Source organism: Chenopodium album, chromosome 18 (assembly GCF_948465745.1).
Source record: "Chenopodium album chromosome 18, dcCheAlbu1.1, whole genome shotgun sequence".
In the NCBI taxonomy this organism is placed as follows: Eukaryota; Viridiplantae; Streptophyta; class Magnoliopsida; order Caryophyllales; family Amaranthaceae; genus Chenopodium; species Chenopodium album.
The window spans coordinates 36619995-36692083 of NC_137851.1; the positions used below are offsets into that span (position 1 = coordinate 36619995).

A 72089-nucleotide genomic window follows, 5' to 3' on the forward strand; every position below is an offset into this window, starting at 1 on the left:
ATATATATATATATATATATATATATATATATATATATATATATATATATATATATATATGATTTTCTCTAAAAGTTGCATTCGTTTGTGGTTGGGTTACATTAGATCATACACACCGAATGTAAATAATAACAATTGTCCAATCAGGCCATTAGCCCACAAGGGTAAATCTTATCCCTATTAACGATTAGGCAATCTAAAATTAAGGGGGAAAAGTAAGGAATTCTCACCCCGTTAAAAAGTTTTTAGTGGGAATTGAACTCAACATGAAGGTTAAAAGGTAGGGCCTATTCTCTTCAGCTTAAGTTCAGTTCAGTGCAGCTCTAATCAGTTCATTTCAATTCAATTTAGCTTTATATCTAATGATATTACTAATGATAATTAAAGTCAAATTTCATACTTTTTAGCATATATTACAACAACGATAATAATAATAATAATAATAATAATAATAATAATAATAACGACAATAAATAATAATAATAATAATAATAACGACAATAAATAATAATAATAATAATATTAGTAATAGTAGTAGTAGTAATAATAATAATAATAATAATAATAATAATAATAATAATAATAATAATAATAATAATAATAATAATAATAATAATAATAATAGTTCAATTCAACTCTAATAAGTTCAGTTCAGTTTAGCTCAGTTTAATAAATCAGAATAGGCCCGTACAATCCTTATATACTAGGTCATCCAACCTTACCTTGCTTTCATGAAAAAAAAAAAAAAAAGTTTTGGTGCATTGTTCATTAAATGAGTTTGATTATATTTTGAATTATCATGTTGTTGGATAAGTTACAAACTTATAATGTATGTATTCATAATATATATCAATTTATACTAATGAAAAATTAAGCAAGATATGATCAAAGTTATGTATTGATAGATATGTCGAACAACAATAAAATAACGCAAGTAAGATAAGTTAATGTTCTGTATATCTCGCACAAGGTATTCACTTATTTCATCAAAATAAAATAAAATAAAATAAAATTAATTGATATGAACTTACTTTGTATTTCCTTTAAGTCAAGTTATGACAAGTTTAGATAATTCAAATAAATAAGACAAATGAGTTAACTGTTCATCTCTATATGAACAAGTTAGGTTTAGGATGATCAAGTATGACATATATGTTAGTTTTGAGTTTCTCCTAACTCTCCAACCCTTTCCAATTAAGGAATCTTCAATTACACCTACAAATAGTTCTGTTTTTCGAAAAGTTTTCTTCACCAAAAAATATTAAATACCCATGTGACCCCAAGTTTTCTTCACCAACAAATATTAAAAGTCAAAACTCACTCTGTTGGCCTGAGTTTTTAAGCCAAACTCCTTACAAATAGTTCTGTTTTTCGAAAATACTCCAACAAATACAAATTAAGCACCCAATTACAAATTTTGAACAAAACCGTCTTACCACCATGGACCACCTTGTAGGTGGGTAGAGTTAAGACCATCTCCATTGATGGGACACAACTTTGAGTATTGAAATACAAAATGAGTTGTTTTTAACCTCCAATGGTGATACCCAAACCACTTCTTAATTTAACAACTCATGAGAAGTCTAATTTCTCAATGGTAAGACTATCTAAAATTTACTAATGTCACTTTCAACGTATGGCTCACCAAATCCATATTGTAAGGTTTTTTTAAAAAAAAAAAACAAATAAAACTTAAATAAATTACAAAATATATTATAATATTGATAAAGGGCCCACACTTTTTGTCAAATGAGACTCAAAATTGAGTATCTAAATTTAGCAACTTTCTTTTAGAGTTGCTAAGTTTAGATACCAACTTATTGGTATCCTTTGCAAAAAATATTCTCTCTCTCCTAAAAAAAACTCCCCCAAGTCTCACCATTGGAGATGATCTAAGGGAAGAGGGAAAGTAGAATAGGGGTCAAAACTCCTTACAAATAGTCTTATGAGGGTAAGAAATTGCTTTCCATACTCATATACCTCTTGATTATATTGGTCCACCTATTAAATTAAAATAATATATTGTTTTTTTAATTTATCAAGAGCATAAATAATATTGCTTTTACTTTTAATTTTTATCCCTCCACAATCATCAATTCCTCCAATCAACCCTGTCCTATATTGTACTCAATATTATTTTCCTTCTTTGTTCCTCCTATTAATTACATGTTTCCTTCTTCTCTATAAAACACCTCCTTTTTCCTTTAATGTATTTGAAAGTTCAAACCAATAATAAAGATTTATATGCAATACTACTAAATTGAATTACATTTGGAATTTTATTTCTTGGAATTTGATGGCTCATACATTAATCTTCTCCCGTGCAATGTGAATTCTTAGTAAGACATGAGTCAATAATAATGAAAATAATGATATTTATTGAGTTTTTATTATTATATGCGAGGAGTTGAATTGATTTACCTAGATTGTTTTGTTCATAAGATGTTAATTGATAAAAAAATCTTTTTTCTATAAAATTTCTTAACCTACTGTCTAGATGGAAATAAATAATTTATTATTGAAAAAGATAAATTTTATTGTTGAAATCAACTTGGGGGATTGTTCCCAAAAATATTAAAGAACCTAAATTAATTCAACAATCGGATTTATGTTAGAAATTAGGTTAGGAATTATTTCCTCCTCTTTTCTCTCTCTAGAAACCTCTCTCTCCCTCTCCCAAAAACCGCCGCCCCCCCTCTTTTTTCTCCGGCTATGAGGCTCGCCGGCGGGCGTGTGGCTCACCGCCCATGCCACAGCGTCGGCGAGCCTCCGATCTACCCCTTTAGTTTGTTTCTTTCCTTTTCCGTTATGGTTTTTCGTTTTTTCAGCCTTTCGTCTTGCGCCGCGCCGCTTCTTCGTCCGCCGCCGCTGTTCTTCTTCGACCGTGCGGCCGGCCAGCCGTCGTTTCTTTGTACCGCCTCCCCGCCGCGCCTACGCCCCACCCCCTTGTCCGTTGCCGCGACGTTGAGTACGAGAACGGGGAGGGGGAGTTTTCTCCCTCTGTGTCCCTCGTGTAGGGCCGTTCTAAGTCCCTCGTGTAGGGTTGTCGTTGCCGCGGCTCAGGGGCGTGTGGGGTTCGGGCTTCTCAGGCGGGCCTCGGCGGTCCGTGCGTTTCTTTCCGGCGGTTCGTGGGCTGGGTCGGTGAATCCCGGAGCGTTGGTGGTGGGGCTCGGTTTGGCGGCGGGGTGGGATGTTAGCGTTTCGTTTTTTGTTTTAGGTTTTAGTTTTCTTTCTGTTTTTCCTTTTAGAAGTCGTTGTGTGCTATTTAGTTTTATTATTTTTTCTGTTTGTGTGGTGTGTTGGGGTGATATGGGGCTTGCAGATCGGTGTACCGATCTTCTGGTGCAGGATTTAAGCCGGGTTTTTTGGCTATGGGGCTTCGGTTTGATCTTCTGTTGGTTTGGGCTAAAGGGTTTTGCTTCCATGCCGATATCCGTGTTTGAATCGGAGTTTGCCTTGTCTATGGTGAAGTGTACGACACCAATTTTGATTTCAGGTCGAGGAGTACGGGATTCTGAGCCAATGAAGGTTCTCGTCAGAAATTACATCATATTGCCAGACCCCCTTGCAAGAGGCTGCATAGGACAGCGTTATATGAGCCAAGGGTACTTAAGAAAGTCATTTTGCCCGAGCAATTGTAGTTTCTTTTATTTCGAACTTGTAATTGGTTCGGTTGTCTTTGTATTGTTCGATTACGATCTCTTATGTAAGTGCCGTATGGCTTTTTATTAATGAATTTAATCTCCCCCCTTCAAAAAAAATTAATTCAACAAGGTGGACCAATGAGATTGTTTTTTTTTATATATATATAAATTTAATTATGTGGGGGACTGTTGGGAAAAAAAAAATTATTTTCTTCTTACAATGATAATTTTAGATAAAAAAATTTGTTTTGGAACACTTGATTAGCTCCTAAACTTGAGGATTTTTTTTGTAGCTATCGATTCCATAAAGAAAAAGAATGTTTCCAAGTTGTTAAAAAAAATGTTAGCGTGAAATTGTGGAGGATTTTAAGGAGCAAAATTTCCAATATTTAGCAACCGATTTGCTTGCAAAGGACTTGTTTTAATAGATACAACTCTTTTTGCTTAGCGGTTGTTAAACCAAAATAAAAGGGACCTTGAAAAAAAGAGAAATTCTACATGAATGCCTTCAAGAATCAGAAATTCTATTTAGATGATCAACTTTTTTGGCATTCTATGTAGTGTCATTAGGGAATCACAAAATTAATTAAAATGATCTACTTTCAATAAATTGACTAACCTAAGCTTATACTGGCTAAAACCTTTAGGTAAATTTAATAATTTACTAAATTACCCTCCTAGTTAAACTAACCCTCCCCATTTCTTCATCCTACTAAACACCGTCCATCCACCTGTCTTCAGGCCACCATCACCACGCCCACACCCATCAAGCCCACCATGCTGCCTTCTTAAACACATGCCCAGTAGCCCCCTAAACCCCACTGTCAACCACCAAATCAGCCCACAACCCTCAACCCTCATCGAAATCTATATCTCCTGAATTCGCTTTAAATCTAGTCAGACATGAACCGAAACAATCGTTGGTCTACTCAAAACCACCCCCACTTAAAAATCGGCCAGCCACCCTTGGTCTATGTGCTTGTTTGGTTTTGGGTAAGGGTTTGGTTTCGGGTACGAGTTTGGTTTTGAGTGGAGGTGGTTTTCGAGTATAGTTGGTTTTGAGTGGGGGGGGGGGTCTAGGGTCTTGGTGGTTAGGTTTAGTAAGTGGTGGTGGCTTGATGGTTGTGACGGTGGTGAGGGTTTAGACTTTGGGTGGTTCCTTAGTTAGCTTCAAGCCTTCTAGTAGGTGGTGGTGGCCTTGGTGGCTTTGGCGGTGGGGTGGGGGTTTTAAGGTTTGGATGGTTAGTTTTAGATAGGTGTGGTGGTGGGCCTTGTGGTGGTGATGGTGGCTTGATTATGATGGGAGGGATAATTAAAAAGGGTAGGTTAGTCTTTTTATTAAACTAGGTTAGCTTATTAACCATTTTACCTATGGTTAGCCGATTTAATGACAATGAGGCCACTTCAATTTAGACATTCCCTCATGCCACCACATAGAATGTCAAAAAAGTTGGTCTTCCAAATATAATTTTTAAATTGTGCTTATTCATTTTGCTGTATGATTTCAACATACACTCTCATTAACCACACATTACAATCTCAATCGACACATTGAGAAGGCAATGAAGGAACTAGACACTTATAGAGTTACACCAAGGGCTCACAATGAAGACTTAATTAGTGGAACCAGATGTCCAAGCTTTGATTGTGCTTCTTTAGGACGGGATGAATACCAACTTCAGCAGAGCCCAGTGAGTCACCAAGGGGTTACAATTGTGATTGATGGTTCATGGCAGAAGCAGACAGGTAATGCAGGGCTTGGGTGGATACTCATAAAGGAGGAGGATAAGGCAGAGGAAAGGGGAGGACATTACTGTAGGGCTGTCTCGAGTCTTCATGCGGAAGCATTGGCTTGTTTGATGGCTACAAAGTGGGCTTAGGACAAGGGCTTCATCAAGATTTTCCTCCTTACGGACTGTGTTAATATGGTTAGCATTTTGAAAAGGCGACAAGAACCAGATATGGGGATTCTTTGGACGATTAAGGATATCTGGAGGCACGCAAACATATTTCAGACTTGTGTAGTTTGGAAGGTTAGTAGGAACCAAGTTCAGAAGGCACACCTACGAGCAAATGAGTGCAGAAACAATTTTACGAGCTTTGTTACTTAATTTTTCTTGCATTTGATGTTGTCAAATAAAATAAATAAATTAATTAAAAAAAAAAACGACACATTACAAGCCAAGGGAGAGTAATATTATCACTCAATTTTTCATTAATTACTATTGGATTAGGGCATTTTGAATTATTAATCCAATAATTCATTGTTTTAAAATTTTTTTAAAAGTCATTAAATTTCAATCAATTATAATTTGAAATTTTGAATACTTTACTATTAAATGACTTTAGTTGATAATTATCATTTAGAGTTTAATACTCACTATAAATTATTGACATTAAATTGATGATAATATAGTTTGATGTTATATTCTACCATTAATTGTCAATTTATGAGAATCATTGACATTAATTTACCAAAAATAAATAGTTCCAAATATCAATGTTAATAAACTTAAAAGTTTTATAAATGATGCAAAATTAAAAGTGATAAATACTTCTTCAAAAGAAAAAAGTAATAAAATTACGAAGTAGTATCTAACACTCAAATAATGGATTATTAATAATAGGGATCACACTATTTCCAATATTTTTATCGAAGTTGATAATCTAATAGTAATCAATAGGGTCATTTTTAAGTGTCAATGGAAGCTGTATCTACTTACAGATGATATCAAGCCGCAGATTATGTTGCTTCTCTCAGTTATTTAACCCCCCGATACACCAAGATATTGACCCCTTTATAGATAGCAAATTTTCGTACTTTTTAATTCTAGATACATTAGGTTTTGGTCTTGGGAGAAGAGGAACCTAAGTACCTAACCCCCCATTGTATCTTAGCATTATTATTAAAAAAAAAAAAAAAAAAAAAAAAAAAAAAAAAAAAAAAAAAAAAAAAAAACGGTGATGGTTATATTACCTTTCAAATAAAAATAATAATTGAACAATTGTTGAATACATACTTTAATACTGTTTAGCAGTAACTTTAGCCTTTTCATCAGTGACAAATCGGACAATTATACTCCCAACTAGTTTACAAAATTGTGGGTGTTGCCAAAAGGTAATAGGCAGAGAATGAAAATTTCATGAAGAAAAGAGCAATTCTGCAAAAAGAGGAAAGGAAGACAAGACAACTTTACAATTTCTTCCAAACATAAACTGAATAATGGAAGCAAGCAATGAATAAGCTTACAGAGCTTCACAGCTTCAATTGAGACGTAATAATGTACATATTGCAACTGATAAATTCTTCCATCAATCTTGTACAAAAAAAAAATATACAGATATGCACACTCAAGAGCACCAGGGCCAGAACTGCCTGTTTGGTCAAGCTGGCACACTGGTATTGTAATGGTTACATACAAACAGAACTTCACCAATAGATCATTTGGCGATTATCAAGCAAGGGAAGGTCAAGAACACCATATACTTCAACCTCGGCCATGGAATCACAAGTATTGGAATTTCCAGCAATCAAGGGAATCTACAGCCAGTGTGACGATAAATTCCATATTAATACTCTGTAATTCTGTATGTAATCCTCTTTCAAATAACCAAAAAATCACACCTTATACTAAGGTTTTGACACAACAGGTATACAACAATCATCATCCTCAAGATCGCTAAAAGAAACCTCATCTGCAATTCCAACATGTATGAGGCTTCCACTTTGTCCTAAGCAATCATCTTCAGGCCACTCATCACTATCATCATCATCATCATCATCATCATCAATAAAACTTAAAACAGGTCTCTTGGACATTTGGCCAGCAAGTATGTTCTTATCATCTGTATCTGTCAATTGTTTCTCATCAATAATTGACTTATCAATAAATTGCAGCTCGTTACTTATGTGTTTTTCCACATCTGAATCAACTGTGGAAGAAGTGGCAGGCTCAGAAGCAAACGTCCAGGAAGAAAAGGTCTCTGAATGCTCATTCTGCGTGGATCTTGGAGTACTATTATCATCAAAGTCAGCACTTAATCTAGAATAGAGGCCAGCATGGTTCCATTCTGAATCTTTCTTGGTTCGGCTTTGTTGCTCTTGCATCCACTTTGCTCTGGCTTCTACGACCTGAGCAGCAAAAGTATTATTCATTCAATAAAATAATAATTAAAAAAGAAGTTGTTTAATTAAAATTCTGTAAGACCAAAGTAAAACTTAACAGCAGAAACATCTTCTCACTTTCAGCAACAAGAGCTGAGCAATTTATGTACAATGCTCAATAATGTACAAGAAAGTCAGAAACAATTGAGCTAAGACACAATTAATATGTTAAATATCAAAAAAGAACAAAGAATCTGATGTAACATTTCTAAATTAGTTGTTAGTTCACTACCAATAAAAATATGACAAAAGCCATAAATCACATATCAACTCAAATTTTGAGTACATTATGAATGGTTTTCAGTACCTTCAAGCTTTCCACTATGATGTAGTGGGTATGTTTGTTTACCATACTGGGAATGCATAATTGCTTGTTGATGGCTAGTAAAAATCACTTAGGCAAGAAGTTGAGAAAATCTCAACCAAAAGTGAATAACTAGACATTATCACTGCAACTAAATTAGTATCACACAAAACCATAGCAGGTAGGGATGATCAAAGCAACCTTTTCAAAATTCAGAGATTCAGAACCTGTTGCAACTGATTCTTCAAAATCCAAACTGAAACCACTGGGTACCAATATCTTTTGCGGGTCTCAGTCATTTAAAAGATTTGAATAACTTGGCTGTCAACTCATTAAACACAATAAAAATCTACTACATGATTTGGGGTTAGATTGTTTTGTGATTTGGGATTCATTTGCTATGCAATATTTTGTTCTTCCCAAATTGGGATTGGATTTAGGTTTAAAGAACATATTATTAAATTCTAGTTTGGTATTGAAACCGTTGTTAACCAGTTGCCTGGGTTCCAATTTTTGATACCCAAAAATAGAGCTGGTAGATCAAGTTCCAAAACACCGGAGTGTAGCAGAACCCTTTTTTTTTTTTTTATCATCCCTAATGGTAGACATGCAGCACTGCAGCATACATGAAAATGGTAAATCCCAAAAACTGGATACCTAACAAAAATAGGTTATTGACAAGGACTACTAAAAATGCTGGGAAAATCTCAAGCAACCACAACACTGTATAAGATATGATGGTCACTGAAAAGTGAAAACCATGTAACCTTGTCTAACATAGACAAAGTTCTTCAAAAATTTCACATCAGCGGAATATTAAGATGTATGCATCAAATGCCTTAAACAAGATGGAAAGTTACAAGTCATTCCTTGAAAAGGGCAAATACAAGTGCTAAACAACTGGTCAATCTTACAAAATTCATGAATGTGAGGACCAGTCATGTGCTAAACAATAGCATTGTAAACCTAGGCCAACATATTTGGCAGTCACTATGCAAGTGATGTTCATTTGATGGATGGATAGTGAAAATTCTCATGATGCTCCTTTCTTCACAATGTCACAGCTAGAAAGAATGATGATCACAACAAGGTATTCGTCACTTAAAGTGCATATTTTAGGGTCAATCTTTGAAAGGGAACTGGGGACAAAGACGAGCTTATTATTAAAAGCCATTGTTTTAAAGACAGTATAAAGATAGGTTAAAATGGCATCATTCAAACAAGAACAAATACTCCGCTAAAACAACAATCATTTCATCATGTGATTTAATAGGTTTCAATCCAAAATATTCTAATAAACTCTAAGCTGTTTAGATTATAACGGAATAGTTTGGAAGCTAGAATAGGTGCTCTCTTGTAGTGCTGACTAAGATTTTTTGCTGGTCAGTTAGCGTTATATTATTCTGAACTTATTAAATGACTTTCCAGTGAAATTACTTGTAAGCAGGGAAGACACGGTGCTGGAACTCACCTCCAGGATTGCATTTCATCTCATACAAGAGCTTAAAGAGATATTTTTCCACAAGGCCTACAATGCCGGAATATTTACAGATGGACACTAAACCCAGATTTTACATTATCCGAAGCTAAAAGATAAGTAGAGGCAATATTTCACAAGTAATTAGAAGCTCTGCATGTCTGAAAAATAGGGTCATATTCAGTGGCAGATCTGGGGCCAAAAGTTTGGGGGGGGGGGGGGTGGCAATGTTTGATCCTTCAACCTTTCGCTTAAAAATACTCCGTAACACTACTTAATTAGTATGCCACAACTTTTTATATATGCAATTATTAGACATCATATTACTTACAGTAAACAACTCAGAAAATACCTAGGGGGGTTGGGCCATTACCCGTCCTAACAAAGATCCACCCCTAGTCATATTCTGACTACAACTAAAATATGATGAGATATTTGTCTTACTGATATCTAATGAATTTATGGTAATACTATTGTTTTGGGTAAAAATACCTTTGCTGCGAGGCCCAATCAGAGAGGGACATGTGTCATCCCAGACATGGACCACTCACCAGTTGACACGTGGCATCCCCAGTCAGCAAAGGAAATGACGGCCTTCAGGGCCCAATTCCCGAGAAAGCCATAAAATGGCGCAACCCACCAAATCCAGGTCAGAGTGACCTAAGAGAGGGCACCATTTCCAACGACCCTATAAATAGGGAAATTTCTCCCATTTCTGGGACACGTTCATTTATTACAACACCTGAATTCTCTTATATCAGAGAAAACACCTGATCTCGGAATCCGAGAACATCTCACTTTTACTTTTTCCGCACCTTTTTACATTCTTCGAACCTGTTCTAACTTGATCGTCGGAGGCGGAACTCCAACCACCTGAAATCTCCGTTGTTTTGCAGGTACAGACAGCAGGAATCTAGACTTAGTGACGTAACTCTCCCGAGAGGCCAGAAAAACTCCAAAACAACTATTATCATGGATGGAGTAGAGCACAAGTGAAATAGTCAGGAATATAAAAACAATAAGGGCCTTGAATAAGATGAGCTAAGCATAGCCTATATCCAAATATTGATGGCATTCAATCTTCAACAAATAGATTTCAACCCCAAACTGATGCTAAACTGCTACTCCATTCATATTTGTTCTTCCTCCTTAAAATATTTTTGTCTCACAAAAAGATTCCGGATAGGAATAACAAATAGAGACAGAGGGAGTAATTTTGAGGTGACACTACAAGGTAAATGGGAAATTTGGGGCGGACTGGTAAGTTCATCTGTACAGACAGAAGTTTTGGGTGCTAAGAAATTCAAAAGTCTCTCTGAAGAATGAGCGTGTTCTTGGGGTCCACGACGGAACGAAGAACTCACCCCTAGATACAGCTTTTTCGTACACGTTCACTTGCATCACATAAACAACTAACACAAGTGCTCTCTGAATTGTGCAACAAGGTCACCCATAACACGAATCTCCTACTTGAGTTAATTTAGCACCAGGCCATGCTATTCAACAATATAGTAAGAATGACACCATAACCTAACAACTAGCATTGAAAACGGGTCTCCCTTTGATTTAGGGAGGTTGACGTCTAGTTAATAGGGCCCCCACTTTCCAATCACTAAGACAAAAAAAAAAAAAAAAAAAAAAAAAAAAAAAAAAACTATTTAAGTAAAGCTTGTTTGTTATTTTTTCTGGCCCCAAGGGAGTTTACTCAACCCATTTCCCCGTCTCTCACATTGCTCAAGGAAGTGTGTGACTCCATATGAGGACCTCCTTCCCTTCTTCCCACTCTCCGTTCACATGGTTCTCAAAGTGGAGGAGGTACGGTGAGCAGGAGGATCAATGTTACATGGTAAGCAGTACAATACAATTTGTTGTACGATGATGCAGAACACTACTCATAGCAAATCGTGTATGCCCAAGAATGTAATGAATGGAAATGATAAGCAAAAAATACTTCGATGATGATCAAGTCATTTGAGATGGCAAACTAAGCACCAAAACATTAAGATAGGCAAACTCATACCACATAGCACTTGTCAATTTTCATCGTACATGACTAGTTGACCGTCTATTCATGGAATAAGCTTTAGCATCAATTTTACTTAACACCCAGTCTAGCAACAGCTCCAAGTATACATCAGCATTTTAAATAATTCAAAACTCTAATATAGGTCATAAATAAATAAATAATAGGTTTAGTACAGTGATGTTTCAAGATAGTTTTAATTTATATCAGTAGAATTTAGAAAACAAAGTTTGGAGGTAAATAAACCTTTGAGAAGCAAAAATAATTGTAAGGTATGTCCGTATGTGTATTAATCCAACAATTTAGTTTTTCCAAATGCTAATTTTATAAAAACAATTTTTGGTCGGTGACTTCTAATTGTCAATAAAAAGTATATCAGCTACTTTTATTTACAACCCATAGTTTAGACCCATTGAAGCACATAATAGAGTGGTTATTGAACTGAACAAAAGACGACTATATTAATGAAATAATTCCACAATGGAGCAATCCCTTTTTGTGTTTTTGGTATTGCTTTTCATTTAATATCTAGTTCTTACAATACTTCAAATTCATCCATAATTGCACCTCCCTAATCTCATGGGCATTGTACGATGAAACATTATAATTTGTACCTGCTTTGTTCCCTCTTACAAGTCAAATGGCACTCAGTTAACATATGACAATATACTCTTAGACAAGAATTTGTTTTCCAATCTTTAGATCAAAGAAAAAGGCTGCACAAAGAGCTACTTTGAAACTCTCAACCACGATAATGTTCAAAATAAACCTTTTTTTTAATATTGATATTCGGTAGCTCACCCTCGTGGGAAGCATGAAATTTAGAAAATTCATAATGACCTTGCACAACAAAAAGAATGCTAAAGAGACTCACCTCAAGTGTAGACAGCAGATCAGCATCCTGTTTATTAAGCCTCGAATGCAAAAGAACAAAATAGACTTTCCAGAAAAACCCCACGCTCATATGAGCCGGACAAAGTTCAATTCTGAGTGCTGCTAGCCTTGGTGAGAGGTGTTCAACAGCTTGAGCATGCCTCTTCTGAGACTCTGACATGGGAAAATCTACAAAACATATCAGCAGCACAAGTTAGTAAGCTATAAAATAAGAAGTGAGCTTCCTCAAACTTTCTGTGCTAATTACTGATAAAATAACCGAATTATCAACCATTTGAGTATAAGCCCACAGACAAGGCACTGAAAATTATATATCTCTGATAAACTTATCTTCCAATAATAAGCAAAGGTGATTGAAGTCACTGTTAATCGACTCAAATCCTTCCTACAGATTCTCAAAGAGAAAATTGGCTCAAGCAATAAACCCGCCAAAAGTCACAAACAACAAACCTCCACTAAGTGAACAGCGAACAGAAAAATAAAAGAAATAGTGCAATGGATACAAGTTCATTTCACCTTTATCAGGAATAATTTGCACCCATAAACCTTGGCTAGTACATGATACAAAAGGTTGTTAACTTGTTATATACACTCATATGCACGGTGCACCCAAGGTATTTTTTTGCTTATTTTGATGATTAAAAGATGGTTATTGCTCATTTAATCATCAAATGAACAAAAATAACCAATATATAAAAAATTTCAAACTTGGAACGTAATTCTTTACAAAAAAATTAAAAGTGGCAGATAGGAAGCAATTGCATTCAATTCAAAAAAAAAAAAAAAAAAAAAAAAACAAAAAATCCACTCCGTCTGAATATTTGGCAATTCTACCATTAAAGCTTCAATTGTTCACTCCGTCAAATTCATGATCTAAGATAGTTCTGCCAATACTCAGCTTCGATATATGTATTCTTAATCCAATGACAATGAAGCCAATTTCACAATAAATCAAACTATATAAGTCCAGTAGAAGATTTCCACCTTCAAATAAATGCAAGCATAAAGATTGCATATTCATATAGACATATTGACCAAATTTCATTTAAACAAATGTACAGAAACAAGCTTAAATCAGAATATCATTCAGAACATCTCAAATAAAATTCAAAAAAGGCAAAGTTAATAAATATACCTTCAAAATCTTCATCATCTTCAACAGGAAAATCCAACCAAGTCTCAGGATGATGCGCAATATTCCCAGCAAATGTCAAAACCTCATCAGTTAATCCCACAGCTTCGTTACCCCAATCATCATCTTCCTCCTCAACTTTCTGCAATCCCAATCGATGCAAACTCGAACTCGATTCACAATTCCCTAAATTCCTATCCCCAATTTCTGAATAATTTCCATCTTCCGTTGAATTTAAACCATACACCAACGATTCATCATCATCATCTTCATCGCCCGAAATCGATTCCGAACGATCCAACTCAGGAACAACACGATGATCATGCGAAGACGAAGAACAAGCTGTAGAAGGAGGAGGAGCGAGAAAATTAGCGACGCCCCAAAGTTGACGAGTTAGGGTTTCTTTGATTTCGCTGAGATCATCTTTGACACCACGCAGATCTCCATCAAATTCTACATTTTCTCTCTCCTCGACGGAGATTACCGACGCCGGCGGTTTTTCGCGACGGCTGTGCGGTGGAGATGGTGGCGGAAGAGTGGTGTCGTCATCATCGTCGATGCGGAGGGAATTGGCGATGGAGCGAGCTAGCCATGACATGGGGAAAATTTTGAATTCGAAAATGAAGGAATCAGAAAGTTTGATTCCTTTATTTTTTGCCTTAATTTCTCAAGTATTTTTCCTGAGATAGTGTTGGTTGGATTATGCCTGGAAAATATTTTTCAAATTTTATAATTAGGGACATAATTATGATTGTGTGGTTTAATTTGTGGGCTTTGTGGGTAGTTCAACATTATGAGAGAATTTGTTTTTTGGGAGGATTAGCATGGAAAGGGACCCACATAATGATGATTGTGAATTGTGACACATTTGATGATAGATATATATCACATACTCTTTTATGTTTATACTTCCTCCGTTTTAAATACTTGCTCCATTTCTATATGCGCGGAGTTTTAGCAAAAATTAATAAAATATAGAGGTAGTGGGGGTAGGTGGAAGAATAAAAAATTGTAAGAATCAAATGTAGTTGAGAGTAGGGGTGTACAAAAAGTACTCGAATCAATTTAGACTTGACCCAGACCGTAAAATTCAAGTCCATTTCCGGTCTGTGCAAACCTGTCCAATCCGGTCTCTATCTAACCCGGTTCAGGTCCGATTCGGGTCTGAACCGATTCACCCCTAGCTAAGCCCCCTAGGGATGTACATAAATACCTGGAGTGGCAGATTCAAGTCCACTGCCGGTAACCGGTCCAATCTGGCTTCAGTCCAACCTGGTTCAGGTCTGGCCCGGTCCAGATCTGGACTGGTGTACATCCCTAGTTGAGAGAATTAGTGGAGAAAGAATATGAAATTAATAAAATATTATTTATGTTGGGTCCACTAATTGAGAGAAAATAATTAAATATTGTAAAAGTTTTTCAGATAAGGAAATGAAGCAAATATTTATAAACGGTCGCAAATGGAAAGTGGAGCAAGTATTTTAAAAAGGAGGGAGTATTAAAGATGGTTATGAGCCGTGTTGGGCCGTGCCTCGTGTCGGGCCCACGTGCTTTAGGGTTAGTTTGGCCCAACCTATGAGTTTTGTGTTGTGTCGTGTCCGGCCAAATTTTTCAAAAGGTTGGCTCGTGCACGGCCCAGCCACATGTGTCATTGTGCCAGCCTTGCGTTCCTAAGTAAAATTTCACTAATTTTAGCATGTTTTGTCATGCCAGTGCTAAGCCCAGCTGATTCGTGTCTTATCGTGCTTCTCCCATATAAATGGTCCTAGGCCCGACCCAAGGCCCACACGCATAGTAACGTGTCGTGCTGGGCTTACATCATGCCTGTGTCGTGCTTTTTTCATGTTGGGTCTTGCTAGGCCTTAGGCCGGCCCGACTAGTGCCATCTTTAGTTTAAAGTGTCATAATTTGCTAGAGCCCATATGTTAACTAGAATTAATAAAAGATGACTCAATGTGAGGGTGCAATGTAATCGATGGGTTTATGCCCTGCTTTTCAAGCGAAGTTAGCATCTCCTTACTTTATTAAATTTGGTTGCAAATCATATGCTTCAACTGCTTTGAAAGAGCCATCATCTTAATTATAATGAGGATTATGGGGACCTCAATATTGACTCTATTTGAATAAAAGCTCGTGTAGTCTTTGAAACCCCTTGAGATTGGAATATGGAACAGTTGGCTTGTTTTGGAACGAGTTTAGTGTATAATTGCAAGATACAACTTTGAAAGTGCATCCTTTCGATTAAACATGCTTTGGTAAGTCGGTTTAATTTTCGCAGGCTTAGCAAAAGGGGGTTGTAAAATGGCTACTACTTCAGGGTTAGTCTAACATGCATTGGTCGAGGCTTAGCAAGTAGAGATTGTACATATAGAGACAGATTGAGATGTCTAATTACTTTTACATCATTTATTTAAATGAATTACATAGCAATAGTAATGGAAATAAGAATGTGGTAATATCAACTATTAATATTAAAGCAATAATAAACCAATAAAGGCATAATAATGTAAGGTACTGAAATGGAGTGTTGGTGCTCATTTAGACAGGGCATTCAAGTGCGATGTCTATTCAAAGATTTCTCCATGGAATGTCATAGCTTTGAGGGAAAAGGGGTATAATCCCTAAGCATCCTTGGACAAATTTTGCAAAACTTAGATAGTGGGAGCTTTACATTAATTCATGCACATGTTCAAGAGTGACATATACTGATATACTCCCTTCGTTACATATTACTCGCAGCAATTACTAAAAAATGGTCGTTAATATTACTCGCAACAAACTTTTTTTTCCTTTTATAGTAAGTTTTTTTTTGTGTGATTTTACAAAATTACCCTTACTTTTTTTAACACCCTAATTAAACTACTGATTTTATCTTATTAACTTAAACCCTACATTGATTAACTTAACCATTTCCACCAAAATCATTCCCCTCCCAATTAAATTCATCACCTTCAATTGCCAACCACCACCACTACCATCACCACCACTGCCACCACTACCGACCGATCTCCACTCTATCTTCATCTACCCAGAATTTCTCTCTTTTTTTTCACCGATCTCCCCTCAATTCGACCGCAACACCTCGCCGGAAGTCATGTTGTTGTCCCCTTGCTTGTCTCCAGCTCCATTTTCTCTTCTTTCTTTTCTTTCTTGTCGCCACATTCTTTTTCCCTCTTTTCCTTTTGTTGTTGTTTCGTCATTGTTGCTAAAGCTCAAATTTAAAGGTTTTGTGGACAAATTTAAACCATCAAAACTCTAGATCTAGAGTATGATGGTATAATTTGACCATAAAACCTTTATTTTCCACATCTGTCTTTTTTCTGGGTTTGTTGGTGGTTCGACTTTGGTGGTTGGTGGTTCGACTTTGGTGCCGGGTTTGACTTTTCTGGGTTCGTTGGTTGGTTGGTGGGTGGTTCGAATTTTTGGGTTCTTCGAATTTGGTTGGGTGGTTCGAATTTGTAGTGGGTGTTTTGAATTTATGGGTTCTTCGAATTTGGTGTGCGATTCGAATTTGGTTGGTTGGTTGGTTGGTGTGTGGGTGGGTAGTTCGAATTTCTGGTGGGTAGTTCGAATTTGGTGGTGGTTCGAATTTGGTTGGTGGGTGGTTCGAATTTCTAGTGGGTGGTTCGAATTTGGTGGTGGTGGTGCTGCTAGGTGGTGTTGGTTTTATGGTGCTAGGTGGTTGTGTTTTATTTTGTTTTTATTTTATCTTTGGTTGGATTAATACTAAACACATGCCCTTATTTTCATTAATTACACTTACAATCTTTTGCCTAGGAGTCCGCAATCCTCCTCTTTGTTGCGAGTAATTCATAACGGAGAGAGTATATGAAATTACTTCGTTAAATAAGGGTCCTCACCCTTTCAAAGGCTGCCTTTGATGAGGGTTTTCCTTGGACAAAAAGAAGAAAGCTTTGAAAGTTCATTTAAAAACATATATATTTGTAACTTTAAATGTCATATGACCTCAGCTCAACCAAGATGAGAGCTTTTTAAATGCTCAAAGATTAGGTTAGATTGACAAGAGATTAAGATTTTTTTTTTTGACAAAATCTTAAACAAGAAACTAAAGGACAAAGTTAAAAAAAGGATAAACTAGAGTTTGCAGTCGTAGCCAGAATGTGAGCCCTGTCCACTACAACCCGATCAACCTTGAGAATGGCACACCACTCAAAACTGCTACTTAATTGGCGAATACGAGCAATAGTCCAACGGATAGAAATATCCGAGTCTTGATCACCCCGGAGGCAATGAACAACTGTAGTAGAGTATGTATAAATTGTAACCGCACGAAGCGACCTTGTGACTGCCTATTGTAGCCCTTTCAAACAGGCATTCAACTCCGCATGCAGAGCAGACTGAGCTAGCCTAGAAGAAGCCCCTCCTAGCCAGCCCTGCTCCCCAAACTCCCCAACCTCTGGACACCAACCCATCCCAGATCTGTGAGTATGTTTATTCCACGAGCCATCCACCAAGATTACCGTCTGACGCAGCAACAATCTAGAATCTTAGTCATGCAAAACAGCACGTAAAAACCCCGGAGGGTACTCACTTACCAATTTAGGAGGGTGTAAAGCGCGAAGACCCCCTAACTTCTTAGTAGCAAAAATATCCTGTTGGCGAAGACCTTCTGATATAATCGCCGGAGTCGACAAAGGATCAGCTCTCGCTGTGTTGAAAACCCTTTGATTACGCGAAATCCCCAACCCCCAAAGAGTTGCGATGAAAAAGGTCGTTCTGTGACCATCAAACCCATCCTGGCTTAGAAACAGCCGGATATAGTACATAATCCAATCATTGAAGGATTGGCCTACATTAGCTTCTGAGTGGATACGTAAAATCCCACCCCTCCATGCATCTCGTGCAAAACTGCAAAACCTAAACAAGTGCTGTAAGTCTTCCACCTGAGTCCCACAGAGATCACAGTGTATACTTATAGCCAGTCCACGTCTTCCCATATTGGTCTTTGTAGCGATTCCATTCCGAAGTAGCTTCCACATAAACAGTTTCCACTTGGGCATTACATTGAGGGCCCAGAAAATCTTGTACAAACCTGAAATGTCTTATGAGGAATCTGAGAGACTAGTTAGTTTGAGGAAAGCGTACCCTATCTTAACGGTAAAACGACCCGACTTACGGTAACGCCAATACAAATAATCTTCCGAATCGCCATCAGGTAACTCCATACTTGCAATGATTGAAGCATCAGAGTGAACAAAAGCTGAGTTAAGTCGACCAAGGTTCCACTCAGACCTAGAAGGGCAAATGAAGTGACTTGCCTTCCAGTCCTTAGCTTGGCGCAAAGTAATCGTAGAATTATATTCTGGCACTCTGCCAACCATCCATCTATTCTTCCCTGCTACTATAGACTTTCCATTCCCCACCTTCCACCCACAACCTTTGGTGAGAGTATTCCTCGCCCTTATTAGGCCTCTCAAGCCCCAAGAGAAATTCTTAATCATGAACCATTTACAAAATACTTTAAATATAAAATGCACAACTTTTAAAAAAAAAAATTAAAACAAATAGGTGGGCTAGAATCCTGATAAGTGGTTTATTTGTCCACTTAGATTATTGTGATGATTTTTAACCGATTTTGTAGTCATATCCCCTATTTTAACCCCTTTTCACTAACTCCGTTTGTTTATAATTGTTGTTTTTGGTATTTTCGTCCCTCTTTGTGTGTTTGCTCATGTTTGTAGGTGCAAAGACCAATTGAAGATTTAGCCAAGGCATTGAAAAGCTCTAGTAAAAGCAAAAAGAAAGAGGAGGGGGCATATGCAACCTTCAAGGAGCAGGTGCTCTCCCATATCTTGCAGACTTCCTACCATCCGAGGAATTCAAGGAGGAGCGGGCGCGCTCCTCCCCTGTCTCCCGCACTTTGCCCAGGCTACTACACTAGGAGCGGGCACGCGAGAGAGCTAGGAGTAGGTGAGTGAGAGAGCCAAGAGCGAGTAATCTTGCCAGTTATCCTGATTTTCTTGACGGATTTTCCTATATACATGTCAAGGGTATAAATACCACCCTTCGCTTCATTTGTATGGATCTTCTTTCCCCTTAAGTTTTCTTAGGCCCTTGCCTCTTAGTTAGTGCTTCAAACTCACATTAATTAGCTTAGTTTCTCTCAACTTAATCATTGTAGTAGACTAATTTAAGTTTGTGGTCTTACTTTTAGCAGTTCCTCTCAACTTTGAAGCTTCATTTACTAATCTCTATATCTCTTTATTTTCTAATTTTATTTATTTAATTGTTAATTTCTCTTTTTAATCTTGTTTAATAATTATTGCATGTTCAATCTATTTTCATCTTATCACTTCTCTCAACTTGTTAGATTAATGCTAGATTTAAAACTTGTAGCTATGTAGTTCTTCACTATGATGTGTGAGTAGTCTCTTAGTTAGGGGTCGGATGAGGATAAAACTAAGTCATGGGTTGACTAATTGTATGTGCTTGCATGTTCACCTTAGGTTGATGATTGATTGTTAAAGAATTGGGTTACAACATGTGTGATTAGAAGGCCACTTCTTGCTCATGTATTCACTACTATGCATGTTTGCATTGAAAGATGAGGTAGTCTTAGTTGCAATAATTAGGTGAGAAATCTCAATTACTTGTGTCGCATTGCTTTCTTGAACCGATTAAATGACAAATACGAGCTGAGTTAGCTTAGTATTGAGACTTGGTTGGCATATCTTATTAGTTGAGATTTGTTTAATTTAGGAATGCTTAGTGTTGTGACTTAGAAAGAAGGCAATGTTGAGTTCCCATTTCATCACCAAAGTTTGATTCATGTTTGCCTATTGTATTGATCTATCGGTTTGGTTTGTGTCGAATCCCATTTCCCCTACTGCTTATCTCCATAGTAGTGAATTAATCAAAATCCCAATCTTGAAACGGAACTAGCTTACAAGAATTTCATATTCTTGGTGCCCATTCCTTGTGGATAGCGATCCTTTACTTACCCTAGCCTTGTCTTAGGTTGGTTTAGGTAGAAATATTGTATGGCTTTAGGGTATTTGTCCAACGACTGAATTTTTCCTTCGTTAAATCCCATATATGATTGTGGGATTTAAGAATGAAACCCCATGAACCCTAGTACATGGTACAAGTATTTGCATTTGTATGAACTTCATGGAGTAAATTGGTTATTAGTAAAACATGCTTTGAAAACTTTGCAAATTAGCTTGAAAGAGTATAAGATGGTAGATTTGGAGGCCCTCGGAAATTATCGGCTTTTGTTTTAGCTAAGAGGAACTCTTAAATTGAGCTCCAATAGAGTCAAAAGCTTTGTATTTACTAAGGAAGATGATTAGTAGTGTTTATGAAATGCAAAATAATTCAAGTATGTGTATGGATAGCAATTATGACTGTCTCATAAAATGTGGTGTCTCCTTTTGTCCCCCCCGTAAAATGGGGAAATGGAGGTTTTTATAGGGATTTTACCATAGAGGCAACCCCAGGCATGGTATGCCTACACTTGGTAGCCAGGGGTAGCTTATGGGATGCTTGAGGACGATGGAAAGGAAGCTTCCGCATGTTTTTCGATAGGTGATGTAGTACCCTTATTTTTTATGTAGACCCTAACCAAGTTCAACTAGAACAAACTAAAGTGAGCTCCCCTCCGGCCAAGACTAGTCGATGCCCCCGCCTCATCAGACCCAGCAAGATTAATTTTCTCTTTTAGCCATAAGCCGTCTGTATTTCCGGCCTGTGTACCGAGTATTTTGATGTACCTTCAACAATATTTTATTTCCCAAACGTAGATCCAGTATAACAATTACTCTCCCGGCCTTTGGGTCGGGTTTTATCTATGAATTTGCCAACTGAGTCGGTTTTGAATTTTTTCATTCTTGCAATTTTTCATTTGCTATGAGATATGTCCATTTTATATAATATTTTACCCCCGTCCCTTGGTCATAATTGGTAGTGTTTTTGGCTCTTCAGAGCCACTTTTATTACTAATATGTGTTTTCTAGTGTTTTCGTAGTTTTGGTTGAGTTTTATAGGGAATTGCACTCTTGGAGCATTTTCCCGGGATTTTATGAAGCGACTACGAGCATTGGAGGAGCACGACCATCTTTCGTAGCCCAAGATCGGTTAGAGTCATCGAACCGGTGATTAAAGGCTCGACTTATGAGAAGATGAGGCATTGGACCGAATGATTAAAGCCCCAAGGAGGATATTTGGTTTAGGCCGAGTTACAAACCTAAACAAGGAGTCCAAGTAGCCCGAAGCGTCACCGCCCGGTGCAAGGGTCTTCGCCTGAAGGCGCGCCCGATCGGGCGGTGCCGCGCCCGATCGGGCGCGAGAAGAGAAGCTCACGAAGAAAAATAGGCGGGCCCGATCGGGCGGTGCCTCGCCCGATCAGGCTCGTGTTTCTGAGGAGAAGTTTAAGTGTCGTTTAAGTTGTTTTAACTTGGATTTTCGAGCTCAGTTTATATACGCTTTTGTTAAGCGAGTTTAGTATTCTTTTCTCCCTTCCCTTATACTCTCTCTTTCTCTCTCTAACTTTTCTCTCTCTCTCTCCTCTTAAACTCTAGTATTATTTTCTCTCTCTACAACTCTTTGTTTAATTCCATCTTTTGTTTCCTTCAACTTTGGTAATGATTTCTTCTCCTTTAATCTTAGTTATTTATTCTCTCTCTTTTATCATGACTTGTTTAATTGCTTTGTTTAGTTTATATTTAATTATGCGTGAGTAGTTTTCTTTCTAGGGTTGTGGGGATCCATAAATAATATGAAGGGGTAATTTATTATTGTTAATTGTCAATACTTGATTAATTTCCTATTGATTGATTTAATGCTATGAAGTTAGATTTGGCCAAATTTAATTCGTATGAGTTTAGCAATATTGATTCGAGATTCGAGAGATGAGAATTGATGTTTAGGCTTAGTTTCAATAGGCAGACTAATTTATAAATGGTTAGGTCGAGATTCGAGAGATGAGATTTAATACCGATAAATTAACTCTGTGATTGTAATACGTAGTGAAAGCCCTTTATGATCTGATTAATTGATGCATTGATGATTGATTGTTATGTTTTACCCTGAAATATTATTTATTGGTGAACCTATGCTCTAGGTCTTTTATTATTTGATTTCTCTGTATTTTTATTTCTCCCTACTCATATTCTTCGTAGTATAGTTCCTTTAAATAACAACTTTTGGTTACTTAATAATTTAGATTATAATAATTAATTAGGAAGAGAAAGACTCGTTTCCCTGTGGTTCGACCCTTCTTCCCTATCTGCATAGTTAGTGGATTTAGGTATTTTTTTTGATTGGGTGACTACGACTTTAGCCTGTCACTATGTATATGCTTAAATTTTGCCTAACTTATTAATTACATGCGGCAACTAACAAACCGCCTAACCTTTTGCCCCTGGGCGGCTGTGTGGCTGGTTTCAAACAACGATTGATGACTTAGGAACTTTTGATACTTTAAGGAGTATGACATGTTCCTCAGTTAACCAATCACAGTAGTGATTGCCCCAAACCAAGTACACAGCCGTCCAAGATTCAGGTAGTTAAGAGACTAGCACCCAAGCTGTTTTAGATATTACTCAGTCTACGGGACTAAGAAAATTCGTCTTCAACCATCTGGGGTATTTATAATCCATTAATATACTTCAAGCGTCCTTTTTGCCCCATTAAGAGGATTTTATGAAGTATACAACTCTTATTATAATCTAAGCTGGAGTAGTGGTAGGTTACCGGCCGTGTCTACAGACGCACTGTTTTATTGCACCATCTAGGTTCCTTTTAGATTACTTGGGTAAAACGGCTATGAGTACGCCTCATTGGGCTGATCGGTCTTTGCCGTTTGTAAGAAGTTTATTAAACAATGTACTACCCGGATGGGAGATGCTCTCTGCGACGAATTCACCCGGATTGGCGTCGCCGGATGTCGTACTCATGTTGGAGGAGACAATTAATTTGAATTCGGCCGTTCGCACATTTCACAGACGGTGCTCCCATTAGGAGATGTATTAAAGCAATAAATAAATAACATTGAAAACAAAAAGCAATTTCTTTCATTGTTAGGCTTTTTATTAACAAAAAACACAAATCTTAGAAGTAATACTTCTTTAAGTTATCTACATTCCAAGTTTCAGCTGGCCGCCTACCATATGAAGTTCCAGGTGGTAGGTGATGCCTCTCACTTCTTCATAGATCCGGTAGAAACCTTCCTAGTTAGGCGTCAGCTTGCCTTGCTCATTGGTCCTACCGGTTGCCTCCATTTTTTGTAACACGAAGTCCCCCACTTTCAAGGGTCATTTGTATACTCTTTTGTTATAGGCTCTTGTCATTATCAAACGGTAAATCTCATGACGCAAGGTGGCATTGCCCCTGGGTTCTGGGAGTGAGTCCAATGCTAGCCGCATGGCTTCCCAATTTGCCTCTTCATCATATAGCATGACTCGAAGAGTCGGCTCATAGTGTTCGATGGGCAAGACGGCCTCAACACCGTACAACATGAGGAATGGGGTGTCGCCGGGTGCCCCTTTTTCTGTTGTTCAGATGGCCCATAAGACATGAGTTAGTTCTTCAGCCCATAGACCTCCAGCTGTTTCTATTTTCTTCTTTATGTCATCTGAGATTAGTTTGTTAAAAGCTTCAACTTAGCCGTTTGCTTGAGGTCGGCCAACTAATGCAAAACAATGTGAAATCCCTTGATCACCCAACCAATTCTTGAGGGTAGGCGTCTAAAACTGAGGGCCATTATCAAAGACGATAGACATAGGTACCCCAAACCGGGTAATGATGTTATTCCAGATGAAAGAGATGACATCCTTTGTGTTAATGTTCTTGACCACCTCTGCTTCTACCCACTTGGTGAAGTAGTCAACAAAACCTATAATGTACCGCCGTTCGCATGGCATAGGAGTGTACAGACCTAGGATATCCATGCCCTACTCGGCGAATAGAACCGGGCTATTAACTCCTCTCCTCAGCGTGATTTCTTTTATTTTGCCTAACAAGCATCCTTTTTGGATCCACGGCGGCCGCCTGACTCCTCTCCTCGTGCACGGTTTTATTGCACCGTCTAGGTTCCTTTTAGATTACTTGGTTGATCAAAACGGCTATGAGTACGCCTCATTTGGTTGATCAGTCTTTGCCGTTTGTAATAAGTTTATTAAGCAATGTACCACCCGGATGGGAGATGCTCTCTGCAACGAATTCACCCAGATTGGCGTCATCGGATGCTGTACTCATGTTGGAGGAGACGCTTAATTTGAATTTGGCCGTCTACACATTGCACAGACGATGCTCCTATTAGGAAATGTATTAAAGCAATAAATAAATAACATTGAAAACAAAAAGCAATTTCTTTCATTAATAGGCTTTTTATTTACAAAAAAATCACAATTCTTAGAAGTAATTTTTCTTTAAGTTATCTACATTCCAAGTTCCGGCTAGTCGCCTACCATCTGGAGTTTCTAGGTGGTAGGTGCTGCCTCTCACTTCTTCATGGATCCGGTAGGAACCTTCCCAGTTAGGCGTCACCTTGCCTTGCTCATTGTTCCTACCGGTTGCCTCCATTTTTCGTAACACAGTCCCCCACTTTCAAGGGCCGTTTGTGTACTCTTTTGTTATAGGCTATTGTCATTCTCATACGGTAAATCTCATGACGCAAGGTGGCATTGCCCCTGCGTTCCAGGAGTGAGTCCAATGCTAGTCGCATGCTTCCCACTTTGCCTCTTCATCATATAGCATGACTCGAAGAGTCGGCTCATAGTGTTCGATGGGCAAGACACCCTCAACACCATACACCATGAGAAATGGGGTGTCGTCGATTGCCCCTTTTTCTGTTGTTTAGATGGCCCATAAGACATGAGTTAGCTCTTCAACCTATAGACCGCTAGCTCTTTCTATTTTCTTCTTTATGTCGTCTGAGATTAGTTTGTTAAAAGATTTAACTTAGCCGTTTACTTGGGGTCGGCCAACTGATGCAAAACAATGTGAAGTCCCTTGATCACACAACCAATTCTTGAGGGTAGGCGTCTAAAACTTAGGGCCATTGTCAAAGTCCATAGACATAGGTACCCAACACCGGGTGATGATGTTTTTCCAGATGAAAGAGATGACATCCTTTGTCTTAATGTTCTTGACCGCCTCTGCCTCTACCCACTTGGTGAAGTAGTCAACAAAACCTGAAATGTACCGCCGTCCGCCTGGTGCAGGAGTGTACAGGCCTAGGATATCCATGCCCTACTCGGCGAATAGAACCGGGCTATTAACGACCGTCAGATTAGTGGCTGGACGGTGGATTAACTTGCCAATTATTTGATACTTGTCACATTTTTTCACCATTTCCATGGAGTCTGCCTCAAGCGTGGGCTAACAGTATCCCTGCCGTCTGGCCCTAACTATTAGCGACTTGTCGCTTATAAGAGAAGCGCAATAGCCTGCATGCAATTCTTCTAGAATTTCCTGCCTTTTCTTTGGGGTAATACACCTCAATAAAGGGTTCAGGAAACCCGTCTTGAAGTGTTCTCCATTTCGGATCTCAAAGTTTGCCGCACGCTTTTTCAGTATGACTGCTTCTAGAGCTAAATCCGGTAGAGTGTCGTCTAGCAAATACGCCTGGATGATATCCATCTAGGTTGAGCTTCAATCTAGTACTCGAACGGGATCTTTCTCAGGACTTCGTTTTTCCATTACTTCTTAAAAAGATTGACCGAGGCATATCATAGGAGGCGAATGATGCTAGTTTTGATAATGCGTCCGCCTGATTGTTCTCGGATCTGGACACTTAACTTAAGTGGAATTCATCAAGTGTCCCAGCTTCAGCTTTAACCGCCTACAGGTATTTGATCGTAGCCGGGTGGGTGGCCTCATAATCACCATGGTATTGGCTAACGACTAGTTGAGAATCAGAGCAGGCGTTTATCTTTCTCGCCCCTTTCACCTTGCACATGCGGATGTCGGCTATTAGGGCCTCGTACTCTGCTTTATCATTTGAGCCTTGAAATTTGAACCTTAGTGCATATTCATACTTGTCCCCCTCAGGAGATTGATATATAATCCCTACACCATAGCCGTTCATAGTAGAGCTCCCGTCTACATACACTTTTCAAACCTGGTCAAGATTTTTCGGCGCAGCCGGCCTTGTCATTTTGACAATGAAGTCGGAAAACGCCTGACCCTTCACTGCCTTCCTTGGTTCAAAAGTGATTTCAATACTTTGCATTTCAATAGCCCATTTGAGCATTCTATCAGATGACTCCAAAGTTTTCATTGGCTGCTTGGGGGGCTGGTCTGTATAGATCACAATCGAATATGCTAAGAAGTATGGTTTCAACTTCTTGACTTCCATGAAAAGAGCAAGGCCAAAATTTTCCACCGTTAGGTACCGTAGTTCGGCATTTTGAAGAACATGGCTAATGAAATGGACAGGGAACTGAATATCGTCTCTCTCAGAAAGGAGAACAGCACTGAGTGCATGATCTAAGACGGCTAGGCACATGTAAAGAGTCTCTTTGGGCAAAGGGCTAACAAGCCTTGACAAAAAGTGGAAGTGTTATTTCAATTTTTTGAAGGTCGCCTCAGCATCATCCCCCTATTCGAACATAGTCTTCTTTTAGATTGCTTGGAAAAAACAGAAGCACTTGTCACCTGACCGGCTAAGGAATCTCCCCACTGCCGCTAGACAACCTGTTAGTTTTTGAAATTCTTTAACAGTGCGGAGTGACTTCATGTCAATTATCGCTTGTATTTTCTCTAGATTGGCCTCTATCCCCCTTTGATCAATAAAAAAATCCGAGAAACTTCCCAGACTCAACGCTAAAGGCATACTTATTGGGATTGAGCATGACCTTGTGCTGCTTGAGTGTCATGAAGGTTTCTCGGAGGTCAGCAAGATGATCCATTTGTAGCTTGTATTTGACTATCATATCATCAATGTACACTTCTACATTCCACTCTGTTTGATTAATGAAGACTGTATTAATCATTCGTTGGAAAGAAGCAAATGCATTTTTCAAGCCAACGACATCACAGTATAACAGAGTAGCCCCTGATCGATGACGAATGCCGTCTTATCTTTCCACTGGGGAATCTAATGAAAGCCAGAATAGGTGACCATGAAACTTATCAAAGCATGTCCGGCTGTAGAGTCGACTAGACTGTCGATCTTTGGTAGTGGGTAACTGTCCTTCAAACATGCCTTGTTCAAGTCAGTGTAATCAACACACATGCGCCAAGTACCATTCGGCCTCTTTACAAGCACAACGTTTGCAACCCAATAAGGGAAGTTACTTTGCCGAATGAACCCGACATCTAACAGCTTGTTTACTTCAGCGGCGACTGTCTGACTCCTCTCCTCGACGTGATTTCTTTTCTTTTGCCTAACAGGCTTCTTTTTTGGATCCACGGCGAGTTTGTGGACAGCAAGATCCTGGCTGATGCTTGGCATCTCTTCCACTTCAAAAGCGAAGATTTCTTTGAATTCCCTCAACAAATTGTGCAAGTCTGCACCCAGCTTTACAAATGCAACCGTCCCCACCTTAAGAGTACGCTCCGAACAGGTGTCGTCCAAAGCGATATCAATATGTTCACTAGCCGGCTGGGGCCGGATTTCATCTGACCGTTCCCCGGTCAGTGATTGCTATTGCTTTTCTTTTTTGACGGCCACCAGCTGATCAACCTTCTTTTTCTTGCCGGCTACTGCTGGGGCTGGTTCGGGATCCTTGACATCGTCAAGGTCTATTGGCTCCTCACCCTGGCCGGCTGCAGCCACTGTGGGCTTGACATCTGAGAGGTAGCACTCTCTAGCCGTCTTCAAGTCTCCATTCAGGGAGGCAACAGAACCATCATCCCTTTTGAACTTTAGCAGCATGAGGGATGGAATAATGACGGCCTTAGATTCGTTCAGAGTCGGACGACCCAAAATGAGGTTATAGGTGGTCAGCTCCTCCACCACCAAGAACCGGACGACCATGTGGCGTCCCTTTCCCTTCTCTCCTAATCGGATGGGTAAGTCAAACCGTCCGACTAGGTGCACAACTCCACCCCCGAAACCAACCAAGGGGTGAGTGACCTTGTGCATACTGTCAGGCTTGTACTTCAGCTTGGACAAGCACTTAGGTCAGACAAGCTACCAGTATCTATGAGGATCCGGCAAACCAATTGGTTGGCAACCTTGCATTCGATGATGACAGGGTCATTGTGCGGCCGATGAATTTTGCCCCGATCCTTCTCAAAAATGTTGACTTCAGGGAATACGCTGATAAACGCCTGACCCCCATCAACTGAGTTGACATTCATCTTTCTCAGATGGTCCATGGTGCCCCTGATAGTAGGGCCCCCTCTAGAAAAGCTGCCTGCTATGGTGTATATCGACTCTTTGTCAGTGTCTGAACTACTAGTAGGCTGGCAGTCTTTTAAGACGGTTACCTGGGGTCGATCTTTAGAGTCGTTGTAGACTTGAGAATGTAGGACTTTAGCACTCCCTTATCGGCCAATTTATCCAACAGGCGCTTGAGGCTATAACAGTCGTTGGTATCATGACCAATATCCTCATGGTAGTGGCAATACTTGTTTTTGTTCCGATTTTTGGCGGAACCTTTCATGGCAGCGGGCTTCTCAATGTTCTCCCAGTCTTTTATCTCCATGAGAATGGAGTAGCAGTCTTTGTTAAACTCGTACTTTGAGACATATAATTTAAACTCTTTCATTTTCTTCTGGGACGGTCAATCAGAATTGTCAACCACCCAAATCTCTTTTCTCTTCTTGTTCTCTTTAGCTTTGTGAGCCGGCTGAGCTTGTTGACTCTCTCTTTGTTTGTCAGACTTCTTGGAGTCTGACCGCTTGTTGGTGGACTAAAGCTTGGTCACCTGTATATAGGCGTCCGCCTCCATCGACACTTCTTAAAGAGTGGCAACCCTTTTCCTGACGAGGTCGAACTTGAAAGTCGACCTATCCTTCAGACCCTTGAAGAAGTCTGTATAAGCGACATCGTCAGACATCCCTTAGATCTGGATTCTTACCAGATTGAACCGCCTGACGTATGATCAAAGCCCTTCTCTACCTCACTAGTAGAAAATTTCATTTTGACACCGAGTTATTGACACCGATTCTTAAAAACCGTTGGAAAAAAAATTAGGCAGGTTTTAGTATAATAGAAATGACACCGGTTCAAACCAAACCGGTGCCAAAGTAAAGAAATGCCACCGGTTTGAACCGGTGGGAATTCTAAAAAAAAAAACGCCAGCTTGCCTAGCTTATTTCGATCCTTTCCTCTCTCCTCTTTCTAGTCCCCTCTCTCGCTCTCTCTCCTCTCTTGCTCTCTCTCCACGCCAGCTTCCTACTGCAGCCACCACCACCTTGAAAACCGATACTTCGACGGCGGTGACATATCCTCTCTCCTAAAAATCGCAGTCACATGCAATCGAAGCCACCGCCGACCACCGCCGATTTCCCTTTCCTTCGATCTCCTTTCCCATCACTGCGTCGCAAGCAACACTTTTCTTCTCGAAGCGAAGGTTAGGGTACAAGGTAAAGGCAGGGAAGAACTGGAAGAGAGGTAATTTCTAGATCTGAACTTTTTTATTTTTACACATTTTCGCTTTGTATTGCTAATTTATGTGCTTATTTCAGTGGTAATTCGTTTAATTATTGGATTTTGTCAAATTTAGAGTTTAGGGTTATGGTTGACTCTGTTTGATTATCAGTGTATGTTAGATTTGAGGGTTTACTAGCTCTTAATTTAGGGCTTTGAATTTTGATGTATTTCATTTTTGTAAGTTGATGTCGTTGGATTATTATGAATTTGGTGTTTAGTTTTGCTTTGAAATCGATGAAATTATGACATTATGATGGTTACTATGATGAATTAATTGTTCAATTTCTACTGTTGTTTGTATTTTTAATCATTAATTCGATCTATGTGTTGGGCATTATCTCTGTTTTTCTAGGATTAGTTAATTTTAAGATTAGAAATCAACTGGGAATTTTTAATTGATTGTTTGATAAACTGGGTTTGTGATTTTATATTTTGAATCATTATATTGTCATAAAGCTTGTACATTTTACTTAATATGGAAATTTAGGGTTTATCATGTTAGAGTAATGATCTGTTTTTGTATGTGAAATGCTGCAAATTGATAGCTTTCTGTTGGGTTAGTTTGGTTTGTTCTGCTAGTTAGGTTAGAAATAGTTGTGAAATTATCAAAATGCATGACAAATTTGAGATTTTAGGGAGAAATTTTGTATATTTGGTTGAATTGGATGATTTTAGTGATGATTTTGTGAATGGATGGTGTTTAGATGGGAAGACATTTAAGAAGCCACGTCATCCTTATGAGAAGGAGCGATTGGATGCTGAGTTGAAGCTTGTAGGAGAGTACAGGCTTCGTAACAAGAGAGAGCTCTGGAGGGTTCAGTATGTTTTGAGCCGTATCCGTGATGCCGCAACGCATCTTCTTACTCTGCTCGTTGATATATCATTTGGCTTCTATTCTCTGTTTTTTAAAATCCTACTGTGGTCTGCGCTTAGAATTTTCTTCTGTTATTAAGCTGCTGTCCTTGCTTTTCTAGGTTCCATGTTCTTGATTATGTTTTCTTTTCCAGAAATGAGCTAGATGAATCGATTTAGGTGCACTGGTGATCTGCAACGTTCTCTATCTTAAAATAGGAGTCTTGAAGCTAGTTCTTGTCAGGTACTTTCTACCAGATTAGTTTAGTTTGTTCAGTCTCCATGGACTGAATTTCTGAGAAATTGAATATACTCTTTTGCATGAATAAATCAAAATATAGTGATTATGACCGAATCAATACAGCACTATTTTTTTCTGTTTTGAAATATGATGCATTCGATCATCTGACTGATTCGAGAGAAGACCATTTTCGTTATACAGCCATACAGGCGATATTTCTTGCATATTATGAATCCATGTCACTTTTATTTTAGGAAGTAGTTTTGACTATCGAATGTTAACTATCACATGTGACTATATCTGATGCATATTGAACAACCATATAGATTATGTTACCCAAACTTGAGTACTATGTTGGATACCGTTAAGTGACCAAGTGTTTGCCTCAACTATTTTGTGCTTTCCGTGATTGTCCTTAAATGACATGTTCCAGAATATATAGTATGGTTTAGAGCCAGCCATTTAATTGTTAATGGTATGAATAAGGCTATGCTCTATGCATAGATGAATTTGTCTGCATGAAAATCTTCATTTTGTTGGGTGTAGAATGTGTGGTGTTGTGTCTCGTGGTGCCTTAGTGTGTGTTGGGTGCTGCGTGTTGCTTATTTTGCTATTTGTTGCTGCGTTTTATTGTGGGTAAAGTGTTCCTGCGTTTTATTTTGCTGGGTGAGTCTTTTTTTCATTTTTTTTACCAGCTCTTACCTTGTTCTTGTGGACCCAGAAGATCAGCTTACTCATGAGATGTCACTGGAAGACGAGATAGATCAGCTTACGCAAGGCGGCTGCAGCTGCAGCTGCTGCCTCGCAAGGCGGCTGCTGCTGCAGCCACTGCCTCGCAAGGCTGCTGCTGCATGCTTCTATGCTCCTCCCGCTGTTCAAAATATTATACTTGAATTTTCTTTTCTGAATTCTGATTTCCCTTGACTTCTTGAGCTCCAGTAGGTAATTTTTAGGTTAATTTAGTAATGTTGAGTTCGATAAAGATAACTGTATTGCTGGAATGAAATTAGCTGTAAATTTCATGATTGCATAGAGTATACTATGAGGTTATAAATCATGGGATTGATATTAAATAATTAAATTCGTGTGTAATTTTGTGGGGTGTTCTGGGAAGAATGATGCTCAAATGAATTACCCTTTCATAATTGTATGATGAATTTGTGTTGAATGAGTTGTCATTTCAAGAAAAGACCATGGTTTGTTTGGGTGCTACTAGCCCACTACTTAGTTAACTATTTAGGCCATAGATTTTTATGTTTATTTTATGCGTTTTGCTAAAACAGAAGGTATGCAGAGTTTGGTTGAACTTATTGTTGTTTGGAAGGATTAGTATAGTTTTATGTCCTTCTCATCCTACCAAACTAAAAGAGATTGGGGGGAGGTAGTTGTGGCATCTTTTAGCTTACAATTTGCATATACTTGAACCTGGTATGTGATTTTTAGGAGTTATTGGGAGTTAATATCATACATGCTCTGCCAAGACATGCCTCGCAGCCATGTTGCAAATTTATCATTGTAGAAAACTCTATTTATGAGGCTACTAAAGCGTCGTTCATATCTGTTTTTTGGTATCATAGGGGAAACCTCCGTGGAACCTTGGTCCTTCTGCGATATATTGGCAGAGTTGCGGATAAACCGACTCTATATGGGAAATATTTATGAGACTGGAGAGGTTTTTTTGCCTTATATTCTTTAACATTTTGGTCTTAACAGCTCAGATGCTTCAACCTAAACTGTGGTTCTGATGCTGACATCTTTTTGTGGGCTGCTTTTGAAATACTATGTTTATTCAGTTTTTTTTTTTTAGGAGGATCAGTAAGAGTAGTCGAGCAAGAACCAAGAGAGTTAAAGCAAGACCTTTCTGCTTCTGTGCTGCTCCTTCTATGCTGCAGATCTGTTGGGAGCCGTTACGTTGTCGGCTGTCGTGTTCCCGAAATTGATTCAGTTATCTAGAGGATTGCCATTGCAGGAAGTTGCACTTGGTAGGTAATTTTGTAATTCATGTTCGAGTTATGCTAAAATTTGCATATGTAAATTTAGTTGCTTTTATACAATAGTAAATGTTTGTGACTAGTATGATTATTATGTATGATGAGTGTATGCATACAAGTAGAATGATAGAAAACATAGAATTATGAGCTGTGTTTATGTTCATTTTTTCGCAGGCCGGGTAAAGTTCTAATTATACCTATAGGTTGGATTAATTAGTATGGAAAATAAGTAGATGGATAATAATTATACCTATATGCACATGTATGTATCCATGTACACGTTGGCTCTGTTTCTTACCAAAACTAATAAAAATCAAAGAATCATTTGTAGGATAAAGTAGAAAACATCCGTATAGATTTATTGTACATATTCACTGCAGGCCTGCAGCATTATTACCCCATACTCTTGCAGTTTTGGTCTTGCTTTCTCACTTTCTGTTTTGGAAGTCAAAAACTTTTTTATGCACTTTCCTAGTGTATTTATTTAACTGAAGATTAATGCTACTGTTTTCCCTTTTATTATTTGTTTTAATTTCATATATGACATTTTCTTAGTAAACTGAAACAGCTCTGATAAATTCAACTTTGTGTGAATTTTGTGGACAGATGATATGGGCTTTAGAATACGATCCTGATCTTTTCTTAGTTTATGAAGAGCCTGATTCTGCTACTGAAAGTTCTGAGGGATCTAAAGGAAAACCGAAATCCATTCGCCATTACGAAAAGTATGAAAGAGAAATTTTGAGAAGTGGAGCAAAGGAAGACGCACCCCTTCCCATTTCTGTCTTCCTAGTTGCTAGTGTATTGAAAGAGAGGGGCCCAAAACTACTTAAGGAAGCTCGTGGTCTGGATGATGTTGTAAAGGTACAGGTCCTCAGAGTACTTTATGTCCTGTGGCAGGAGCATCGATCACACAATGATTGCTGCTGCAGCTGCTGCCTCGAGGGTGCTGCTGCAGCTGCTGCAGGGTGCTTCTGTGTTGTCGTGTTGCTGCTGCTTCTCTGTTGCCGTGTTGCTGCTTCTGTGTTGCTGTGCTGCTGCTTCTGTGCTCCTGTTCACCTTGTATTTTATTTTATTTTTTTGGACGAAAATTGTAATATTACAACATTTTTTTATGAAAATATGTAAGTTTATATATATGTTAGTGTTTATATATCCATTTAAGTGAAAAAAATGCAAAAAAAAAATAATTTTTTTTTTATATTTTTTTGGGCCATTTTTGGCATCGGTTTTGAACTGGAATCGGTGCTAAAAACCCTTTTTTTGCCACTGGTTCTGAACTGGTGCCAAAAATCCCACTTTTTAGCATCCCTCAAATGGTCAACGGCTCAAAACCGGTGCCATAGGGGGTTTTGAGCCGGTGCCATTCTACATTTTTCTACTAGTGTCTCCCCACTCTACAACACTCAAGTCGAGACTTGTTTTCTTTGTAGGGATATTCATAGAGAAGTTAGAAGCAAACAACAACGCAAGCGTATTGAAGCTATTGATGCAACTGGCCGGCAAATTGACGAACCATTGTTGGGCGATTCCTTTCAATGTAGCATCGATATCAGGTGGCATCATCTAACCCCTGTAAGTACATGATGTTGGAGTAAGCCATGAGGTGTTCCTTAGGGTTAGTGGTATCGTCATAGGTACCCATCAAAACATTTTTAACCTTGGACGGCTGTGCCGCCTCGGTTATCTCCTTGGAAAACGCAGAAGGTTCTTCCCTAAGTTTCAGTAAACGGAGTTGACAGTTCAAAGCTTGGACATTATATGCCGCCTGACCACCGAAGAGGGCCGACTGCATGTAAGGCTGGGCATATGGCCTGTATGGCAGCTGAGGCACATACTAGGCTTAGCCAATCACATAAGGGCCTGTGTAGACGGATTGATTGTCCGGCCGGCTCTTATGTACAGATTGGGAATACCTTGCCGAGGTATTCTTAAAGCTGTATAGGAAACTCGACGTGGAAGTTGAATTAGACAATTACCGATTTCTCTTTTGCTCGATGATATGCCGAGCATCAGAAAATGACTTTTTGCTACCATCCGGCTGAATTTGCCTGATGGCCTTCCTCTGACCCGTCTCGAGCAAGCAGATTTTGGTCCAATCTATCAAGGTCCGAGCCTTCTCCCTGGGACTGAGTGTGGAGTAGGCTGTCTGTCCCTAACGGACTTGTTCTTCTTAGCATGAGAAGGCTTTTTGGCTGACTGACCCTTGCTAGGGCCAATCGTCCTCTTGTTAATCAAATCCTTTCTCTCCCCTGTGAAACTATTCATGAATTTCATGAGTTCGTCTCTGGTGACGGGAGCTGCTCCTTCTGCCGCCTGGGGTTGTCCAAACGGCTATCCTAATGACTTGCTTGATCATTGTCCCGTTCCCTTTCATATGTGGGATGGATGCGTCTTGTTCTTAATGACCCATCAGAGGCCACATAGGTGTCGACTTCATAGTCGTCATCAGTTTCATGGTCCGTTTGGACCACTACTTCGCTGTTTCTCAGTAGGAGGCGGTACAGACTCTGGTGAAACCATCTAAGAGGTATTCTCCTCAGAAACAGCGCCAAATGTTTCGGGGTTTTCTGTGTCCCTTAAGAGAGATATGTCACCAAGACTGGATTCCGGCGTCTGTACATGCAAAATAACGGAGACTATGGGTGGTTGGAGTTCTGCCTCCGAGGTTCAAGTTAGAACGTGTTCGGAGAATGTAAAAAGGTGAAGAAATGATAAAGTAAGATTTTCTCGGATTCCGAAATCAGGTGTTTGAAGGAATTATGTCTTCGATAAGTGCAATTACTAGTTATATCAAGGATCACTATTATGGAGATCATTAGTTCATTCTATAGAGTCGTCATTGTCTGGTGCTAGATGTGGCAAATGATCTTTGGGCTAATAAAATAGTCCAAAGCCTAATAGAATAGATCCTATAAGGTCACACAATAAAGGTATTGGGTCAAACAAGTAAGGCCCATTAATGGGCCTCATGAGATCATGACTTACCATATGGAGTGTTGGGGTAGAGTAGTTTGATTAGGACAAGGAGTTTGGGCTTGACATTGACTCTTATTTAGAGATATGATCTATAAATAAGATCCATGACTTAGATTGACAGTAGAATTCACAAGTCCGTTAATTCTAATTCAAGCAACCAAGTCCCAAACCCTAATCCCTCTCTCTATTACACGGCCCTCCCCTCTCTCCCCCTATCCATACGGCCGGCCACCCCCTTGGTGGGTCGTGGTGTTCGTGGTGGTGGATCGTGGTTAGTTCGTGTATCACTTCTCCGTTGAAGGTTGATTAAAGGGTTTAATCACAACTAACTAGCATTAGTGGAGGTTTGATCTGTGTCTGTGGACTAAGTAGAGGAATCACACTTGGGGTTCTATATCTCCCATTGTTCTTGCTCGATCGCACGTGGAATCACACTTCAAAGGTACAATTATATGTTATGCAATGATCTTGGTTATTAGATGCTTTATGAATATGATTCATGAAATTCCTCTTAGAGTATCTAAAGTCTTACAGTGGTATCAGTTAGCCTATGCATGTACACATATTGAATTATTAATTCTTTGAATTTCTACAATTTTAATTCAATTAGGAGGGAGAATAATTTAATTATGGGTCAATTATTATTTTAAATGTGATTTAACATATAGAATTATTAAAAGTTGTATAATTTGCTCAAAATTAGCCATCAAAAGATCCGATTTTTGCCCTAAATAGTTCAAAATTTTCGAACCCCTAAACTCTGATTTTCGAAAAAAAATCGAAACCCTAATCCTAAATTGTGAATTTTATGTTTTGGTTTTGATTTAATTCGATTGCGATATGATTTATGATTTTAACCTATTTGATTTCATGTTAAATTATGAATTTTTCATGATCAAATTTTTAATTTAAGAGTTAAATTGAATTGGGGATTAATTTCATGAAAAACCCTAATTTCAAGATTGAATATGATTTAATTTTGAAATTAATTGGACCACATTAAATTAATTTATTTTTTAACAAAAGAATTGTTTTAATTTAAATTAAATAAGAAAGGGGTTTTGTGTGCGGCAGCCGTGGCTGGGTGGCGCAGCCACAACGGCTGCCGTTGCAGGTGGTCCGGAGGGAGGGCGTGGCTGGGTAGGTGGCTCTGACAGCAGGAGCAGCAACAACAACGCCACGCAAGTGTTGCGTGCGCTGCTTGTGGCAACGTACACCGCAAGGTGTACAGCCACCGTGGCTAGCTTCGGCTGGCCACACAACGGTGGGTAGCGCGGTTTTTTCAAAAAAAAATTATTTTATTTTATTTTAATATAAATTAGATTTTAAAATTAAAAGATAAGTTTTGATTTCGAAAAGATAAAGTTGTTTTTGTTAAGTTTGGATAAGTTTTGAACAAAAAGATTCTATATGGATAATAATTGATTAAATAATGAGATTATCCCATAATTATTTTAGGATAATATGTGATTTAAAATATTGTGATTGGCTAGGCAATTATGATAGAATCTCTTAAATTAGTTAGGATTATCATGGGAAATAAATATGATTTATCTTCCATAATTAAAATAAGATTTGATTCTATCTCATACCTAAAATAGAATATATGATATTTTATGATTGGTAATGAATAATATATGATATTATCTAATTGCAGTAATTTAACTAAAATATGAGATATTTATTGCCATGATTCCTTAATTATGAACATTCGATGTTATAGTTTAGGAAAACATGATGAGTGATTTATTATATGGCACTTTATAAAATATGATGTTATTTATTGCTATATATAGACTAGTATGACCCATAGATTCTAAATACGATTTGCGCATCGTTTCGTATTTTTGTAATCTAAATACGGTTTGCGTACCGTTAAGTATTTTTGTAATTTATTTTATTTATTTAATTAGTAGATAGAATAGAATAGTATTACAGGTTACAGTTGATCCAAGAAGCCAATGGAGTGAAGGCCTAAAGGAGCTAGATGGATGAAATCCATGAAGGTTCAAGTGGGTGTTTTGCTTTAATACTTTTCTAGGATTACGGGGCCATACTATGTCATTTTATTTATGCATGTTAGATTTTATTTATGTTGATTGATGATGCGCTAGAGTTCACTAAATAATCACAACATAATAAATCTAGGTCTTGGAAATATTGAGTTTGCTTTTCCAATTAGATACCCAACAATCCTTCGATCGTAAGTGATGGGTCGGTCTCAGTAGGGTGTCACTTGTTATCTTGGGTAATTTGGGGCACATCACGTTCTACATATTTAATTGGTTATACTCAACAAGGTTACCTAAAGCGTTTAGGATCTTGAAGCAAAGGGTAATAATTAAACATGAAATGGTTAATTATTCAACCAAGAGTTGCAAGAATCGCAATCAATAAAGAGTTTACTTACCTTGAAAATGTAATGATTGATGGTAGGGCCTCAATCCGGCCAACTATTACACGAATAAAGGATCTTGGAATCACTTAATTCAATTGGGACACATATTATGAATAAAGTGTTAAAGTAACCTATAACCTTAATTTAGGTGCTTTATAGATAAACATAATTGAATTTTGCGTTTATATACAAGTAATATTTCGTTTTAATTTTATTTTAATATATAATCTCCTCGATTGAATATAAAGTTGAGAAATGTTCTCAGAAGGTTAAAAGATAATCCATAAACCTATATTCCAATTTTTCTAACATGGTTCTAAAAGGCAATTTAGAAACCCATGTTACATGTCTAAGGTTGGTTTTATTCAAAATGTTTGAGTAAAATGCCAACACATCTTCATTTTGAAAAGTGTTTCAAGGGATATAATGAGATGGGAGGTACAATCCCTCTAAAAGACAAGTATAGAAATCCAATAAAATATCTTATCTTTAGTATGACTGATTATAAGAAAGTGATTGGAAGTCTCTATGATCAAAAGTTGGTCAAATGACATTATTCTTCATTCATTTCATATGGAGTTAAATAGTCGATTAAACTCTAATATGAATAATGATTGAATAGACTTAGCAAAATCGTGAAAGTGCTTAAAGAAGTTAAGTAAAGTATCATTTTGAACATAAGAGAAATGTTCTAAGTGGCTCAAAGGGAAGGGTTTAAGAATATATGAGGATTACATTAAGAAGTTATAGGCTAAGAAATGCAAACAAGTTGCTACCTCTCAAACCTAGAACCATTTAAATGTTAAAAGTTGTTATGAACAACAAATGTTTCCAATTTAATGGATCAATTCCATTTGATTAGAAACTGCCTCATACAGTTGGAAGGTAATTTAAAAGAATGGAAATGTTCCATTTAAGAAGTATATTATAGAAATTGATTTAGCATATTATTACTTCTTGGACATGTAATGTCATGTTTAGTTCTTTCTCATTGGGAATGTGGTTGAACTAAATGAAGAAGTATGGCTAAGGGAGAAATAAATCTACAAGTTTAGAAGCAAATTTTGCTATTTCACAAGTAGAATCTACAAGTTTAGAAGCAAAAGTTACAATCTTACAAGTAGAATCTATATTTCACCTTACCTAGTAATTAACTAGAATTAAATAAATGTTATTTATTCTTGCCATTATTAAAACATACCCATTCAATGTTAGTAATGACTAAGCATTGAAGATTCAAAAACGTGGAATAAATGTTATTCTATGTTTTATTGAGCCACGATGTGTTTTGAAAAGCTAAATAGGTTTAGATCTATATGATAGATATAGATAAACCAGTTCTATATATAAATTGTCTCCAAAATGTCAATTAATTTGAATGAAAAATGAACATTGCATGCGGAAGATCCAAAGGAATGGACTTTCAATATCATTAGATTGTGAATCTATTGATTTATGTAAATATCATTCTAATTTGAAATTTTGACAAAGTCATCGTTTAGAGAAATGATGATATGAACTCAAGGTCTAATACATGTCGATGTAAGAAAACATAAGATTTAAAGGCTAGAGACGGACAATGAAATCTCATTTGTGATATGATCACTTGTGCTTTATTGAAGCTAAAGTGTGAAAGTTTTGAAAAGTTCAAACGATCCAGTATGAAGTTCAGAATCAACTTGACAAGATAATAAATACACTACAATATGATTGTAATGGTGAAAGTTTGAGTCAAGACATTTACTTGGCAATATATTCAGAATATTGTGATATGATCGTAATAATGAGAATTTAAGCCAAGACCTTGATAAACATCCAAGAGTTGTGAAATTGTTTTACAACAAACTCCGAAAGAAAACCTTATGAAGTGCCTATGGAAGGAGCTATCAATCTATATGGATATATTTTGATAATGGATGAAAATACACTATCTTCTAACCATTATTCAGGGGATATACTTTTATAATGAGCTATAAAACTAAACAAAACTACATATGTCAAATCAAAATGTAACAAAGGCTTCATATGTGATATGGATAAGAAAAGTTCTTATAAAGTCCTTCTAAAAGCAAGGAATAAAAGTTGTATTAAATCGTTTGATACACGTTCAATTCCTATATAGAGCACGGGGTACTACTACACAAGTTATACTTAGCACAAAATGTTTGTTGCTCAAGTAGGTGCCCTTTATGGAAAAGATGTCATTTCCAAAAGGTCAAGTGGGAGTAGTGTAAATCTCGAAAGACTTCGAGAAAAGCAACAAACAAACATGGTTCAAACCATGGTTGGTTCACCCTATGCTAAATGTGCCTCTTCAAGAAGGCAAGTGGGAATATAAGAATCTTGAAAAGTTTGAGAGCCTTGAAAGAGTTCAAGAAAAGTTAGTTCGAAAATCTTGAAGAAATTTGAAAAGTTAATAGAATAAAAGCAACAATATGAGCATGATTCACCTCATGTTATAAATGACAACGTGTGGTCTCATTAAATGTAATGGGAATAACAACCATGTGTCGAAGGTAGTACATTCCAAGTGCACATCCTCAATTGTCGTTTCTCACTGAAAACTAAATAAAGTTGTTGTATAAGTTTCAATTGTTGCATAAAAACCTACAATGATGACTAACATATGTAAAACTTAGCCATAGAAATATGATTTCATATTGACTAAGAGTTCTAAAATATTTATTTTGGAACATGATGATTATGCAAGTAATAAAGATGATTTGACAAGTTATAACTCCAAGTGGTTTAAAAACCATGAAATTTGAAATACATTCTAAGTTTGTAAGCAAGTGTGTGACACTTGACTAATTTGCCTAATTGGGTAAGACCCATTGTAAGCAAAACAGACAAGGAAGAAAAGTGTTTTCTGAGTAAGCAAAGACTTGTTAAAGGATTCAACTAGTTCATAGTATGACTATGACTACGATGAAACCTTTACATTAGTCATGTTGTATTGCAAAGATCTATTAAAGATATTTTAATGATTTCTACCTTATGAGATTTGGTAGATGGATTTCAAAACACTTTCTTGAAATTGTTCATGAAAGAAGATTTGTATATGATACAATCAGAATGATTTTGAAAATCCAGTAATCCTAAGGATGCATAAAAGATCCTTAAATGATTGAAGTAAGCATCATGGAATTAGTGTTCTTAATTTTGTGAGTTAATCAAATCGTTTAATGTTCTTGTAAAATAAAGAAAAGGTCTTGTGTATACAAGATGTTTAGTGGGAGGTATACAGTCTTCTTGGTCTAGTATAAAGAGCAATTATTCATTGCTTGAAGAGTCAAGTAATGAGTAATGCATTTTGTATGAAAAACCCTGAAGAGGATGATGAGTACATTTGGGATTCGAGATCTATAAAGATAGGTCTAGAAGGATGTTTGAGCTTGGTTAAGAAGCTTATATTGATAAGATTCTATAAGATTCAACATTATATTGAAAAGAGTTTCAATCCCATATAACATGGTACAAAGCTTAACAAGATTCACTGCTTTGAGAAAGGTTGATGAAATTAAGATTTTAAGTGATGCTCCTTGTGCATTTTGCAAAGGATGCATCATGCATGTCATGGACTATACTCGTCTATTTGATTCACATGTTTTGAGAAATGTGTGGTAATATATGTCAATCGAAATCCTTTGTAACGTTGGAATACAAATTAGAAATTTCTAAGTTCCTCACTAAAGGATGAAGGAAGATTCTTAGTGTATGGAGATGAATATTATTATAAAATTTAGAAGTTACAAAATTCATATTTATGAGAATGTCTCATGAATTGTACTTACTAAACCCCTTCCATGACCAAGGTATGAGAGTCATACCAAGGTTCTTGTATTGAATTAAGTTATGTAATTTAAGTTGTATATATGTTTTGAAAAAGCATATTACATAAGTAATACATTAACTTGCAGAATTATGTTTATTAATTGAAATCTTATTTAATCATGGTTTTGGTATTAAATAAAATATCCAAAATAATTATGAATTGATGAGCTCATCAGGTTGATGACCCGGTGAATGAAACCCTACAGGTGAACAAAATCCATATATTGTTTAAGTTCCTATTTCGAAATCATTAAAATGGACATAAATGATTTCAATAAATGGACTAGCATGTAAGATTGATTTGATAGTGCAATTTTATGGGCTATAGCGGCATAGTGATGATGCTCGGTCAATCACATGGATATGCATGAATGATGCATGATCGAACTATAGACCTACTTTGAAATTCAAGTATAGAGCTTTCGGATATATTAGTGGATTCCTTTGACATGAGTGGAACATTGATTTCATTCAATGATTGTCTTAACTGTGGTACATTCAAACGTCATCCTGTAAAAGGGGGTTACAAAGGATGTTTCCCGGTTACTTCAAGAATTGAGTGGGAGCTTTGGTTTCACAAGATTGGATTGATTCTGCCTATTTAGTTAGGAATATGTCTTGGTCCCTTGAAGAGGGAGAATTCAGAAAATGCATGGCCGTGCTCAAATGGATTACACAGTAATCATTTGTTTTGTAATTCTAACTCAGATTTCAAGAAAAGATTTGTAGATTAATATGATCTCGACATGAGATTCAATCATATCATTAAATCGACGCACATTGACTTAAGTAATTTGAATATTGCATACTTGTCTCAAACAAGTGGGAGATTGAAGGAATTATGTCTTCGATAAGTGAAATTACAAGATATATCAAGGATCACTATTATAGAGATAATTAGTTCATTCTGTAGGATCGTCATTGTCTGGTGCTAGATATGAATGATCTTTGGGCTAGTTAAATAGTCCAAAGCCTAATAGAATAAATCCTATAAGGTCACACAATAAAGGTATTGGGTCAAATAAGTAAGAGGCCCATTAATAGGCCTCATGAGATCATGACATACCATATGGAGTGTTGGGCTAGAGTAGTTTGATTAGAACAAGGAGTTTGGGCTTGACATAGACTCTTATTTAGAGATATGATCTATAAATAAGATCCATGACTTAGATTGATAGTAGAATTCACAAGTCAGTTAATTCTAATTCAAGCAACCAAGTCCCAAACCCTAATCCCTCTCTCTCTCACACGGCCCTCCCCTCTCTCCCCCTATCCATACGGCCGGCCACCCCCTTGGTGGGTCGTGGTATTCGTGGTGGTGGATCATGGTTAGTTCGTGTCTCACTTCTCCGTTGAAGGTTGATTAAAGGGTTTAATCACAACTAACTAGCATTACTGGAGGTTTGATCTGTGTCTGTGGACTAAGTAGAGGAATCACACTTGGGGTTCTATATCTCCCATTGTTCTTGCTCGATCGCACGTGGAATCACGCTTCAAAGGTACAATTATATGTTATTTATGTGTTATGCAATGATCTTGGTTATTAGATGCTTTATGAATATGATTTATGAAATTTCGCTTAGAGTATCTAAAGTCCTACAGTGTTTTCTTTGATGTGAGAGAATTGATTGTAGTGTAATTAATGACGTGTCCTAGAAATAGGGGAAATCTCCCTATTTATAGGGTCATGGGAAAATGTACCCTCTCTAGGTCACTCTGACCTAGATTGGATGGATGGCTGTTTTACGGCTTTTCTCGGGAATTGGGCCCTGAAGGCCGCCTTTTTCCTTGCTGATTAGGGATGCCACGTGTCAACTGGTAAGTGGTCCTTATTGAACATGTCCTGGGATGAAACGTGTCATATTCTTATTGCGCCACGTAGCATGGTTATTTTTACCTAGAATAGTTACAATCATATTTTATTATTTAGTTGATTTACACAAAATTTTGCTTGCGTTTTTAAAATTTAGAAAGGAACATACTTCTCAACTATACATACTTATTAGTTTTAAATCAAATACATCTAATAATATAAAATCATCCTTCTTGTTTCACCCCTAATCCAATGTATCATGCATTTAATATAGTAATTGTTCTGGGTACGGATCCAAGGGTTCTGGCTAGCACGGGCTGGGTCCAGTTGGTGACCCGCGCAAGACAACAAACGTTAACTGCCCTTGGGGGTGGCTCGAGGAACCCCCCTCCAATGCCTAAGTTAGAACGTGTTTAGAGAGAGAAAATGTACTTAGAGAGATAGATGATGTAATAGAATGTTTGTCTAACCTGTTTTCAGTTATACTTTATCCCATATTTATAGGCGTGTGGTCTCCTTTACGTGGAATTCCACTAGGTCAGCCTGCGGGCTGATTACTGTCAGGCTGGTGAGCCCCTCTAGGCTACGCACCTCGAGAGTGAAGCTGGGAGCCTGGTGATAGCTTAGTAGGAGCTATCCCGTACAACTAGCCCCTCAAGAGGTGGTATGAGGTTACTCATGCCGACTCTTGTCTGGATGCTGTTGTCTTCTCAAGACGGGCTCAGTCGAGAGGGAATAACTTACCAGGAGCTATCCCATACAACTAGCCCCTCAAGAGATGGCATGAGGTTACTCATGCCACCTCTTGAGGGGCTGCTTAATAAGTTGTCTGCTGACTGAGTCCCTCTGCATATCTCTAGCCCCTCAAGTCTCAGGATAGATCACATAATTCTAAGGCTTGGAAGGCGATGCTGAGAGTGTTAAGTAGGAGTGTGCTGCCGTATGATGACGATGGTTGACTTTGTCTGAGGGAGTTTCCATTACTCCCGCTGAAGTTTGAGAAATGACAACCTTGCACGAAGGAATTTCAATTACTCGTTTTAGAAATTACAAGCATGCAGGGAGGAATTTCGATTACTCCCGCTGAAGTTTGAAAAATCACATGCTTGCGGGGAGGAATTTCGATTACTCCCGCCGAAGTTGACGAGCTTGTGGGGAGAAATTTCGACCACTCCCGCTGAAGTTTAAGAAATGACGAGCTTGTGGGGAGGAATTTCAATTACTTCCGCTGAAGTTTGAGAAATGATTTTTTTTGGGCGGGAACAGTTCTTTGAATAAGTGGGACGCGTGTCAGCCATCTGAGGGTCAGTTTATTTTTGCTGGAGCGACATTGCAGTTTGGCTTTATTGTTTGGTTAAACTGCCCATTTACTCCTTCATTTATTTAACTGTCTCCCTATTTCACTTCCTTCTCTTTCATTTCTCACTTTTCATCTTCTTCCTTTGCTTTTTTAACTTTCTTCCCTCGCCATTTCTTGTTGACGATCGTTGCTCCTCCATTGTTGTTGTAAGGTTTTTGTTTCCTTGTTCCTTTTTTGCACTGCTTTTGTGCTTTTATGTACTTATTTTCTCCCACTCTTCGTTCTACATTGGGATTTTTTTTGCTGTTGTTCAAAACCCTGTTCCTCCGCTTGGCTTTCCGGTGTCGCCATTGTTGTCGTGCCTTTTTATTTCTGCAGCTTCTGTCATAAAGGTACTTTTTTTTTTTTTTTTTTTTTTTGAAAAAAGATAAAAAATTATATTAACAAAAACAACACCAATTACAACCAAACAGTCCAAAGAGGACTACAAAAAACAAGGAACCAAAAACCAACACCCTTTACATCAAACAAACCCAACAAAAGTACAAACTAAATCCAATGCAAAGCATTGAACCAATGTAAGTTCACTCTACTAGTTTTAACAAGCATTACATGAGATATTCTATGATAAATTGTCTCTGCACAAATTCTAAATAAGCTTGTTTGGCTTCATTCAGCTCTTGTCCCAAACCGCTTTGTTTCTTTGACTCCAAATGCAATACAACAGACTTGCATAAGAACTCTAAAACACTTGTCTCTGAAATCTACCCTTAATAGCAAGCAACTTCTAATTACAATCTTCCAATGAAGAGAAACCGTCATTCTGCCCAATTCTCATCTACAACTCTTTGCAACACATTCTGGTGTACTGACACCTGAAATACAGATGCTCAAAAATTTTAGCACCATTCTCACATAAAGGGCTATAATCATCTAAAATGACCCCAATTTTAGCTAGGTGAGCCCTCACTCTAATTCTCTTCCACATGATCATCCAACAAATAAAACGACGCCTGGGAATATTCAGCTTATTCTAAACCAATGCACTTCATTTCACATCCTCATGCTGTTTCTTAAGCCACTTATAGCCACTAGCAATAGAGTAACCTTTAGCATCAGCTATCCATCAATCACCACAATACCTAGATTTCAAGATATTCTTTTCAAATTCCAGCTAGCATTCTTCGGGCACCGGAATCTCTTCTAGGTTTTACCCTTTAAATACAAGCCATTAACCCATCTAAGCCATACACTATCTTGCTTCTGAGCTATGTTCTAGATGTTCTTACCAATAGCAGTAACATTCCAGGCATGACAGTCATGTATGCCTAACCCCCCTTGCTTCTTGCTCCCGTAAACAATATCCCACGCAATAGGAGGAGCTCTAGAATACATAGGCTTCCCATCCCAAAGATAATTCCTACACATAGCAGCAACTCCATCTAAGACAACTTTAGGGATAACAAAAATAGTTGCCCAATAGGTGTGCAAAGAGAGCAGGACAGAATTAACAAGCTGAGCTCTAGCATAAGAGAGAGTTTTGCATCCCCAACTTCTAATTCTATTGGTGATTTTATCAATCAAACATTGACAATCATCCTTAAAACCAGAACTCTGAATGATATCAGTCTTGACAGAATTATCTATGTTACAACAATAGATATTAGACTTTCCTTCATTTGCAACCAAACCATAAGAAGCTGCAAAAGTAGCCAGAGCTCTTAGCAGTAACCTTACTGAGATATCCTCCCCCTTACTGAAAATAATCAAATCATCAGCAAACACTAAGTGAATCTGGCTTAAACCTTTACACCTAGGGTGAAACTGAAACTAAGGATGATCCCCAACAATCTTAAGAAGTCCGGTCAAGTACTCCATACAGATCACAAAAAGGAGAGGAGACATGGGATCCCCTTGTCTCAAACCTCTCTTTCCCTTAAAAAAACTAGTCAAACTTCCATTTATACTCAAAGTGAAGGAAGGGGTCCTAACACAAACCATAATCAAGCTAATCAGCTTCTTAGGGAAGTTTGAAGCACCCAACATTTCTTCCAAGAAATCCCATTTATCAGAAACGTAAGCCTTTATGATGTCAACCTTCAACAAACAAGCACTAGGAGAACTCTTCCTGCCATATCTAGCAACCATATCCTGAATGATATTGATGTTCTGAATTATCTGCCTACCTTCAACAAAACCAGTCTGATTCTAAGACATAATATCAGGAAGAACTAACTTTAGTCTGCTACAAATCATCTTAGTGATACACTTATAGATGACATTGTAGCGAGCAATGGGTCTAAAGTCATTTACAAAGCTAGGATTATCAACCTTAGGAACCAAAGTAAGGATAGTATTATTCACTTCCTTCAGCAAATTACAATTCTCAAAGAATTGCAATATAACATCTGTAATGTTATCACCAACAGTGTCCCAAGATCTTTTGAAAAAGGTACTATTGTACCCATCAAGACCAGGAGATTTATTGCCAGGAATAGAGAACATGGCTGTCTTAACCTCAGCTCTAGTGAAAGGAGCATCTAACATTTGAATATAACCACTCCTAAATCTTCAGGATTAGAACCAAGCAGCATCTTATAATACGAGACAAAAGCTTCTGAAATCTTGTCAGGTGAATCACACCAATTATTATTCATATCCTTCACTACAATCACCCTTTTCTTGTATTTCTTCAACTTAATACAATTATGGAAGAACTTAATAGTTTCATCTCCAACTTTGAGCTAGTTAATCTTTTCCTTTTGAGACAACAAAGAAAAATACTTAGCCCTAATCTGAGAGAAATCATCTAACATCCTCCTTTCAACCTCTCTTAAACCCATGTCATTCATATCATCTTGAACTGCTAATTGAGCATGTTCCAGATTCTGCTTGCTCTTAGTAAATTGAATCTCAATACCAGAGAACTCACTTCTATGCAGCTTCTTTAACTCTCTCTTCAAACTTTTCAACTTACTCACCACTTTATACATCTCAACACCTCTAACTTCAACATTCCAAGCTTCCTTCACAATTCCAAGATACTCAGAATGAGAAGTCCACATATCAAGAAATTTAAACAATCTCTTGGTAGGAACACTTTGATTATCTAAATGAATCAACCCAAGGCAATGATCAGAGAACTTCTCTGATAAATAATGAACATAGGCCTCTGAACAAGTCAAAAACCACTCATCATTCCCCATAACTCTATCAATTTTAGAATAGACTCTAATATCCCCTTCTTGCTTATTATTCTATGTATAGGTACACCCAACTTGTTTAATGTCCCTCACACAAAAAACACTAACACACTCGAACTCATCAAACTCAGAATGAGTAACAGGCTTTTCAATTTTGTCAGCAAAATTAAGAGGAACATTAAAATCCCCAGTAATCAACCAAGGCCCCTTTACAGAATTCCCAATCTCCTTCAATAAACTCCACAACTCAACTCTTTCCTTAGCATCATTCTTACCATAAACAATAGTACAATGAAACTCCAAGGTAAGAGCTATATTCTTTACTCTAACATGCATAAATTGAGCATGATAAGCAATAATATGAACATGGAAGAAATCTGGAAGCCAAGTGTAGACACCTAATTGTGTCTCCCCAAAAACTAAACCCAGTGATGAATGCCTTTTCACGTTATTGATTATCAAACGAGGCGAAATGTGAATGAGTCTCGTGATGCACTTGTTTTTAATAAAAATACTTCTTTCTGTTCTCGAAAATATTTCTTTTCGTACCCTGTTTATGAAAAATATCCAGTCCAATCTAGTTTGGTCCATGATAAGGGTCCAATAATAGTGTAGTTGGATGGGGTTCGAAAAGAGCTTTCCAATGATATATTATAAGCCCAATTCCGATGAATAATGAGGAAGTTATGGTCAAAATACTACACTGGACCCAAAATGATTTTATATATGGCCCAATGATCAAGTAAAGGGCCTATCAATTATATTCCTAAAGTTATTAGGATTGACTTTAATCTTCTAGAATAATCTAGAAGGTTATTTTAAATTCTAATGGAATTAGGATTAATAATTATACTTTTATAATGAATTTAATTTGGAATAAAACAAATATTTTAATGATAAACTGATCTTAAATTAATGATAAATACGGAGTCTAATCGTCTAATTATATTAGGGAAAGGACTCCGTACAACTTTTATTATCATAGCCGCACCATTGCACTGCGAGGAGTCTATCGCACCACGATAGGCCTATCGCGTCGCAATAGCTCTGTCGCATCGCGATAAAAGCAGTTTTACTCCGATTCAAATTCTAACTCTTTTTTATCGTTTCGGATGTTTTTCTCTATAAATAGGGGCGTTATTTCCCCGTTTTCAATCATCAACAATCATCAATAATCAACAATCATCTAATTCTCTTCTTTCTTTAAGCTAGAAGCTTATTCTTTCTTTCTATCTATTGACTTTCTAAGCCTAGCCTTTTCTAAACACAATGCCGCATTCACGAGTCTTAGACGCACCTAACCAAGGTTGAAGTTGCCTTCACCCTAGACGTGAAAGGTTGATAATTTCTAAGGGTTTGGTCCCAAATCTCTATTTCAATTATTTAAATTAATTGTTTGATTTTAATATTTTTATTGAAGTTACTAACGTGTGTATTGTTTTGATAGAAAGAGATAGGAGACAACAAAGTAAGTCGTTTTACTGCTATATATCTTTAGAAAGCATGATTAAACTGTATTAATTCCTAGTATTATGTTAGGATGTCTTTTATTGCTTTCTAGTATCATGTTTAGATTGCTTCCTATTTCTCATATCATGTTAATATCATGTTAGGACTAAAGCTTTGATCTTTATTGTTTAGCGACATGCTAGGATTTGTTATTAATCATGTTAGTATCATGCCTAGAATCTTGCTATTATTATGCTTTGATGATATTATTATGATGATGATGATTTGTTGCGTCTATAATTATTATGTTGCTTGATATTATTGTTACTGCTTGATCACCCCCTCTCTTGCAGGTTTAAAGGGAATTTGTACTTGAAATCACGCTTAATAAGATAATTAATAATTTTTATTTAGGCTAATATGATTTTAATTCAAGTGATCGCCAATAATATATAGTTTTGTTTGTGCATTAATAAATCAACCAACATAGATTAAACAGGTTTAGGATTAACCTAATGATTGCATGTTAGTCAGAAAGCGCACATGAATATGAGAAGAATAAAGTATAGGCCTATTTTTAGGGCAGGTTCAATCTCTTTTAGGTTAGATTTGTACCTTCATCCCCGAATATCTAGTCATGGTTCCGGACCATTATGGAGTTAGCCATCTCATGGATCGTGAAGGGGTGTAACCTTCACCATGTGAACGGTTTACAAGTTCTTAAAACTTGTTGGCGACTCTTTTGCTCTAGCTTCATTCCCTTTGGACGCCACCATACTTAGGACTATGATCACAATGGGGCTCAAGTGTTGGATGCTTGAAATATTCCCTACAGTTTTTTGGTGATTCCACCGGAGAGGATTTCTATTTTAATTCATAAAATTTAATTTGGCAATAATTTAGAATGAGCGGATGAGATTCGAAACGTTCTAAGTATTCATGTGCGTAATTTTGATTGACATTATTAGCATAAGCATAAAAAGGTCCGTATTGGAAAGACCATCCGTAATGCATAAAAAACATACGCTTTTTACACGTAGGAAGTTTGGAAAATATCTTTCACAACCAGAATCGAAAAAACGCTGCGAAAATTGGAAAATTCTAAGAACACAGAGAGCTGCTGAGACATGTAGGAACTAGCGCTCAGAAAACAGTGCCCATCGCAGTGCGATGGCTTTGTCGCTATATGATAGCAATATCGCGACGCGACAGGACTATCGTCTCGCGATGGTCCCTGTTGTCTTGCGCCAAGTTCTTCTAATACCGAGCCAGAAATCTGCTTTCTTGCTTTGACCGGTTCTAGTACTGTTGGCTCGATTTTACTTCCTGATTGAGTTTTTCCTTCTTTTCTGAACCCATATGTGTTCTACATATGGCCATAACCCTCTGGGAATTCATGCTCCATCTACCCAATCGAACGCTCATTACAACGAAGGGTACATCCGAGTTTGTGAATTCACCAAACCTTGGAAACAAGTTTAACTTGCGGGGTCCTATCCATACACGCCAACCCTTCCAAAGGTAAGGCTTCCGCGTGATGCATCCGGACTCATAACCATGGACCCTCTTTTGATTACCCTATTCCTTGAACTTTAGAGAACTAGAGCCATGGTTAGGTTGCAAACTCATTGCAACATATTGTGCTTATTTGACTATTTGTGCATTTTTTTCTTGTGCAGATCTATGTGTGTTTGCACTAACCGTTTTTTCGACCTGTGTAAATAAACTAATTAATGACTAAAGGATTTTGCTTAAATAAATAATTAATTAATATGGTTAATTAAAGCCTAATAAATTGACTAAACCTGACTTAGTACGACTATAGGCTTGTCCTTTTAAGGTAGAACGCTGGAAACAAGCCCAGACTGACGTTTTAGTAATGATGCGAATGTTTGACCTGTGGTGCGACACGCAAGTGTCCATCGCGACGCGATAAAAATATCGCGCCGCGAGGGCTCTGACGCACCGCGACAGTTTCGTTGCTTTTGTGATGGTTCAGTTTTCTGCCTGAGTCCTCATGCTGAGTCTAATTAATCAATTTGTTAATAGCTAAAGTCTTATTAAGTCCTTAAGTGTGTCTAGACACATAGTCCCATGGTCTTACACAAGTGTCAAAGCATGCCACTTTCACTCGCTTTTAAGCACACACTTTGTATATATGTTTCACCATAACCATGTGTAATACCCCTCATGATTGCTTTAAAGGAGTTTGATATACTACTCATATCAACAAGATGCATCTTCCTATTAGGGAGCTCATATGCTAAGAATACTCCATAGTTAAGCGTGCTTGGCTGGGAGTAGTCTTGGGATGGATGACCTCCTGGGAAGTTTTCTCGGGGTGCGCATGAGTGAGGACAAAATGCGCCGGAAGGACTCGTGTTGGTCTGTGGGGACAGTTGTTGGCCCTCGATGCGCATTTCGTGACAATAGACCCCTCCCTAATTTGTTTGGGGTCGGGGTGTTACAAATGGTATCAGAGCAACCCTGCGACCGCGTGCTGACTGTGGATAATTAATCCTATGTCAGTCGCTTAGCGGGGGAGAATTCTGGGGCCATATGGCCATAGCCAGACTGGATGTAACACTTTGGCTACCCAGTTGCCATTAGGCGTAATACTGGAGTCCCTAGCTTTCCAGGCACAACGAGGGCGTTGCCGTTCTCAAGTGGGGGTGTATGTAATACCCCTCATGATTGCTTTAAAGGAGTTTGATATACTACTTATATCAACAAGATGCATCTTCCTTTTAGGGAGCTCATATGCTAAGAATACTCCATAGTTAAGCGTGCTTGGCTGGGAGTAGTCTTGGGATGGGTGACCTCCTGGGAAGTTTTCCTAGGGTGCGCATGAGTGAGGACAAAATGCGCCGGAAGGACTCGTATTGGTCTGTGGGGATAGTTGTTGGCCCTTGATGCGCATTTCGTGACAATAGGCCCCTCCCTAATTTGTTTGGGGTCGGGGTGTTACACCATGTCTTAGGTTCATGCATGAGTCGTCCTTTCCGTCATTTGAGTTGGGGGCCCACTCTATTCCTAAATTCTTCTTCATCTTTCTACTCTCCACATGCTTTTTCCATACATGTCATTACCTTCATTCTTCCATGATCTCTTCCCATCTATTCATGTTGAATCGAGTTTAAGTCAAACAATTAACAATAAGTATCCATGACTTCCCTTTCCACAGCACTTGGTCAAGAAGAGAAGGGCGTTTAATCAAACACCTTCATTCAAGTTCTACTCTTCGATAAGCCCATCAGACACAGGAAAAAGTTCGTACTAATGGTGACCCAAGAAGAAGTTAATGAACTAAGACAAAACATGGCTAGCTTGACCGAGATGCTCAAAACTCTTGCTCTTCAAGTCAATGACCCTGTGAAAAAACAACAGTTTGAGCGAATGGAAGAAAGCTTGAGCAAAATCTCCAATGACTATAAATTTCAAGGGATTAGCTCACAAGGGGTCTCGGTGGACAAGAAACTTCTTCCATAGAAGTTCAATGCCAATGACATCCCTAAGTTCAAGCCAACTGACAACCCTTATTTTCATTTACGAGCCTTCAAGACTATAATAAATATTAAGGGAATTGATAGGAAAGTTTTCCCTTCACTATTTTCGCTATCTCTAGAAACCGTTTGTCAACAATGGTTCTTCTTCTTAGACAAGGAGAAAATCTCTTCTTGGGACTCTATCACAAACGCTTTCATTGATAGGTACAAGTACAACATTCAAGTTGAAACCGACTATAGACAACTTGAGATGCTGAAACAAAAGGAAATCGAAGGATTTACTTCCATCTTCAACAGGTGGAGGGAAACTTCCGCTAAGATGGTAGAGGTTCCTACCGAAAAAGAGTCCGTAGGGATGTTCATTAAGAATCTCCAAGACAAATACCAAAAGCACTTGAAATATCAATGCAATTTAAATACCTTCAAAGCTGTTTACAATATAGGCATTGATATCGAAGATGACCTTTTGAAAGTTGATAATGCGAAAGGAAAGAAGAACGACCATCCCTTTTCTTCCTCTCCCATTGCTACAAATACCTCTAAACAACGAATCCAAAGGTCGAAAAGAGTGTTCACTCCACTTGGTATGAGTTACGAGACAGCCTTCGAAAAACTACACCATAAAGGACTAGTCATGCCCATAGGACATATCAAAGACCCAGTTCCAGATGCCGAGCCACCTAAGTGGGATCCTAATGAACACTGCAAATACCACAGGGAAAGGGTCACGATACTGAGGAATGTTGGAAACTCAAAGAAGCTATCCAAGACTTGATCGATGACAATAAAACTTTCGAGATTCTAGCCATCGTAGAAGATCAAATATCCTTCGATCCTTCTCTCCTTATTACACCTGTAGGTGAGCCCATGATCGAGGCAATCCATATAACCTCCATCAACGAAGTGACCATGATTGAGGAGGATGAAGGAGTTTTCTTAGATGATACCAAGGAAAACTTGACGAGTTTAAAAGAAGACATTCGTAAACTGCAAGATGTCATTACTATGCTCTTGAATGTGGTGGAGGGCCTAGCGAATCAGATGTCAGTCATAGAACAATGGTATCATCCCCAGGATTGGAAGAATGAAAAGAATGACTACCTTCTTTCTTCTTCTTCCCGTCAAGAATTTAAGGAAAAATTCAATGCTCCTAAGCCGCGGGCAAAATGGACCATTGAAGAATACACACCAATAGGAATGACTTATAATGAAGCTTTTGACTATTTTCATGGTCGAAATCTCATCGGTCCAATTCAAGACCCACCACCTGAGAAACGACTTCCCAACTGGGATCCAAACACCTATTGCAGATATCGTACAGGCCACGGTCACACCACAGAAAAGTGCTTCACCCTTGAGGATCGCATTTAAGATCTTGTACATTCAAATTGCCTTCGTGTTCCTCCAAGCAACAAGAAGGTCAAAATCAATAACAATGATGGCAAGAGCAGGAAGAACGACAATCCTTCTTCCTATCAAAACGGAAGTCGCATCAATAAAAATGCTTTTTAGGCCAAGGAACCAGACAGAAAGTTCACCCCAATTGGGATGAGCTATAATATTGCCTTTGATCAACTCCTTGCTAAGGGACTCATCGCTCCAATTGAGCTTATGCAAGATTCTCCTCCTGAAAGGAGGTCACCCAAATGGAACCCAGACTCCTATTGCAAGTACCATCAAAGCAACGGTCATATTACAAATCAATGTTGCAAGTTTCAAAATCTCATTCAAGACCTCATCGATGCAAACAAGCTTCCAGCCCCTCCAGTTGGCAAGAAGACCGAGTGATGATAAGCGCAAAACACAAGGCGGGCTTCAATGATAAGATTCTATGATGTTTATTTTTTCTTTTTTGATTTCCCCTCCCCTTAATAAGTCTAGGATAGGCACCCTTTATCTTCCTTAGATTTATTTCATAGGTTTTTTTTTTCCTTTGATAAAATGAGCATTTCTTTTCTTGCATATGATCATGGCATTGCATCGTTAAAAAAAAAAAATTTTGACCTTTGGATTCGTTTTTTAGAGGTGTTTGGATTAATTTTTTTTTTTGCCGGAATAAGGACAAGGTATACTAATGATTCGAGGCACCCCTTGTAGCCATATCATATCACTTTCACCTTTCAAAAATACAATCCTTTCTTGATAAAACACTTTAAGCCTCGTCTAACGATAAACCTTTCTTTCTTCAACCCACATTTACCTAACCTTGGAATGGGATGGTGTGCAATTTATGCAATTTTAAAAGGACAAAAGCTTGAGTGATTTTACCTAGATCTCAAAAATTCTGAAAAGAAATAACAATATAAAAGTGTGCAAAAGGGCAAGTGTTCCAATCTCTTTGATATGAACACGTCTCAGATTGCGTCTCTTATCGAGTGCTCGGTACCGTGCCAGAGAAACATGAATGCCAAGTGAGTGATAGACCGTATGATCGGGATTGCCCACACTTATTGAAAAAGATTCAAATATGAAAAATGCAAAAGCAAAAAAAAAAAAAAAAGAAAAGAGAGAGAGAGAGAGCAAAAATATAAACAAAAGAAAGAGAGTTAAAAAGTGAGAAACCTCAAGCATACAAATACAAAGATTCAAAAGCAAGGTTGCACACCTTGGGGGCTTATCTAGGGTCTTGAGCCTTTATCCCCTTCTTCTTCAACCTTTATCCTAACCACGTTACAACCCTTAAAAGATCTCTTTGAGCTATACACACACTTGTGCGAGGTTTGGTTAGAGCTACTTTCGGCCTGATTCCTAACGGATACGTAGGCAACCTCACATTGGGGTGCGGCTGTAATAACTATACATTCATATTTACATTTAGAGCTAGACTTAGGGGCTTGATCCCTGCATCATTAGCTTACCTAGCCTAAGAGTCACCATCATTTGACTCTTCTCAAAATATTTTCCACACCATTAGCCTTTGCAGCCTAACTATAGTGTTACTCTCACACACATCACCGATACATGACCAAATAATCCTTCCCTTAGGAACCCTTTGTCATGAAATCTTAACACAACGTTGAAGCATGCCTTGTCATATCAAAATCACTCATCATTTGTAATCATCATTGCATCGCAAAGAGTATGAAGTACTTAGCCTCCGTGCCTAAGTTACCTAAATAATTTCATTATCGAGTCAACAATTGAGATAGCCTAGGATGTTACAATCCTTGCACCATGGGATATAACATCAGCACATACATTTGACTAAACTTATTCAACATGCACTCTCAAACACTTCACTTCTTCCTTTTCACGTCTTTCTTTTTCGGGAGAAAGTCGGTACCCTCCACAAAAATGACGGAAAGTTTTTGCTTTTCTGCATCAAGAGTCAAACACACTAAACCTTGAGTCAACCTCAAGTCAAAGCAATCATAATGTCAAGCACACCAATCCTTAGGTCAACCCTAAGAAAAACACCAGCAAAGTCCTTTGGCAATCTTTGATTTTACAGGATACACAACATCAAGCTCTTTTGCTCAGAGACGCGTGGGCATCCTTCAAAGCTCTTTGTTTAGAGACGCGTGGACATATCAATTAAAGCTCTTTTGCTCTGAGACGTGTGGGCATCATTCAAAGCTCTTTGTTCAGAGACGCGTGGACAAATCAATCAAAGCTCTTTTGCTCAGAGACGCGTGGGCATCCTATCAAAGCTCTTTTATTCAAAGACGTGTGGACATATCATCAAAAACTCTTTGTTCAGAGACATGTGGACATATCATCAAAAGCTCTTGTTCGGAGACGAGTGAACATTTTATCCATAAAAGCTCTTTTGTTCAGAGACGCGTGGACATGTCATCCAAAGCTCCATTGTTTAGGGACGAGTGAACATTTATCAAGGAAGATCTTTTGTTCAGAGATGAGTGAGCATCAATGGCGGCGAAGTACGACCACAACATCAACAATGGCGAGGTACCACAACAACAAAAGGTCGCTACAAGCAGAGCAATCTTCGATAGTGCTCCCTAGCTTGCGGAGGACTGTCACAACAAAAGTTAAGGCAGCTACAAGCGGAGCGGTCTTCGGCGATATCCCATGGATTGAGGAAGGTCGTCACAAATGCAACAACAAAATCGGTTACTTCAGAGACGCGTACTCGACAGTGCAAGATACGCGTTTCTTAACTTTTATATCTTTTTAACGAACGCTAGTTTGCAGGTATCGGCGTTACAAGAATGATTTAAGATCGCAAAACGTTCTGAATCAATCTCCGTCCCTATCGCTACTTTGACTTTTGTTTTCGAAACTTACGTTTCTCTAAACTCAGTTAAAGTGGGGGCTTCTGTAGACACCTAATTGCGTCTCCCCAAAAACCAAACCAAGTGATGAATGCCTTTCACGTTATTGATTATCGAACGAGGTGAAATGTGAAAGAGTCTCGTGATGCACTTGTTTTTAATAAAAATACTTCTTTCTGTTTTCGAAAATATTTCTTTTCATACCCTGTTTATGAAAAATGTCCAATCCAATTTAGTTTGGTACATGATATGGGTCCAATAATAGTGTAGTTGGATGGGGTTCGAAAAGAGCTTTCCAACGATATATTATAAGCCCAATTCCGATGAATAATGAGGAAGTTATGGCCAAAATACTAAACTGGGCCCAAAATGATTTTATATATGGCCCAATGATCAAGTGGAGGGCCTATCAATTATTATTCCTAAAGTTATTAGGATTGACTTTAATCTTCTAGAATAATCTAGAAGGTTATTTTAAATTCTAATGGAATTAGGATTAATAATTATACTTTTATAATGAATTTAATTTGGAATAAAACAAATATTTTAATGATAAACTGATCTTAAATTAATGATAAATACGGAGTCTAATAGTCTAATTATATAAGAGAAAGGACTCCGTTCAACTTTTTTTATCATAGCCGCACCATCGCACTATGATAAGCCTATCATGTCGCGACAGCTCTGTCACATCGCGATGGAGCAGTTTTACTCGACTCAAATTCTAACTCTTTTATATCGTTTCGGATGATTTTCTCTATAAATAGGGGCGTTATTTCCCGTTTTCAATCATCAACAATCATCAATCATCTAATTCTCTTCTCTCTTTAAGCTAGAAGCTTATTCTTTCTTTCTCTCTCTTGACTTTCTAAGCCTAGCTTTTTCTAAACACAATACCACATTCACGAGTCTTAGACGCACCTAACCAAGGTTGAAGTTGCCTTCACCCTAGACGTGAAAGGTTGATAATTTCTAAGGGTTTGGTCCCAAATCTCTATTTCAATTATTTAAATTAATTATTTGATTTTAATATCTTTATTGAAGTTACTAACGTGTGTATTGTTTTGATAGAAAGAGATACGAGGCAACAAAGTAAATCGTTTTACTGCTATATATCTTTAGAAAGCACGCTTAAATTATATTAATTCCTAGTATCATGTTAGGATGTCTTTTATTGCTTTCTAGTATCATGTTTAGATTGCTTCCTATTTCTCATATCATGTTAATATCATGTTAGGGCTAAAGCTTTGATCTTTATTGTTTAGCTACATGCTAGGATTAGTTATTAATCATGTTAGTATCATGCCTAGAATCTTGCTATTATTATACCTTGATGAGATTATTATGATGATGATGGTTTGTTGTGTCTATAATTATTATCTTGCTTGATATTATTGTTACTGCTTGATCACGCCCTTTCTTGCAGGTTTAAAGGGAATTTGTACTTAAAATCACGCTTAATAAGTTAGTTAATAATTTTATTTAGGCTAATATGATTTTTAATTCAAGTGATCGTCAATAATATATAGTTTTTTTGTTGCATTAATAAATCAACCAACATAGATTAAATAGTTTTAGGGTTAACCTAATGATTACATGTTAGTTAGAAAGCGCACATGAATATGAGAAGAATAAAGTATAGGCCTATTTTTAGGGTAGGTTAAATCTCTTTTAGGTTAGATTTGTACCTTCATCCCCGAATATCCAGTCATGGTTCTGGACCACTATGGAGTTAGCCATCTCATGGATCGTGAAGGGGTGTAACTTTCACCCTGTGAACGGTTTACAAGTTCCTAAAACTTGTTGGCAACACTTTTGCTCTAGCTTCCTTCCCTTTGGACACCACCATGCTTAAGTATATGATCACAGTAGGGCTTAAGTTTGGGATGCTTGAAATATTCCCTACACCAAGTAATCAATATTCTACCACCCTTTACTAGAGAAAAATTCGAAGACACACACCGTCCTTGAAAAAGATGATTATGAACAGTAGGAAAAATTAGCACACCTGATTTTAGTTTCAAGGAATCCACAAAAACAAACATTATTCTGAGACAAGAAGGACTTTACCTCCTTCTGCTTTGAGAGACCATTCAAGCCTCTCACATTCCAAGTAAGGACTTTATCCATTATCACCCTCCTACTCCAGAGTGGGAGCTACACCTTCATTCACATCCCCAAAACTTATGAAAGCCTACAGTTCATGAAAAAAGTTGCTCACCATCACAGGAGAACTAGGATTTGAAACATTCCCAATCTCTCTCTTCTATCTAGTAGCAGTCCTCCACTCACATGCTCATCTTCCTTTAAACCATCATTCTTACCAGCCGAAACTGTATCATTGCTAGTTAGTAGCTTATCAGATTCCTTCTGCTGCACTTGATCAGTCTGAGGTTTTGGTCTCCACACCTTCCTCACCTTCTAACACTTCCCTTCCTCATGTCCCAATTATTTTCACACAGAGCATTTAATGGGTTTCCACTCAAACACCACATTCTGCTGATACAAACAACCCTTCTCAGAGAGGAACTTAATTATGTCAGGAAAATCACCATCAATCTCTACCTCAATCAAGAATCGAGCAAAATTAACCCTCTCCTTCAAACAAGTAGCATTATCAGGATGAACATGTTTTCCAATCAAGCAAAATCTTCTATAAACAATTCTTACCCCAATATTTCAGAGGTAGACCAGGCAATTGGACCTAGACAGGAATCGTAGTAAACTCCTCACAATTCACCTCCATTCCATCCTCCCATTATTTCATGAAAACAGGGCGATTGTCAAATAGAACATTAATGCATTCAGAGCTTTTTCCTTTGATTCTAAATTCAAAAATCTAATAAGGGACACCCATTTCTTAAGAGGAATCACCTTATCAATGTTCTTAGCCACCCACATTCTATTGCAGAAACCCGAAAACGAGTTCACAAAAGGGTTGCCTCCAATCACAAAAGCAACAATACTCATATTCCAATATGCAATTTCATTAGAAACATCATCTAAAGACAATTGCAGCATTAAACTATTCGAATTTAAGCATTCATAAGAGATGGGTACCTCCGCTGAAGATGCTCTGTTTTGTGCAACTCTTGACTCTCTTCAATTAACCCTAGAATCTCTTGAATTCATCACAGTTAACCATTCAGATAATTTGACTTAGTTCTAGATCCTTGAATAAATTCATGCATTGATTGCTCAGGTGAAAACAGTAGATCATCCAAATTATCAAGTTCCCCAAAATTAATCGGGAGAGAACCCTCGATATTTCTAGGTCTACTCTTCGATTGAGTAATTAGACGATTTGCTTCATCAATTTCATTAGAACCAACTGATTGCTTTGAATTTCCCTTCTCCCTAGGCATATTCTTCTTCGTCTTCTTCTTTGCCATGGCAGAAAAAGAGGATTTTAGAAAGAGAAAGTCTCAGTTGGAGAGAGAAAGTCCATAAAGGTACTTTCTTTGTACGATTTCTTGTACTTATGTGTTCGATTTCTTTTCTTTTTGAGTTTTTTCTTCGCAAGATGGTGCCTTTTTGTTAAATTTGACTATTTTTGCCCAATTCTTCCCTTTTTATTGTTGTATCTGTACTCGCAATTCTTTTCCCCCAATTTTCGCTTTGTTTCTCTACATTTTCTCTTTGGGGTTTAACTGATTTTAATTTTTTGGCACCCCATTTTCTTTGTCTTCTTTAGGGGGCCTTTTTCGTCTTTGGAGATCTTAGGATGTCTGATGTTACTGATAGCCAAAATGTGAGTGACCCTCTTGTGGGTACCGAGTCAGATTCTTATCTTGAGCCGTCTCACACAGGTGCGCGCTTTGCGCACACTTCCTTTACTTCCCCTGCTTCTCCCCCTATTCCTTTGCAAGTAGTTATGCCAGGCGATCACGCTCTTGCTGAGAGTAGGGCGAGTACTGTTGCAACTGGATCAGGTAGTAGTTGTTCTGCTGATGGTAGCGCTTTTCGCTCTTTTTTATCTAGGCTTCGTCTGGATTTCTTTGATCCTTATTGCGAACGGGTGCTTACCCATGATAGGGTTCCCATGCCTCATCTTATCCGTTTGAGGATGCGCGCAATGTACCATAAGCAATTAGCTGACAAGGATAAGGCTAATCCTCCTGATGTGTCTCTTGTTAGCCCCATTCCCCATGTTCAGCCTTTAAACAGTTTTGCCTGGCTTGATGACATGGCTGATGTGAATCGGTTTGATCACTATGTATTGCGGGGTGGTCATTCTGCAACTTCTTCACCATTTCCTCCTCCGGCTGCGAATATGAGCGGGGTGGCTGGGTCTCCCAGTGAGCGTGCTTTTCATAACTATTAGCCTACCTATGTTGTGAAGCCCGTGGAAGAGGGCAAGTCTCATTTCTACCTTGATGAGAGGTGCCATGATCCTAAAAATTTTGTGTTGGATTCCAAATGGCGTAAAGACACTGAGAGGTTGTGGGTCAAAAGTTTTATGGGTTTGGCTCGGGCTATAGGCTGGTTTTACCAGATGAGGGTTCTAAATTATCAGCCCCCCTGCTGGTCATATTGCTGTTTTTGCCTCTCAGCTAGACTTGGGTTTACGATTTCCCCTGGACCCTACTTTGGACAAGATCTTTCGTGCCTTTAACCTTTGTATTACCCTGCTGCATCCTGCTTCCCCGTACACCTTGATATGCTTGTTGTGGTTTCTGCGGTTTCGACGGTACCCAGAGTTGCTGCACCTGTTCAAATCATTGATGAGCCTGAAGAGGTCGTCCTCTGGGTCTTCTGAGTCTGGCTGGTATTATTTGGCCCCTAAAGAGAGTAGAGTTCAGTCTTATCCCAAACTTGGTCACTTCAGGGATTGGATTAGCAAATTTTTTTGGGTTGCAGTACCTTCATCCTTTGCTGTGCCGCGTAATTTCCGACAGATTCGTACTAATATGGCTGGAGTTACTGTTTCTCCTTCTGAGTCTGCCCGAGAGACGGACGCTTTTGATGCGCTACAGGAAGTGGGCATAGGTGATTCGAAGTTTCCCAAGCTTAGGCTGCCCAACTCTTTGTTCATTTTGGGTAACGCGCAGCTTTCTGCTATGCGCTTATGCTCTACTCATGAGTCTGGTAAGCTTTCTCTCCATTTTTTAGGTGTTCTTCTCCTTTTTATTTCTGTTTGCGCTTTACTCTTATGGCTTTCCTTTTTTCCTCTTTTCCTGTCTGATTCTTCAGGTTATGACAAGCTAGATAGGTGTAATCTCGGCCTGAAGGATAACTGGAAGGATCCCATCACTACCATCCCTGATAATCCTCTAGAACTTTTTGAAACCTTCGAGGTCCATGCTGATGCTTTGAAGGGTGAGATCCGCTTGGCTCCAACTGAACTGAGAGTTGTATTTAGCATTGTGACTGCTGCTAATCAAGTAGGATCTGGCCGTGCTGAGGCTGAGCCTTCATCTTCATCCGTTGGGAGTCAACGGGAAATTTACAATAGGACTAATGATGTTACTTCGGGGTCTGAGGCGTTAGTGGCGTAGGGTGTTTCTTCTTCTGAGAAGCACCCTGCTGCGGCTTTCGGCCAGGTGGCACCTCAGCCTTTCGTAGTAAGTGAACCATTGAATCAAGTTTCTGATGATCCAAAAAATGATAACGCTGATAATTTTGGTGCGGTTTTGAATTTCCCCTTGAGGGGGAGGTTGAAGTTGATGTTGCGGTGGGTAAAAGACCCACAATTTCTGCTGAGCATTTTCTACTCTATTCTACAAGCATTGGTGCTACCATTGCTGCTAAGGAAACTACTGTTCCTTCTACTGAGGCTTCTGCCTTCGAACTTCCTAATAAGTCTATTATGGAGCTCCCTAAGATTACGCCCCGCTCAACCGGGCTTCAGGGCCGTCTGCGAAGTGCTAGTAGGGGAGGGCACTCTTAACCTGCAGGGTAAGATAAGAAGAATCATCTAGTTATTGACTAGGAGGATGACCTTGTGATTTCCCCCTCAGGTGATGCCGACCAGCCTACTGTCAAAAGGGCTCGTACTTCTTCTGCGCTCGATCCTTTTGCCTCCCACTCTGCCAACACTGGGCTCCCTGGTGAGAATGCTAGTAAGGGGACTAGCACTCATAATTCTAGTGAGCTTAATCGTTGTGCTCATCAGTTCTTAAGTGATCTGTTTGAGAATCCTCTTTCTATAACTTCTATCTCGGCTGAAGGTACTTTCCGTCCTACTGGACCTATAGAGTTCGGAGAGGTGCCCATTGATGCCTCTCTTCTCCCCTTATTGTGCCCTACTGGGGTTGAGAATGCTCCGTTTTATCGTTTGATGAATGTTCGGGCTTATGAATCTCTGTTTGTGGATAATCCACAACAAGGTGGCACTTTAGGGTACCGTCTTACTCAGGGTATTCGTCTTCCTGCTGATTTTACTAGTGGTTCGATCAGCCTTCCTATTGCCACTGCGTGTTATGACTTGCAGAAGGTTAACTTTTATACCCTTGGATTTCTTTTTGCCTTAGCTTTCTTTTTTCTCTTTCTATTCTTTTTTTTGCCGTTTTGCTTATTTTTACCGTCCTGTTTGTTTGCAGCTCACTAAGTTTGTTGGCGACTTGGCTAATGCCCTGCTTACAGTAGAGAAGGAGTACCAAAATCAAAATGCGGCCCTTATTGAGAAGGACAAGGAGGTTCAGCTGGCTCGCTCTAAGAAGGATGCAATGGCTGGTGAGGTAATTTCCCTAAGAGAGAGAGAGCGGGTACCCTACAACTTCAGCTAGAGGAATTACATCTCCTCAAGACTAAACTAGCAGGCTGTGAGAGGCAGCTGGAGGCGTCTCAAACTAGGGTGCAAGCGTTGGAGGCTGAGATGGCCAGTCTGCAGGCTTGGAAGGAAAGTGAGCTTGAGGCTGCTAAGAAGGAGGCACTTAAGTCTTTTGTGCTTTCACCGGCCTTTGCCAAGCTGCTTGTTTATCGTTATGATAGGGGCTGGGAGGTTGCGGCTCGTTGCGTGAGCGGCCTTTATGGGGAGAGTGTAGAGCAGCAGGCTCGTTTTAACGCCTTTTGGGCTAAGGTTGATACTGCTGGGGAAGCTGAATATCATAATCTGCTTACTGACCACCCTTGCGTTGTTAATTGCAAAATCCCTAACCATGCTGTGCTAAATTTGGAAGTGCCTTTCTGTCCAGATGTTGTTGCTTCCATTGGAGTGGAGACTCTGGCTGATGAGTAATAAAGGTTTTGGCGGCTGTCTCCCCCTTACTCCAGCGGTTCATCGGAGTTTCCTTCACCTAGGTCTGTAGTTACTAAGTAGTGCTTATCGATGTCTTTGGGTGTATAGCTGCCAAAGATTGTATTTTTTTTGTGTTTTTGTCTAACACTTTATATTTTTGTCTTACTGGGTTTGTCCAGCTTAACTCGAATTCTTCTGCTTTTCTGACTGTTTAATGTTTCTTCATCCTGGTAGATGAGGGTTTAACTTTGTGAATGTTTTAACTGTTGGTTGAATGTTTTCTCTGTCCTGGTGGGCAGAGGTTCAGCTTATTTGTATATGAATTTAATAACTTTTCTGTTATCTTGCTTATTGCTCAAGTCTGTTGCTGAGTCATGGTATAACGATACCTAAACCTTAACTCAAGAAACCCTCATTTCCCTGGGTAAAACCTCGTAGGTTTGGTTTTCCTATTACGTTTGTCTTTATTGCTCCCCATGCAACTAGCTTTTTATCCTTCACTGCACTGGGTGAGGACTTCTAAGCTCATGCCACTCATCTTTTCATGACGAGGGCTTATATGCTATGTCACCTACTTGACTTTTGTAGGGACTTATGCGTATGTCATTCAGCATGTTTGGCTGTGACTTATTGCTCATGCCCCTTACTTATCTCTCGTAAAGGCTCATTGATAATCTACCTCTTCTCTTCCCACAAGAAATGAGTTGGGTGAGACCAAGAGAACCTTGGTGTTACCAACTCAGCTTAATCTCTTGCATTTCATTCGCTTTTCCCTGCTCAAGTTGAACGTGCTAGGCCTCCTCCTCAGGCTTCCTCGAGGTGGTGCTGACAGGGGGAAAATAAGATCGTTGATTAATCCTCCCTAAGCCAAACAAAATTTATAAACACTTAACAAAACTAAATACAAGTATAGAGGTAAGTCAAGGGTCGAAACATTCAACATTAATGACAGTTGGCCTTTCCTCTCATCCTGTCTCCTATATAATCTTCCTCATTTTTCTCATCCTTCTAGTTCAACATTTCCATTTAGCTTCTCATAATCTCCAAATATCTCATTTCATTTGGATCCAAATTAGAATTCATCTCCAATTCTTTCAATGAACCACAAATTTGATCATGAGGAAACTCAAAGCTAGACACTAAAGATTGGAAAGATGAAGAGCATTGAGGAGCATCATGGGGAAAGGAATTATGTGCAAGCATGTGTGGATTAACATTAGAAATATGAATGACATCATCAAAATGGGGAATGGGGAATGGGGGCACACGTAGGCATGCAAGATTCATCATACATGGAACATGGAACATCACAATTATCAATAGAAACATTAGAATAACCATGACCACGATCATTAGTATCTCTAGCAAACCATACATAAAAGTCCCAAGCATCATCGATTGACAATGCTCGAAATCTACCATTAAACATGCTTTTAGTAATGTATCTAGTTTGCTCATTCAAATTATGTTAACAAATCTCACAAGCCTCCCAAAGATCACAACCATAGTAACTAATGAAGTTCTCTAGTCTATTGAAATACACCCAAAATGGCTCATTCTCAAATTGAGGAAACGAGGTATTTGCCATTTTTTTTTTCACAAAACAAACAAAATTCAAATAAAAGAAAAGTATATACAAAGACCTAGACTCAAGCAATCAAAAACACTCCAACATAGACACCGTTCCCCGGCAACAACGCCATTTTGACGGGGGAAAACTAGGTCGTTGACTAATCCTCCCTAAGCCAAACAAAATTTATAAACACTTAACAAACCTAAATACAAGTATAGAGGTAAGTCAAGGGTCGAACCACTAGGAACGGTTATGTTCAAGTGATTTTAATGTGCACCTAAGCTAGGTCGAAGTCGAAGGGTGAAGAAGGTAACACTAACAACTACTAAAATAAAGAAGCAAACAAATAAAACACTAGGGAATGGGGATCAACAAGTAGTCATGACAATTGAAACAACTTGGGAATAACATGTCAATCAGTGGTTGTGATGGCTAATGATAAGAGCTATCAATTGGAATCAAAGAGCTATCTCCTAATCGTTTAGCTAGTGGTCTCTACGAATAACAAACTAGGAGAGTCACAAACCAAACCAATTGATAATTGCTTTCCTAAATCAATTTTTCGTATCATTAGAAATAACAATTCAATCTAGCATAATTCTCAAGGCCTAATCAAATTACACACATACAAACTTGCATTAATCACTTTAATCTCAACAATCAATCAACATAATTCCCAAATCAATCACAATAAATAAATCAATCATACATGTAATACCCCGTATTTTTATATGTATTTTATTTTAAATAAGTATTTTGTGAAGTATTTAAATAATTTGAAATGAATTATTTATGACATTTTAATTATTTATTTTAAATAAGTTTGGAAATATTTTATAAAAGGTAAGTTTTATTTAATTAATTATTTTATTAAGTTGGGATTTATTTTAAGAAAGTTTTATTTTAGTAAAGTTTTATTAGGAAAGGGATTAGTTAAGATAAAAAAGGAAATTTTAGGTAAGAAGGGTTTCTAGAGAAAGGGGTATATATTCAACACATGGGCAAATTAAACTTTGCCCAGAGTGGAGAATACCCAAGGTAAACTTTCTCTCCCTTCTCCTTTATTTCGTTTTCTTTTTCTTTCTTTTCCCCTTCCCCTTTTTGCACAGCCGGCCACCACCACACACCACCGGTCACCACCACAACCACCGGTGCAAGCGCCAGCAGGGCGCGGCGGCAGCCCAGCCGTGCCATGGTGCTGCTGCTTGCGGCCGACGAAAAAAAAATTTATTTATTTATTTTATTTATTTTGTTTAATCCTAAATATAATTATTAATTATGAGTTTTGTGATGATTGATTATAAATATGGTGCAAATTAATTTTCAGATTTTAATTTTAAATAAAAAGCCCCAAATTTGAAACCCTAGATTTGTAAATAATTGATTATTGAAGGAATATGATTTAGGGTGGTTTAAACCTTTAATTTGAGGGTTTTAAAGTATAATTACAACAAGTTTTCATGAATTAATATTGCTGGAAATTTTGTTAGTAAGCTAAAAATTAATTTTCTTGAAGGAATTTTGACTACCCATTAATTCGGATTAAAGTAAGATGTTTTAAATGAATTTTCAGCTTGTTTTAATTAAATTATGAGTGGTTTAATAAGAGTATATATTGCTGGAAATTTATGTGGAGTAGATTTTAATGCCATATTATGATTTTGGATTGTAGGAGACTTCCAAGTGAGTGAATTCTGTTAGTCGTGGTGATTTTAAGATCGTATTCAAGGTACGTTCGCGTACTTGGTATTTATTTGGTGATATAGGAACATGCTAGGCTTTGAATAATTGATTCAAAATAGTATCATGATAGTTTTTGGTTGAAATTTATTATTTGGTTGATGTTGGTGATTGAATTATGAAGCATGGATTATTTATGATGGATTATTGAATGGAAATAATTATTTTGACATGTTATATATGAACCACACTTTTATTATTAGCATGATAGAGAGCATGTTTAATTAAACTAAATGTTTAATTTGGTTTGGAATATTAAAGAGGAATTTTATTATGATTCATATAATTTTTATTGATGCTATAAGCATGAGAAAAGAGCTATGTAAGTGTCTATGTACACGAGGAATAAATTATATATTGGTGCCTTAGTGCACTTAAGGTGTTTCTAACACCGAGGGATAGGAATTGTGGCGCATTACGCGTTTAAGGTGTCTTTGACACCGAGGTAGATTTAAAAAGGGTTCAACATTAAACATTATGTGGTCACTAATTATTCAAGAGTTAAATTGGAATGTTTAATTGTTTGGATAATTATAATGTTTGATTGTGTTATGGTTTGAGAGTCATCACAAACTTTTATAATATTTAAATAACGTAAAGTGAAAGAGATCACGCACCAAAACTCTTGGAATATATATACCTTGAGTATGAACATATGGGGGGAGTTATGCGACTTTATATTTGACCATAACTTCTACTGGGAGTACAGGATGCTGTATTTTCCTTTTATTATAATGCGTAGGAATTCCTCCACTTATAAGTGTTTATTTTATACTGGCACGGTTAGCTCCCGTGTTAGTACCCCTTTATTGGGGCAGGTTAGGGGAAAACCCGTTCGATGCGTAATCAATGCTAAATGAATCAATTAGTTACTTAATTTATATGTTGTGTGCTTGTAAACAGGTGGAACGAGGTAAGTTGTGTGTTGATAGGTGAAAGCATGTTAGTGTGTTTAATTACGCTTATGTACTCAACTTTGCTGATTGTGTGTTTGTATGTTTGTTTGACCTTGTCTTTACCTTGGCCCTATGATGACCCATTTTTTTAATGGAGAGTAGTGGAAACAAGTAGAGAGAAGCTTTTCAGGTGATGAAGCATATTCATGATGGGGATGAGTGAAGAGCGAATCATGCTAGTTTCCATAAATTTATGATATGTTTATTGCTTTAATCATTTTATAATATTATGCTTGTGATACTAACGCAAAGGTTTTGAATTGGTTCGGTTTTGTTAAGGGCCTACAATGGTTCCAAGTTTTAAGTTGATTTCGTTTTACTTTGGTTTTACTTTACTTTCGTTGGTTGACTTTTTAAGTTGAATTGTTTTGAATGGTTTTAAAAGATAGTCTTCCGCTGTGTGTCTTTGATAGTTGCCTTAGCCGTTTTCACGGTGGCAGTAATGTCTTAGATTTTCCTATTTTATGTTTTAAATAGGGCAAAATAGGTGTTTTAAAAGAATGGAATTTCTAGGGTGTTACAATACAAGTTTCACCCAATCCCTAGCCAAACAACTACTCAAGAATCATCATCTAATCAACAAGCAACTAAAGAAATCAAGAATCAACAAAATATGAAGAACAATTACACTAATCAGGAATCAAACATCAAAATCAAATCAAACAAACATGAAATTAAACAAAGCAATAAAATGAGATAGAGTTAGAAATCCTCATTGATTTATTATGGAGTTCTTCAATAGAATTGTCACCTTAAATCTTCAATCTCTCAAATCCCCAATGAAATCCCTCACTTTCTCTCTCTATATCTACTCCTAAACTAACCCCTAAAACTAGAGAGAGAAACTCTCAACTAAGCTAAAGTTATGCTCTAAATTATGTCCAAAACTTCTTTCAAAAATCGGGCTAAAAATAGGTATTTATAAGAGGCATGGAAATGAAATCGAGCGAACCCGGAAACAAGAAGGAGTGCTCGTGCGTGCAGGGTTACACGCCCGTGCGTGTGGGCTGTGCACTCGCGCGCTTCTGGTTTTCTTCGACTTCTTCGTAGCCTTGTGCGCTCACAAATGGGTCTTCGTGAGTGCACGAAATATGTTCTTTATAGTCAATAAGCATGGAAGATTCAAATGGACTTGACGATGGGTTCAAAACCGTGATTTCATTAGAGCGCGGCTTAAGAGCGCAAGAGCTAGAACTTGGAGCTTCCACTTTCTTGCATGTTGAGCTTTCCTATTGCTATGAGGTTGCTCCAAATGCATCTTCCAACTTAGAAAACCACCAATATCAAGACCCGAACCTCATACAATACCTACAACCACGAAAAGAGAGATAATATAAGAGAAAACACTAGAAAAACCATAAAAACACAAAATAAGAAAGAAAAGGGAAATTAAGGAGAAAATGCATAAAACTAAGCATTTATTAAGAAAGAAAGCTATGAAAACAAGGTAAAAACAACCTAAATACTCATCAAATGAGTGTCGTAAATGGCACTCATCAAATACCCCCAAGCTTAAATTTTGCTCGTCCTCGAGCAAAACCAAAACAAGTAAGGGAAAAATGATGAGCTTATTCAAACAAACAAAAGAAGAATAAAGGAGACAAGAATATACACTAACTTACTTTTGTAAGAATCACGGTTGTTCTTAGCTACAACAAGCCCTTAAAACCCCAAAGTCGCCAATGAGGACGAGTGAGGTCTCGTGAGGGTTTCCTAAGAGGTTAATCCACAACTCTCTCAAACCAAACAAACAAGGCAAAGCATAAAAAATAAACTAAAAGAAAAGAAAAGAAAAGAAAAGAAAACGAATGTTCATCAATGGACTTTTGCAAATGAACAAGCAAAAATGGATGCAATTCTTTCTAAATAAGTAAGGGAGTGCACGTTTCAAGGTATCCAAGGTTGATTGAAACATAAGATATGCTAAGCATAGAGAACTAATGAGACACAATTCATCTTCATCCCAAACAATCTTATCGTGTTCTCCGTACTAGTTCCAAATCCACCTCCAGTGAGCATCTCAATGATTCCTCGAAGGAACCGGAAAAGAAGAGATTTTTAAGGCTACTCGACGTCTTGACTATGCAAACTGCTCCATAGGATTGACTCACATCTCCCTCCACCGACTTGTGACTCAACTAAAAAAGTCAAAAGGTCTTGGAAAGGGTTGTAATGTATGGGCAAAAAGGGCGAAGGTAGGCTAAAATTTGAAATTTGATAGTATACCTAAATTGTGAAGCAAAGGGTGATCAATCCTTTACACCATAATCAAGCATTCACCAAACAAAAACACCAACACCCCCAAGCTTATTCAAAGCCAAAATAAACAACATATATACAAAAAGCGTAAGAACGCTTCCCCCCAAGCTAAAATGAAGCATTATCCTCAATGCTCAAAATAGGGAGAAATACACTTACATTAAAATATTTTTGAAAATTTCATTTTTCACATTTTTTTTTTACTTTTGCCAAAGCACTTGAATTTGCTTTGCATTTTCTCATTTTTTTGATTTTCTATTTTTACCTTTATTGCAGTGTCCTCGCCTCTTTTATCTATGGAAGGATTTTTCTACTTGGTATTTGCCTTTATTCACAAAATATGCACAAAACAAACTTGCTTACATTATAAGAAC

At 38.0% G+C, this 72089-nt stretch overlaps 2 protein-coding genes and 1 long non-coding RNA gene across 5 annotated transcripts; 1 reads left to right on the plus strand and 2 right to left on the minus strand.

Moving 5' to 3' along the window:
* Window positions 1–6867: 6867 nt before the first annotated feature.
* On the minus strand, window positions 6868–14381 carry LOC145590826 (uncharacterized). Its single transcript, XM_081647218.1, has 3 exons — window positions 13643–14381; window positions 12488–12675; window positions 6868–7776 (listed from the first exon to the last, which is right to left on the minus strand). Exons 1-3 carry the CDS (start codon window positions 14235–14237, stop codon window positions 7276–7278), a joined length of 1284 nt encoding a protein of 427 aa, XP_081503344.1. The 5' UTR covers window positions 14238–14381; the 3' UTR covers window positions 6868–7275.
* A 3568-nt stretch (window positions 14382–17949) lies between these two features.
* LOC145592098 (uncharacterized) lies at window positions 17950–19101 on the minus strand. The gene is made up of 3 exons (XM_081648566.1): window positions 18777–19101; window positions 18196–18692; window positions 17950–18123 (listed from the first exon to the last, which is right to left on the minus strand). Exons 1-3 carry the CDS (start codon window positions 19099–19101, stop codon window positions 17950–17952), a joined length of 996 nt encoding a protein of 331 aa, XP_081504692.1.
* Window positions 19102–29870: 10769 nt separating this feature from the next.
* On the plus strand, window positions 29871–34445 carry LOC145592392 (uncharacterized). Of its 3 annotated transcripts, none has more exons than XR_014102397.1 (5): window positions 29871–30167; window positions 30911–31302; window positions 32877–32971; window positions 33093–33281; window positions 33897–34445. It is a non-coding gene; the product is annotated as an uncharacterized LOC145592392 (long non-coding RNA). The 3 variants fall into 3 exon arrangements; XR_014102396.1 differs by having other exon boundaries at window positions 33107–33281; XR_014102398.1 differs by lacking the exon at window positions 32877–32971 and having other exon boundaries at window positions 33107–33281.
* The last annotated feature ends 37644 nt before the right edge of the window (window positions 34446–72089 follow it).

What these genes read in the sequence shown, in the direction of transcription:
- LOC145590826 (XM_081647218.1), bottom strand. Translation starts at nt 14,237, where the DNA reads ATGTCATGGCTAGCTCGCTCCATCGCCAATTCCCTCCGCATCGACGAT. An exon ending in AGATGATGAAGATTTTGAAG is followed by an intron (nt 12,676 to 13,642) that starts GTATATTTATTA and finishes TATGTTTTGTAG; the next exon opens with ATTTTCCCATGTCAGAGTCT. An exon ending in ATCTGCTGTCTACACTTGAG is followed by an intron (nt 7,777 to 12,487) that starts GTGAGTCTCTTT and finishes TTTGCTGCTCAG; the next exon opens with GTCGTAGAAGCCAGAGCAAA.
- LOC145592098 (XM_081648566.1), bottom strand. Translation starts at nt 19,101, where the DNA reads ATGATTAAGAATTTCTCTTGGGGCTTGAGAGGCCTAATAAGGGCGAGG. An exon ending in TTATTTGTATTGGCGTTACC is followed by an intron (nt 18,693 to 18,776) that starts GTAAGTCGGGTC and finishes AAGACATTTCAG; the next exon opens with GTTTGTACAAGATTTTCTGG. An exon ending in CTTTACACCCTCCTAAATTG is followed by an intron (nt 18,124 to 18,195) that starts GTAAGTGAGTAC and finishes TTGCTGCGTCAG; the next exon opens with ACGGTAATCTTGGTGGATGG.